At 51.0% G+C, this 60,948-nt stretch overlaps 2 protein-coding genes across 11 annotated transcripts in view; both read right to left on the bottom strand.

Moving 5' to 3' along the window:
* Positions 1–24,965: 24,965 nt before the first annotated feature.
* SKOR1 (SKI family transcriptional corepressor 1) lies at positions 24,966–34,899 on the bottom strand. Of its 2 annotated transcripts, XM_073304442.1 has the most exons (9): positions 34,730–34,899; positions 30,816–32,769; positions 29,929–30,025; positions 29,136–29,243; positions 28,336–28,407; positions 26,955–27,029; positions 26,625–26,699; positions 26,048–26,113; positions 24,966–25,676 (listed from the first exon to the last, which is right to left on the bottom strand). In XM_073304442.1, exons 2-9 carry the CDS (start codon positions 32,751–32,753, stop codon positions 25,579–25,581), a joined length of 2,529 nt encoding a protein of 842 aa, XP_073160543.1. In that variant the 5' UTR covers positions 32,754–32,769; positions 34,730–34,899; the 3' UTR covers positions 24,966–25,578. The 2 variants fall into 2 exon arrangements, with proteins under 2 accessions (XP_073160543.1, XP_073160542.1); XM_073304441.1 differs by lacking the exon at positions 28,336–28,407 and having other exon boundaries at positions 34,730–34,805.
* A 16,680-nt stretch (positions 34,900–51,579) lies between these two features.
* MAP2K5 (mitogen-activated protein kinase kinase 5) overlaps positions 51,580–60,948 on the bottom strand; it is a 213,835-nt gene continuing 204,466 nt past the window's right edge. For all 9 annotated transcript variants that reach the window (XM_073304431.1, XM_073304437.1, XM_073304432.1 and 6 more), the window contains one exon: positions 51,580–53,136. In XM_073304431.1, coding sequence (XP_073160532.1) covers positions 53,032–53,136 — 105 coding nt within the window. In that variant the 3' untranslated portion in view covers positions 51,580–53,031. The remainder of the gene's footprint in view (positions 53,137–60,948) is intronic.

Here is a 60,948-nt window from a genome sequence, read left to right as displayed (position 1 = left end):
GGACTATGTGATAGACGGTCACATTACATCAAAAATCACAATATTCAGGTTACTCCCAGTCCCAAAGGATAGTCACTTACACCAGGTCAATTGAACTCAGATCTCAAACCAAAGAAAGTTATAGCCAACCTTGTAATCAGCTAACTAAAGAAAAGAAATGAAAGTTGTTTTCAAGGTTAAATACAGGAAACACACACAAATGAGTTACAGTCTTAGATTTAAAAAGATAATATAAGCTTCTATGATAAGCAGCTCTATACCTCATTTAGGGCTGACCCAGGCCAAGCAGCATGAGGATCTCTTTATTATGTTTAGGAATCTTTGCCCCTCAGAGTCCAGACAGCAAAAAGATCCTAGTTTCTCCGTGCCATGGATTTTAACCCACCCCCCCACCCCAGAATTCAAGATGATGGGATGAGATTATGTGCAGGTTGCTCCTTCCTGGAGGGAGTGGGAAAAGGAATCAACAAGGTCTCTGTCCTTTGATGCTACACAATGTCTTGTTTGCCTTCAATGAAGAATCTTGTGTGAAGGACAAGCACTTTGTCTGAATTAATGCTTCTTCTCCTGTTTGGTGACTTACACAATTACAGAGGTTTACAATACAAACACTGAATATAACTTTATACCATGGTTACAGAAGTTTTAAGTGAGATCAGTATATGCAGCATCCTACACTATTCATAAGATCTAGACACCAAACACATTCTTACAACTCTAATATTTATCTTACCTGTGGGTTAGTGTTGTTAAGGCCAGACTGGTTTCCAGCTATGCGCTTTTCAGTGTTCAGTGAGGGCCTGGGCCTTGGCATGAGCTGGCACCTGGTCTGCCTGCATCACAGGACCAAGCAGCTGAGCTGCTAACTGCAATTGCTCTTTAAAAATCAGCTGTGCTACCAGAGGGGAGAAGGTTAGTAAAGGTCATACCTATATTTTTGAAAAGGGCACTTGAGTGATCTGGGGAATGTAAGACTATTGAGCTTTGCTTCTGTACCCAGTAAACTCATTGAAAAGACCACACAAAACAGAATTATAAAATATCTGGATAGCCATAATATGAGATATGATCTAACCGACATCATGGCTTCTGTGAAAAAAGAAATCATGCCTCACTAATCTAGTCACATTCTTTGAACAGGTCATCAAAATAGTGGGTAAAAACTGGTTGATTTGGATTGTCAGAAAGCCTCTGACAAAGTCCTTAACAAGAGGTTAATCAGGAAACTAAGTAGTCATGGGGTGAGAGAAAGCACTGTCACAGATCAGAAACTGGCTAAGAGGCAGAGAACAAAAGTAGGAATAAGCAATCTGTTTTTCCTTGGCAAAAACTTAACAGCAAAGTGCCACAAGGTTCTATTCCAGAACCAGTGTTGATTAATATCTTTTTAATTATCTGCAAAATGAGTCATTTATCTTAGAGAGGATACAAATAAGAATGGATAAGATAAAGATACACTAAATAATGAAGTTAGATTTTCACTCCTTTATAATGCAAAAACAAAGGGACATTAAATGAAATTGAGAGGTGGCAAACTGAAAACTGATAAGAGGAAACTTTTTCACAGAGAACAATTAACATGTGGAACTCATTGCCACATGATGTAATTGAGGCCAAGAGCTTAACAGACTTGAGGAAAGGATTGGACATTTCTATGGATAATAAAAATATCCAGAATTATAATAGTAAGGATTAAAAGTAACCAAGAGTTTTGGGAGTAGAAATCCTCATGCTTCAGGCATCAGTCAGCCACTAACTAATAGAGGTCAGGAAGAAACCTTCCTTGTAGGCAGGCTATGCCACAGCTGCCTTCCACATATATTATTGCGCCTTCAAAGCAGGTACTGGACACTGTCAGAGACAGGATAACTGACTAGATGGACTGCTGGTCTGGTGAAGTCTGGCAATCCCTTGTTTGAGAAGTACTAACATGGGCACAAGCTTTATTGTGGCCCAGGCCTGTCTTATAAATAAGAAGTAGCTCTTGTTAGCTGAGAAGGTAGTTTCGTTTCATAGAACACGTCTCTTCTTTCCCCCCTCATTTGCTCTTTTTTCCCCTTCCAGCCCCCGTTAAACTAGAGACCTATCAAAGGACTTTTCTTTACAAGTCTGTGGGGTTGAGGTTTTTTAAGTGACTCCCCCCACATCACCCCCATTGCTGGAAAAGAATTCCCAAAGGAGACCATGTTGCTTTGCAACAGGAGACAGTTTGAATTTGATTACATCTTAGTAAGTGAGAGTCTTCTACTGTAAAGCTTAATCTGACTTTCCCCTATACGTGAACCACTGCGATCCCTGGAAGTTTCCAGCCGGGGCACTTCTCTAATGAAAAAGTCAGGCTTGTTCGCTTAGGTCAAATATCCTGCATACAGTTTCTAATTTGGACCCCTGCTCTGGAAAACTTGATTAGGGCTGTGAAAATGAGTTTTTATTAGGGAGGACAGAGTTATTGCCAAGGGTTATTTTTCAAGGGAGTAGACCTAGTCCCAGCACTGTGCTATTCTGGATGCCCTGGCAATGGTTTATGGCAAATATGCAACCAAAGTCTGGCATGACTCATAATGTTTGCTTTGGATGAGTTGCCATGGGATTACAAACAAAGGGCTTGCTAACTTGGTGCATATATCAGTCCGCCTGGATTTTCTTTAATATTTTTGCATAGTTTTACACATTCATTTATTGCAGTTCCTGAACTCTATTCCAAAAAAGTCTCAGTACTAAAACACACAGAGACAACCACTAACCAAATAGGAGCACATTGGATCTGCTCACAGACACAGAGTACTCACCCATGGGTGCCAGGTTTGTATAATTTTTGGTGGTTCCCAGAATGGGCCCAAGCAGAGCCGTCCCATTCATAGGACAGACCAGGGCAACCACATCAAGCCCCACACTTTGCGGGGGGGGGGGGAGGGAGGGGAGGGGAAACAGGGTCCAGGACAGCCTAAGGAGTTAGCAGGGGGCTGGCACCAGCAGCAGTGAGCAGCCCAGCCCCTGCTCTGCCCCCTTCCTGCCCTCATTCTACCCCAACCCCACCTCTTTCCAGCTTCTACCCCCTGAGCAACACCAGGAGCTAGCAGGGCAGGACAGAGTGGGGTGGGGTGGAGCCAACTCAATCACTGTTACTAGCACCAGGCTACCCTGGATCCCATATCCCCCTGAAGCACTGCCCCCCCCCCCCCCAAGCATGATAAGCCCAAACATTGATGGAGCTGGGCCCATATTCCTAAATATTGATAGAGCATAGGCACCATAGGCCCATATAACTCACCAGCTATGTACTCACCCACTCTTAAAAGTCAAAATAAAACTCCTCAACAGATGCTTTTTCATGGAACTGGTGGTCAGCTCTCTCAGGGGAGTCTAGGAGTTTATGCTGTTTAGTGACCCTCCCAAGAGGGTGTGATGGGGTGTCCACCCCCACCCAAGGCAGAGCAAGTTAAGTTAGGTCAATTAACCTTATAGGCTGCACCTGGAGGAGAACCAGGGCTTAATAAAGCCTGATGGAAGATGACATTCAGCTGGAAAGGAGTATATTAGGTCTGCATAAAGGGATGAGAGCCTCATCTGGAGTACTGTGTCCAGTTTTGGGCCTCACACTACAAGAAGGATGTGGATAAATTAGAAAGAGTCCAATGAAGGGCAAACAAAAATGATTAGGGGTCTGGAACACATGACTTATGAGGAGAGGCTGAGGGAACTGGGATTGTTCATTCTGCAGAAGAGGAGAATGAGGGGGGATTTGATAGCTGCTTTCAACTACCTGAGAGGTGGTTCCAGAGAGGATGGTTCTAGACTATTCTCAGTGGTAGAAGAGGACAGGACAAGGAGTAATGGTCTCAAGTTGCAGTGGGGGAGGTTTAGGTTGGATATTAGGAAAAACTTTTTCACTAGGAGGGTGGTGAAACACTAGAATGCATTGCCTAGGGAGGTGGTGGAATCTCCTTCCTTAGAAGTTTTTAAGGTCAGGCTTGACAAAGCCCTGGCTGGGATGATTTAATTGGGGATTGGTCCTGCTTTTGAGCAGGGGGTTGGGCTAGATGACTTTCTGAGGTCCCTTCCAACCCTGATATTCTATGATTCTATAAAGCTGAGACCAGAAGGGAGCTACAGTGGAAGGAGTGTGTGGTTATTTCCTGTGCTGGGTGATAGGTGGTTTGTGTGGGGGTTAGGGAATTTGCCAAGAAGTGAGAGAGGGGATGCCAGTCTACGGTTACTCCCTAGGAGGAGGGAGTACGGGGTGCAGAAAATAGGGAAGGAAGTGGGAAGGAGTCTAGGGAAATAGCATGGGATCTGGAAGCGAGCAGATCATAGCTGCTGCACGTAAGGTCCTTGGGCTGAAACCCAGAGTAATGGGCAGGCCTAGGTTCCCTTACCAGCCACTGGAAAAGTAGCCCAGGACCTGGTCTTGGATGGAATACTGTCTGGAATAGCGTGTGGGCAGCTGATCTCATGGAATTTTAATACCCCAGAGGCGGAGGACTGTACAGGGCCCTGGCCAGAGGGCTGAGTCACAGAGTACTGAGAGTCCCAGGGAGCAAGGGGGGATGTGGTGTGAGTGACTGTCAGAAGGGGGTGTCAGATCTGACTGGTGCTAATCCCAAGATGTGGCCCCAAGGAGGCACCCCACTGGGGAGCAAACCCAGTGACAGGGGCTTTATGTCTACATAGCAAGTAGTCACAGACTAAAATAAGCCAGGAATGTATGGGGGAAATGTGCAATGATTGGCAGGCTTGACAGTAAATGGAGTGCTCAGCAAAGGGGATGGACTGACAGTCCTAGGGACTGAAGGCTTCCATTTATCCCAGAGCATAGGCAGGAATGGTGCAAACTTCCCCACGCTCCCCCATCATTGTACCTCAGCCCTGTCCTAGAGAGACCACCCTGAGGATCAGGATCCTGCTGACAGCCTGCAGGGGCCAGCTAGTGCCAACAAAAACCCAGTTTCCCCATCTACTGCCTCAGCCTAAAGAGACACCCACCAGAGTGGAGTCACCAGAGAGAGACCTGTGGGATGGGGATTAACGAGACCATTCCTGCCCTCAGACGGTTCATGGTGCTGGCTGCACAAGCATCCTTCTTGGTGCCACCAGGTGAACAAACGTTAAGCACCTTCAGCTCCGAGAGACAACCACCGCTGGAAGAAAGGCACAGCCGAGAGCTGGACTGCAAGTAACAACGCACCAATTAACCTCTTCAAGCAATCTTCTGTCCTCACCACCCGAGATCTGGGCAAGCACCTGTTTGAAGCAGCAGCCCCTAGAACATGGTATGACTGGGGGCAGGTCCTAGCAATTTAAAAAAAAAAAAATTGCTCCACAGGTTTCTTGTGGCTGGGAGTCTGCTTGTATTTTAGCAGTGATAGACCAAAGCAGGGGGGTTAGATCCAGGTTAGGGTTTGATGCTGCAGTTTGGTCCAAGGCTGAATCAGGGTTTGGAGTGAGAATGGACAGTGCGGGGCCTTCTCCAGGCTCCCCACTCTGACAGGCTGCTTTGGGGTTGGCTCCCAGCTGGAACCTACTCCTGCCTGTAATCTGTGACCCCTCCCATCCTCTCCTGTCCCAGCAGCACCCTCCCCCAGCAAAGTCATGCTATTCCCCACCTGCTCTTCTCTGCCCTGTCATGCAGTCTATTGCTGGCTGTCCCCGATTCCCCTCTCAGCCTCCCTGAAGTCTGCCACTCTCACACCTACCTAATCCCTTTTCACCCTCCCTCTCAAAACCTGTTGACCCTGCTTTCCCTCCCCAACACCGAGCCAGGTCTGCCTGGAAATATCAGGGAACCAGACGTTGCCATTTGATTGGTTTCATGCACACAGCAGACATTGCTAAGTGAGAATGTACAGGCCTGTAGGAGGGGAGTGACAATCCGCTCATCATTCAATCCATACGTATCTGGGGGGACCCCTGCGATTGGTGAGAAATAGGTCTGCAGACAATGAGCAAAGCCTGTTAGATGCATGATTGCGGAATAGGCTGTAAACAGAAATACATTCCACATGGCACGCATCCTTTATCGACTGTGTGAGCACAAGCCTGGTCTGGTTTGACAAGCAGAAAGAAGATGCGTTTCTCCATTCAGTTTGGGAGGAAAGGCATCTAGTGGCTGACCTGAAAGATACACACAGCCTGCCACCGTGGGGCCAGCAGCTGCTCCTTCTTTAAATGCCACAAATTTACTTTCCACTGTCATAAACTTGCTGAGGGGAGTCTGAACTTGTTCACTTAGCTTTTCTTTATGCCCAGTGTCTTCACTAGCACAGGAACCATCAGGCTTCTCTTTATAGCTATACTGTAAAGCCCCAAGATGCTCTGATTTCACACCCTATCTGGCTATGGCTTTTTTCCAGTATTGGTAATTAATGTGTGTCCATCCGTTTGCAATGCAGGATCAAGTTGGCTGTTCAGGGGGAGGGAGGCCTAGCAGTTAGAGCAAGTCAACCCCTTGCCCTAGCCTTTAAAAACAAAAAACAAAAGCTATTTTTAAAGCAAGTGATTTGCTTGGGTACAGAAATGTACCCAATTCCATATGCTGTGCAGTTGCATTTACATAGCCAGTTGTGCAATCAAGTCCTCACCTGCCATGAGCCTATCCACACACAGACTTGCACCAATTTTACTAACCCCATGCAAAGATCTGTATGGATGCTCTTGTTTCAGTTTAAGTGCAGGTTGAGTTGAAACCTACTCCAAATCAGTTTAAGCTAAACTGAAGCAAGGGTGGCCATGTGGCCTTCTGCACAAATTTAACTCAACTGGTTTAAAGCGACAACTTAAATTAAGCCAGTATAACTCTGCATATAATTAGCCCTACATATACTCAGTCTTCTACGAACCCTAGATGGGTTATATTTTAGGAAGGTCCAAATGCTGAGGGACTAGTCACTGGCATTTCTGCTTGAGTAAGGACCCCAAAACTTGACACAATGATCAATTAACTCAAAAGATTCTTGTACCTCTCTGTCAGAGCTGGAAGCTCTGGTCAAGTTGCCAATTGCTGTTCTCTACACCACGTCAGGTTTACTTGAACCCACTGAAGTAAAGGTGAGTCTCAGAACAAAGCTAGCCAGTCTCAAGCTTTCTGGATCACAGTAGTTTTACCTGAGTGCGTGGGACCGGAAGATCTTGTATGGGACCAGCTGTTACAAGTTTCATTAGGAAACTAAACCCAAGCTACACAACTCCATCCGGTGAGAGACAGCAAGTAGTTACACTGCACAGAAAGTTCTGCAGAAATGCTCTGCTGATCTCATTTCTACATTGAAACCCAAAGCTGGCTGAGTTGCATAAAATATTTTCATTTGCAAAAGTTGGCGCAGCTAGTTGGAAACTTTAAAGAGGAGGGGGGGAGTGTAGTGGTAGCCATGTTGGTCCCAGGATATTAGAGAGACAAGATGGGTGAGGTAATCTTTTTATTAGACCAACTTCTGTTAGAGAGAGAGAGAGAGAGAGACAAATTTTGGAGCCAAGAAGAGCTCTGTGGGGCTCAAAAACTTCTCTTTCATCAACAGAAGTTAGTCCAATAAAATACATTAACTCACCCTGTGTATGTGGTTCTGTACACCACAGACTGGGCCCACAATTCAAGACATGCAAATCCAAATAGACATGGTTCAGCTAAACTGGTTTCTAATGTCTACTTAGGCTGTAAGCTCCTTGGGGTTGGGAACATCCTTTTGTTCTGTTCGTACAACACCTAGCACAATGGGATCCTGGTGATGGCTGGGGCTTCTAGCTGCTACTGTCATACAAATAAATAATAAACCCACCACAACAATGTGGCAGCCCTACTTAGGAACATGGTCTCTTATCTTCTGGTCTTCTGTGAAGAGGGTCTAAGTGTCCTACAGTTTGTCCTGCATGTAAGAATAGGAGATTGCTCTTGCTGCACAGAATATGGGACACAGCCCAGGATTGCTGCCATGCTGAATAAGGGGGGCAATCCCTGCACAACATCCCTGTTCTACTGCAAACTGAATAAACTGTCACAAAACCCACAGCACTTCCTTTTCCTGAGCTGGTTTCCTTTGTTTCTAGTATTAGTCTTGGTTTACACAGAGTGCAAGATATTCAGTGGAGGGAACATGGCTCTGTGTTTGTAAAGCACTGTATAAAAAGAATAGTGACCAATTGCCTTCAGCGGTCAGTGCCACTCCAGGAAATGGGGTCCCTTTGTCCTGTAGACTCAGGGAGAGTGAAACTGGATTATTCTCTCATGGAAAATGCAGCCCTTCAGCCCCAGTATCCTATTCATGTTCAGGCTGAGGCCTTTAGCCACCAGTGGCTTAGTGCCAAGATCACATTCCCCTGCCTGGACTCTTACATATAACTCAAGAATCAGAGCACTGTTGAAGTCTATTTTAAAACAGACACCCCAAATATCTAATCTAGCATTTACTGTATTTGTGACTGTCCAGGCTCCACGTCCTAACCAATCCTCATTACAGCTCCATGCCCTTTGCAAACAAATGAGAAAGTCTTCTTTCTGGCTAACACCACGGTATAATTTTGGCTGACTGAATTTTACTCTTTCCTCTGCCTTCCCAGAGTGCCATCAAAATCCCATTCTAACAGTTAAATTTTCAAAAGTTCCTGTGTGACTTAGGAACCCAAGATCTACTTTCAAAGTGACTTAGGTGCCTAACTTCCATTGACTTTCACTGAGGCTCCTATATGCCTAAATCCCATTTTCAAAACCAACTTAGGAGCCTAAGTGACTTTGGGACTCTTGAGCTAGTGTAAAAATTGCTCCAATATCTAATTCCTAAAGTGATTGACAAGTGTTGACTCAGTAACCTGCATCCAAACTGGACAGATCCATTCAGTGACTCAACAAAAGCAAAAATACCAAACAAAAAATGATTATGTTTTTTTTTTTAAAAGAAAAGTTTTCTTGGGATACTTTTGTCTTTAATCCCTTGGACTTTCCAAAGAATTTGTTTCTTGACGACACAGCAGGTGGGATCTGAAGAATTCCTGTAACAGAAAAGGAGGCTATTAAAATATTTTATTCATACCTCCCTAGCATGCACCTCATATACAAATGTGTCAAATAAATAGTGCTCTAGGGACTTTGGGTAACTATGGTAGATGCTGTTTGATTTCTTTAGCAAACTTATCAGGCTTCTTCAGTTACTGAGAAGTTATTGGCAAAAGTATAAATTAATTGTTTAACAAGCCCAAAAACATTTGAGCTCTATCTCCTGTTAGTGCAAGCCCCAAAACTAAGCTACATATGCCAGGGAAACCTCCCCCAGCCCATTGAGCAACTGGTCTACCAGCCTTGGGAGGTAGCCAGGGCCTCCTTGGGGCTGAAAGGTAGAACCAAGAACTCTAAGCAGCTTACTGGGAAGGCAAACGCTGATGTGGGCCAGGCATCCGAGGCCACGTCCACATGCCAGCACTGCTCCGGCGTTGCTGCTGTGACGCTGCAGTGCCACAGTGTGGACGCATCCAACATTGATGGAAAGGGCTTTTCCTGCCAACATAGTTAATCCACCTCCCGCAGGAGGTGGCGAAGTTGATGGAAGACTCCTTCCATCAACATAAGCTTTTGTGAGCTACAGCTCACGGAGTGATGCTCAAATAAATTGGTTCGTCTCTAAGGTGCCACTAGTCCTCCTTTTCTTTTTGCGAAGACGGACTAACACGGCTGCTCCTCTGAAACCTGTCCGTGTGGGTTAGGATTGGCTTACTAGTCTTACACAGGGCATGCAATTTTCACAGCCCTGAGTGATCTAGCTAGATCGAGCTAGTTTTTAGGTGTACCAGCCCTGAGTGCAAAGTTACCTACCAATAATGGTTAGTGAGGTCAGCTGTGGTTAGTAATTGCCCCCCAAACATGGCCAGTATCTCGGGCATTCTAAGCATGGGGTATGCCTCTGACCCGGTAATAATACTGAGCTTTCTGTAATCCACACGGACTCTAACTGACCCATCCTCCTTAGGTACCCCTACTACAGGGAATGCTCATGGACCATTTGGCTGTTGAATCCCCCTTAATTCCAGCATGTCAGCAATTTCTTACTCTGGGTTGTTTTCCTGGGAACCCTGACGGGTGAGCTTTTAATCGGGGCTTTAGGTCCCATCTCCATCAGGTGGACAGCAAGTGAGGTGCATCCAACCCTACTGGAAAACACCTGTTGAGGACCCTCGGCTTGCTGTGTGGGGATTCAGTGATCAGAGGCCAGGGCGGGAGGGCTGGTCCCCGTTTCTGCTGTCAGATCGATCTAGGGATCCTGTCCTTCATCCTCCCAGTGCCTGCACTAGCTAGAGTCATTCACAGGATACGCTCAGTGCCTGTCGAGCAATTAAACAGCTCCACCACATCGTTCCCCTCGTCAAGCTGAGGATTTGAAAGGCCCTTCCCAGGCAGCTGGGAGTTTACTCCTTCGCACTGGAAGGAGTGCCAGCACTCGGTCCCCCAAACCATATGTCGGGGTGATCAGACCAGATTTCTTGTTTCCCCTGAGCTCTAGCTAAATTCTCTCAGGCAAACCCAGGAGCTCAGTGAGTTTACCCAAACTCTCCCCTATGGGCTCTTCTTCAGGAGAGGTTATCCCTTCCTGTATTAGGTCCAGGGCGGCCCTGTGTGCTCCACCCCTAGAGCAGTTCAAAAAGGGAGACTTTGTGGATTCCTAAGGAACCTTCCAGTTGGCAAACAGCAGATCTGTTAAACGTTTATCCCAGTCACTAGGGTGTTGGTCCCCAAAAGCTTTCAACCTTGTTTTAAGGGTTCTATTAAATTGCTCAACTGGCCCATTTGTGGGGGGTGGGAGGTAGAAAGACAATAGGAAGTGTTGAACCCCCATGTTTCTCCTACAGTCCCTCATGAAGAGCAGACAGAGTCTGACCCCCTGATCAATCAAAACCTCACAGGAAAACCCTACCCAGCTGACCAGGCTAGTAAGGTGCTGGCCACCTTGTCTGCCTCTATAAAAGAGGGAGCCACTGCTCGTGGGCATCGTGTGTTGTACTCTACCACCACTAGAAAACACTTGTCCCTGTTTGTGGGGTCCTTTAGCAAAGTTACCCAATGTCCACAGTGACCCTCTGAAAGGAAAAGGAGGACTTGTGGCACCTTAGAGAGACTAACCAATTTATTTGAGCGTAAGCTTTCGTGAGCTACAGCTCACTTCATTGGATGCATACTGTGGAAAGTACAGAAGATTTTTTTATACACACAAAGCATGAAAAAAATGGGTGTTTACCACTACAAAAGGTTCTCTCCCCCACCCCACTCTCCTGCTGGTAATAGCTTATCTAAAGTGACCACTCTCCTTACAATGTGTATGATAATCAAGTTAAAAGGCTTCCTCTATGATGGGAAAGGAATAGGGGCAGCCTTGCCCTATCCCAGCCCTTTCCCATCCTCTGACAGGGATCAGAGGATTTTCTCACGGCCTCAAAATCCTGAGGCCTGTAGACATTCTGGAGTAAGCGCTATATTCCCATGGGTCCTGAGAAGGGTAGAGCAGGGGTCAGGGTTAGTAGCCTAAGACAGTACTTTCGTGGTACTACCACTTGTCTCCATGTGCCCAATGGCTCAACTTTCCCAGAGAAGCCTCTCCAAGCCCCTCCTATCAGGGGGCTGCCAGGGGGTCTGCCGCAGCCCTAGGTTTTTCCAGAGAGGGATCATCCAGTTGCTCAAGTTTGAATTTCCAAAAAAGGAGCTGGGGGTGAGGGGGTCTCAGCTGAGCCTGGTCACTAGGGCCCACTTCCCCCAGCCGCTATCAGCGGGGACTTCTCTATACAGTCCACGGGAGCAAGCCACCCAGAGTGTTGACATGCTGGGGTGCAGCTAGCGCCCTAAAAAGAGCTGTGCAGGCAGCATGTTGAAGTTGTGGCTGAGGCTGGAGCTCAGGCTCTGAAGGGGGCCCAAACAAGGAAGCTGGGGAGCCAATATATTTATTGACACAAGGCAACACACTGCCTCGTGCTAGAAGGTCAGGTCCAGGTGGCAGAGACCTGCACTCCCAACACCAGAACCTGGTGGTCCAGTCAATAACCCTGACTGTGTCAGATCCCAAAAGGGAATTAGTTAAACGCTGGTGGATAGGGAAAAGGCCCACGGATGGAGGGACACGGACGCCCAAGTAATGCTGGTGTGCCCAAGGTAAGTGGACTCCTTGAGGATCATCCCTGACAGATTGACCCATTCAGAGAATAATGGGACCCCCTTTCTAAGTCCCGCTGGCTCAAGTCCATCTGAAATGGGATGACCATCAGGGGTCTGTGGGTTTTGGGAGTGGACCCCAATGACGTCCCACTGTCTTGCTGTGACATGACCTAGCGTCCTGCACACAGGACACTTTCTCGAAATCAAAAAAACAAACAGCTTCTGCCCTTGGCTGTGACCCTAAACTGCAAGCAGCCAGGCTGCAAAGCAGCTGGGAGTGGCTGCCTGACAGCGAGTGCACAGCTGGGGGCCATGCGGAGCCCAGACACATCTGGACAGCCCACAGGCAGCCTGGAGCTTGCAGAACTCACACGGGCATGCAATAAAGAGCTCGTTTGCCATTTGTAAAAACAAAACATAGTGATTTTCTTCATTCCAAGTTTCCTTTAACTGTATTTTAAAAATATAAATGGACTAATCAAAACAAAAATGTTTCTATTTTATCAAATAGAAAAATGTTCCATTTATCTCCTTTTTTAAGCCTTTAGTTCTCCAAAGGAATTCCAAAAAGTTTTGGTTTGACCTGAAATGGATTCTCCTCCCACCCCCATTTTTCAGACTAACCAGTGAACCAAAATAATAATAATCCATTAATCACACATCTCTAGTTCTAGGGATGGTGTCTGAGCACCAGCAGCTGAGGACATGGCTCATGTGATCACAAATTAGCAGCAAGGTGAAGTCTTGAGACATTTGCTATTAAATGTGAAAGAGTTTGGGAACTCCTGACCTCCAGGCATTAAACTGATACATAAGTTCCCAAGTCAAAAGCTCCTCCAAAACAAACACACCATAGAAAGTTGAAAAGCAATCTAGGAGCCCTCCAAAAAGGAGTGTCCAGGAGGGGTATTGGTGATGCTTCTCTGGCTACTCAGAACCGTGAGTGATCTTGTTCCCCCCTTCCTCCAGTGGGAGGGAGTTTTGCTCATGATAACTGGTGGTAGGTCCCCAACACCAGCAGCCTTTCAGGCACTCAAGCAGTCTCCTCCAGGCTATGCCAGCCTTGTCTTTGCCTTGCTGATTCAGAAGCAGTGCACCCCAGTCCCCTTGAAACAGTCCCCTATGATAACCTGCCCCTGACACTGGCTACTCACAGAAATCCCAGATCCCCTGCCCCAGAGGAGCAGTGTACCCCCAGATTCACCTTAAATCACCACCCCTGTGTAACATACAGAACTTGTAAAAAAACAAGAGAAGGGTTATTTAAAACAGAGCAGAAATTCACCTAAAAATAAGAGTGGTGGAAACAAATAGTTTCCCAACAAAATAAAATGTAAACTAGGGCCTACACTTTCCTAACTGATCAAGTAAGTTTCCCTGCCAAAATTCAGTCTGTTGCAAAGTTGGCTGGATTCACAGGAAACAGAATCTAAACTTCTAAGAAGCCACCACAAGACGTTTCCTCAGCAAATGGATCCAGAGTGCATCGCATTGCTCTGTGTTATACTGAAATGGTCTTTTTGCCCTATTCATAGGCAAGGTGACTCCCTGTCTACTGTAATGTTTCAAGGGGGTTTGATTGTTGCAGTTTTCTCTGGTGATTTTCCATGGCTAGTCTTGGGATCTAGCAAAGCTGGACAATTGAGCCCTGCATTACAACAGCAGCTAACTAGGGATGAGTGACAACTCCCTCCTCCTGGAATGGGCCATCACAGACATCATCCCCCGGTTACTAACTTTTACTCCAAGACCATAAAAAATACTTTCAGTAGAATTTCATTATTCCTTAAATATCACTCGTATACACACCTTGCAATGATTGAGTCTCGATAAGCCATGAGCTTTCTGTAGATATCTATAATGGGTAACATGAGGTAAGTACCCTGCAAGGCACATTTGGTGTAGCGAGTTTCTCAGGCCTGAGACCAGAGTGGCTTGAAAAGAACCAAGGAGCCCTTGCCAAGGCATCTCTGTCACAGTGTTGTAAATCATTCTACTCACTGCCATAGTATTCACTGGCATCAGGACATCTCTAGTGCCCCAGGTAGCTCACTCCTTTGGCCCTCTAATCAGTGTTTAATTTGTGCCAGGGCTTGCCAGGGCTGAGCCCTGGCTTCTCTAGGTTTGGCAGTTCATAGCCCTGACACCTCTAGGCTTGGCGCACCAGTTATGAAAGTAAAAAATTTGCTTAAGCCCCAGCCCCTCTGCCATTACAAATTAAGTACTGCCTGGTCACAATCTTCAATCCTTTTCCAGGGTGACCAGAGTCCAACTGAATCCAAACATCTAAACCAATTGGTCTTCTGCCCCTCTTCAGCTACACCAACGTTCCTTCTTCCCAGCAGGACCCCAACTGCCTCCCCATCCCAAGGGCCCCAACAGCTTCTCCCAGGGGTCTCCCTGCTTCTTACAGGCCCGATCTCAGCACCTACTCCCTGAGGGTCCTCTTCAGCCTACCTTCACCAGACTCCTCCCAGACAGAGAGAACTCTCTGTCCCCTCCCTGAGGGCATTCTCTTCTCTTCTCTTCTCTCCCTGTGTAGGCCTCTCTGAGCCTCCCACAGCTGAGGTCACTAATAGTAATTGAGCCACCAGATCAGGATCAGCTGGGCATAGCTGCTGCTCACCTTAGAGGGCTAGCCAACCTGTGATGTGTTCTGGGGAAGGCAGGCCTTAGGACTAGTGAGACTGTGGTAAGAGAAGAGAACACAGCCTTAGCACAAGGACACCCAAGTTACCCAGCAATTTGCCAGGAACCTGACGGTTACATCTAATGGAGTAGATCGCCACTGGTCTTTATCCTTAATCTGGAGCTGCTGCCCACAGACCCCTCCAGCATGCAAAGTTAAGTCTTGATCTGAGCAGAGAGAGATCGGTCCAGCTCTGCAAAGGAATTTAGGTCCCTAACTTCCATTGAGAGCACTGGAAGTCTGGAGCCTTAATAGTTTTGTGGGTCCGGGCCCTAGTCCCATCTCGTCTCTTCATTTCATTCATTCCAGGTAGAAAACACTGGGCGAAGCGTTGTGCGCTGCCCCCTCCATGAGCCACCTGCACCCCCATGTGAAACACAAGCAGGCCCACTGGGTGCCCCCACATTCAGCCCAGATTAGGCCACCCCCACCCTAACCAAACTATTTCCTCCCTTTCACCAGCTGCTGAAGTGTTGTGGTTGAGCCTCCTGAGTTAAACTCCCAAAAATTTCTCACCAAAGGTCCTAGGGTGTGGAACTCCCTGTCACTGGAAATCAGGACAGGGCCCAGCTGTGCAGATACACAATGGCCTGAAATCACCAGAGTGATCTGAGGGTGCAGAAGGAGCCACAAAAATGATTCAAGGACTGGAGGAAATGCCTTATAGTGAGACTTAAGCGAGCTCAATCCATTTAACACATCCAAAAGCAAACAGAGAGGACTTTATTTCAGTGTGTGTCCACTGACCTTCATGGGGAGACATAGTACTAAAGGGCTCTCCAGTCTAGCAGAGAAAGGCATAACCACCACCTACTCAAAGGTAAAGCCAGACCAATTCAAATGAGAAATTAGGGCAGAAATTGTTCACAGCCAGGGTGATTAGTTCTTGGAACCAGCTACCAGCAGTGCAAGTAAGTTGGTACAGTCAGGTACGCCATACCATTATGACATTTATTGACGGTACGCCGTACCTGAAAGGCACATTTTCAAGAATGAATTGTAGAGCCCTGCGCGGATACAATTTTATACCCATGGATGGGGACAGCCACAAATAGAAATCTGTATCCACTGAACCCCAGGGCTCTCCCAGGAACTGCAGCGGTGTAAAGAGCAGAACATGGGGCTGCCGCCCCCAGCCCTGTCCCCCCGTGGGGCTGTTCAGACTGCAGCCAGGAGATGCAGATGCGTGGAAGGGCGAGGGGTGGCCGGTACAGCTGTGGGGGAGGAGCTGCTGATGCTGGCTCCTGGGAGTGGTGGCCCCACATTCTGCTCCTTTCACCGCTGCGGTTCCTGGGAGAGCCCTCAGCTCAGCAGATCATTTTTATCTGCTGATATCCTCATCCTCAGGTGTACGGTTGTATCCATGCAGGGCTCTAGTCAGAGAACTTTTTTGAGGTGGGGGTGGGGAGGGTTGGTACCATACTGGTAAGAGTTAAAATCCACTTGCTCCACTGCCAGCTACCCAGGGGGGTGGTGGATTCTCCAGCTCTTGTATTTGGCTAAAGCATCTCTTCTATGAAGGCATCCAAGTTTCAGGAATTTAGACTAGATGATCTAATAGTCCCTTCTGGCATTAAGACTATGCATCCACTCAGCCCACCTGGCACAGAAACCAGAACAAGAGAAGGGGAGGTGTTTAAGTCCTAATCTTGTCAAAGCTCAGTGTGATCTTCACATGTATTCGTGCTGAATTGCTGTGGGGACAGGCACCTTAGAAAGAGGGGTGGGTCCTGGTATTTAAAGGGCATATGCCTGGCCTCTGATCTTGCCACTACCTTGGTGCCTGTGAATAATTGCAGGCATAATTCAAAGCATTTAAATATCCATCGACCTGACTGCACCCACAACAAGCAGTTCAGAGGAGGGTGTCTATTTGATGTTGTCAGCAGTAAGAAGTAAGCTAAAAAGTTGTTTTACAGTTAAAGTCCAAAGCAGTCTCAGCCCTGTCGCTGGGAACAATCACATATACTTCCCACAAACCAACAGCCATGCATGCTATAGAGAAATGGCACTTAAGAAGTCTGGGCAAGACCGGAGGTGCAGTGTTCAGCTCATTGAAACGGTCCACCATTGGCTTAAAAGAACAACTCCATCGCTAAAGCTAACAGGCCTTCTGCTTTCCATAATCTAGACTTCGCCACAGAGTCCAATACAGACACTCCAGGCTGTTTCTGTTTTAATTATTTCAAAACCCTAACTGGCTGTTTATTTTCAGGGACTATTTTCTGCATTCAACTATTTTAAGAGTCAAAAAAAATTGAAGCCTTTCCTTCATTCTGCTGCTAAAGTTTAATTCACTCTAATTATTTCGTATTACATAGACTAGAATAGTTTCATAATTTCTAGTATATTAAGCACTTAATATGTTGTGTCATTTGAAGTCGCATATTAAATTCAGCAAAGTACATTTTAATGAGAGTTAAGCGGTGTGAAAGTATTAATACCACATAATAGTTCATTTTTGAGCTCAGATATTTGTTAAGTCTTACCACTACATACAACTACAGTATAAACAGGTGACTATGTTTATTCTCCGGTCATATCACTTTCAAGAGGGCCTGTTGTGATGAATGTAGAACGCAGTCCTGTGGAAGAGGTTCGTGAAGGATTCATTGCTGACGGCTGGAAGGTAGAGTTGCTTGAGAAAGCTTAGTTCCAGCCAAGACAATCATGGTGTTTCCGCCTTTTCATTTCTTTCACTCGTGGCCTACTTAGACCAAAAAACCTTCAGGCAGCGAGATCTTAATAAAACGTTAGTATTTAGAACTCTCCATCCACTGATCTCACACTGTGCAAAGGTGGTGAAGGATTCTCATCCACCTTTGATTTTGCAGAGGAGATAAGGGAGGCTCAGAGAGATCTGCTGACTTGCCTTAGGCCAGTGGTAGGAACAGACCCAGTTTCTCCCAGCTCCAGACTCAAATCAGTTAGGCCTCAGCTCATGTCTAAGCTGCCTCCCTATAGCATTAGAGCTCACCTCTCCCCAGGATCAGGGCAGGCTGGTATCCGGGTGGAAGACCGCATCCAAGGACACCTCAGTGCTACAGGAAGTGGTGCTGGTGACTCAGTGGCAGATTTTCCCAGCGCAGTGCTGCTGAGCCAAAGCCCCGGCATGGTGCGAGGGGGCAGTGTGCTGATGCAGGTGCTCTCTGCTGCCAGACACATCAAAAGCCAAGGCTTTCGGCATTCAACATCCCAAAGCACTTTTCATGCCCGAGTACGGGTGTCAGCCCCAGCCTTCTGGCCCAGCTCCAATTCCGTTAATTACATTCTGCCTAGTGGAGGGCCAGTCCGAAGGACAATAGCCAGTGGCTTCCAGGCAAAGCAAGCCCCAGGAGGTCTCAGATGCTCGCTGCCCAGCAAGCCGATCTATCCAGATGCTACAAGGCGGGGGAGGGAGAGAAGAAGGAGGAGATGAAACTCCAGTTGCTCCATCTCTCCCCTCAGGATGAGAGTTCACCTGACTGAGCTCCCTGTCCCCATGCCCGGCCTTTCCCAGTACCAGATTCTGCCCAATTGCTCACCACTTCACTGGAGAGGCAAAGCCCACAGGAATTTCTACAGGCCCAAGGTTGGAGTGACGACCCTGGGTAACCCACACACCTCCTGGGTGTGGTGTTCTGTCCCATCTAGTGGCACCAAGACCGCTTAGAGAGAGATAAGTGAGTCTGCTCTAAAGCTTAGCTAAGAGCCAGTTGGCTTTTAGCTCATGCAGTAGAGGCTCATGCACTAAGCTCCAGAGGTTCCAGGTTCGATCCCACCCACTGATGACAGGGTCTGTCAGCGTCACACCTGCACAGCCCCCAGTGCAAAGCGCCCCAGTGCATAGGGCCACACCTTGAAGGTATGATGCTCCTGCCCCCTCCCCACACCGTTCCTGCTCACAGGAAGAGAAATGCTGGCAGCGAAGTGGGGGAGGGAGTCCCTGAGAATCACATGCTGCAACTTCTCCCTTCAGCACTTAGGCCCTGGAGGGAGGCTCCTTCCAGCATGTGGGGGTCAGAGAAACTTCACACAGGCCCACCCACTGCTTCTAGAAGGCAGGGGAATTGGGGAGGGCCACTGTCACAGGGGCATGAGGGGGCTGCATGTCAAGTGGGCCACCTTCACTGGCCCAGTGCGGCATTGGTACACCCCATCAGACAATCAGCAGGACTCCCTTTTGGATCAAGCAATTACAGTTAGGGGAACAGGGCTCCTGGCAGGGCCCAATAAACATTCTGTCTAGGCTAGAGCCTCCTGGCTGGGGCAAACAATTGCAGCTGGACTTTGAGCCTCTGGGCAGGGTAAAGCCAACAAGTAGTCTGCAATCCCTGGGCAGGGCAAAGCAGACAAACAGACATGGCCCCTGAGCCTCCTGGCTAGGGCAGACAATAGCAGTTGGGGATTCAGACGCTCTAGGTAGGGCAGGGCAAATAATCAGTCTATGGCTGTAGCCCCCCCCAATAGCCACATCTAGTGGCAAGTTCCATGGGGGGGTGTTAAGGGAAACCCTGGCCCACCCTACTCCACCAGGTTCTAACCCAGGACCCTATGAAGCCAGGAAATTCCCAGTTAAGCGTTCAAGAATCAGCTTCTGATACATTTCCTGGGTCACTTCCTACCACACAGCTCATCTTGGGCATCTCCTCGGCTGGTAGCAGCTCAGCATCCCACTCAGTGTCTCCGGGATCACCTGGTCATCCGCAGCATGGTCCATCTCTGCCGGTGCCTTTGCAACACATCCTTCCTCCTCCTCAGCCAGCCCAGACTGGCCTGGGCTGCCTCCTTTTACCTGTCCCTTCCACCTGGAGCATGAGCAGCAGGGCTGAGGGGGCGTGGTCTCCTGGGCCCACAGGGATTGGTCAGGCCCCATTGGCCGAGTGTGGGGTTAGCACACCCTGTAAGAGGCACCAACAACTACCTGCAGTTTCATCTCACGCTCACTGCAGCGTTCACGGGGCCACTGCCCAAAGTGCCTGGACTACGGGCCAGAGCAGGGCTACCACCACAGTGCGCCAGCCAGGAATGAGCCAGCCTCATTGCATTTCACACAGACACGGTGGCTTCACGGACGCAAGATACCTGACCATCAATGCCTGCTGCTGCCCTGCCCCCCCAAAAACGCAGCTGTTCACACTGCTGGGTTCTCCACACCCACCCCCCAAGCCGTGGAAGCAGAAAAGGCCTCCTTGGTGGGGAAGGGTGGGTTCACCGACAGCTTCTGAGCAAATGGCTTAAATAATGGTATTGTCCGAATGCCGAACAAAACTATCCGTAGTACACCAGCAGCATCGGGGCTGGCGAGTACTTGGATGGGAAACCCACTCAGAGAGGAACTGGTGATGGAGTCATTAGCTGGAAGTTGGGGCGTTTCCCTGCAGGTCACTAAAGCACAACATTGCCAGCCCCAGCATTCAGAAATCATGACTCAGCCCCCGCCGCCCGCCGCCCCCCGCCCCCCAGAACCTCAGAACTTTAAAAAAATAATACGTTTGGGGTTCTTTTTCTTTCCCTTCTGGTTTTTGCGCTTTTCAGCCTCACTCCGGTTACATTTGCAAGTTTCCCTCCACAACCACAAGGGCGAGAAACTTTTTTTTTTTTTTAACGAAAGCTGAGATTCTTATCCAGTCACTGGACTCCTAGAACCGGAGCTTGAAGTAAAGCATCACGATTTTGCCTTTTTATTTAAATCATATTTTGCCAGCTATTACAACACCTTACAAATGCGAAACCCATTTTGAAGGCTTCCAAAGTGCTTCGCAAATCAGGAGGTTCTTTAAAAGCCACTGAAATGTTGCCACCTCTCAGGTGGAGTGCAATAGCTTGTTCAGAGCAAGCCCACGGTAACATTGCAAACCATTAAACCAGGGAGATGAAGCATGCATGCCAGATGGTATTAAGCTAAAATTCCAGGGGCAATCTAGGTAGGCAGGACATAATTTCCAAGCTGAACTTGCATGAGGAGTCTTGAGCTAACACCTCTACTCCTGTGAAAACCGTCATGGGCTCTTTGACCATCAGAAGTGATCAAGGTCTCTGGTTTACAGCACGTCTGAAAGCTGGTACCTGTAACAGCGCATTGTTCCCAATACCAGGCTGAGGCAATGGTTCACCGCTAAGAAGAAAGAGTGCCACCTTTCTGTGTGTTACTTACACACACACACACACACACACACATCTCTACATTATGGGGCTGATTCTCCGGTGTCTTTTACCCTGTGTGCTCATCTCCACCTGTGCGCAGTGTATATAAACTACTACCTAGTCACCCTTTCAAGCTCCTCAGAGGAGCCGTGATATGAAAGCTTTGGTGCATTTTATTCCCAGAGCAATGTCTACCTGTCCCCCTTCTTACAAGGGCAAAGAATCCTTTCAAATACTTCAGGCCTGATTCTCTGTTGCCCTTACCTTGAGCCTGGCGTCACCTACCCCTGTGACAAATGAGTGTAAAAGGCGACCAGGTAAGATCAAGTGTTTGCACAGAGGTAAATGAATACACACGGTACAAGGCAATGGAGAGTCTGGTCCTGACACTGCAGTTTACCTGGCCAAAGCAGTTCCCTTTGATATACTGCTCCTTCTTTTGCTGACCCAAGAAATTTTGAAACAGCAACTGCGTCTCCTTCAACCTTCATAATCTCCCATATATAATGGAGACTCTGGATTTTACCTGGCTATTCGGGAGCCAATGAGAAAGCACAGCCTAGAGGTCACAACCGTGTATTTCCATAGATGGGCACTTAATTTGGGATTGCATCCCTGCAGCATTATTGTGGTGCTTCCAGTTAATTTGTACCTCTACTTGAAGGTAAAGTAAAGGGAAATAGGCTTTATGGAGGCTGGAATAGAAGTCCATTTGGCCATCTGCTGCTCAACCTCATGGCAATTCAGCAGCAACTCCAAAGTTGCCAAACGTTAACTGCCAGGTGTGTCTGCCAAGGAGCAAGGTGCCACGATGGGGGGGGCACGGTGGTCACCTGGGGCCTATGAAAAGAGAGACAATGAGCTGGAGGAGTATAGGTTGGCAGAAATGAAGCCTATGAGCCACACAATTGCTTTTAAAACTGTCATTTAATTGTAGGGCTATGGAGATATTGATGGCCCCAAAAGACAAAATGAAGACATGTTTATCACATAACACATCACTCTTTAGCATATAAAATAACACATTTAATATAATGAAGAGAATGGTTAGTATATAAAAATGCAGTATGATTTTAAATGGATGGTATCACATGTCATTTGGGTTGAAATGTGCCTCTGTTATGTGCACTGATGTCATCACACCAGTAGTGGGACAAACCTGAAAACTCTGGGGTTGGAATTAAAGTGTTTTTGGCTTACAGTGAAATTTAATTTGAAATGCAAATAGTCACTGGCGGCAAATCTGGCACTTTTTTGCCTTCAACCAAAACTGTGCTCTTTGGAAACGTTGTAGGGCTGGTAACAGCTCATTCAAAACCCTGCCTAGTCTCCCCTTCTCCAGAAGAAATATTCTGGCACCTGCATTTTGACATGCCAACGTTGTTTTCTTCCACAATACTAAGACGACTGCAATAGTTGTAAGGTGCAGCCTTGAAATGAGTCTGAGCTTCTTTTGCAGTCAAGCCTTTCTCCCAAAGAAGAGGTAAGGCTAATTGCTCTTGTGTATAATAAAAATGGACTAAAGAAGTCGTATGCAACTGGTTTTCCCAGCAACTTTGAATGCCTTGAAATTTGTAGTCTGGGGGTGACAGGACTAGAATTACCTGCCGTTCCTATTTAGCGTCGCACGGTGGCAGCCTTAGGATAAGAAATATATTTATGAACTCCAGTAGGCTCGGGTGGTTGGGGGGGGGTTGTTAATAACACCATATTTCCCCTATTAATGTTTCATTTAATTTAATTAGCATCTGAGAAACTAATTAAAATAGATACCAGCTCCCCACAATCAGCAATAAATTGTATCATTATCAATAATTGTGCGCAGAGCAATCATTCAGCTATTCACGCTGGTTTTTAACACGCATGCCACTGCGCCAAGCCGGGCGAGCTCCAGAAGGCGTGTGGCCGCCGGTTCGCGGCCAGGCCTCGCCGACGGTTCCGCTCAAACGCCTCTCGTCGCCATCAGGTGCGCGGCTCTTGCTTCAAGTAACGGGGCCCGGGCAAGAAATCCCAAAGCTGGGGCCAGGGGCTTTCCACCGCTCGGCTCTTTGGCTGAATCAATGAACCCCCAGTCGCGCCCCGATGGAGCAGCGACTCTGGGGGGCAGCGGCCCAGGTCAGCTCCTGCCCCCCCACCCCCCCCGGGCAGGGCCACTTTAAAGCGATCTGAGCCAGGCAGACCTGGGAGCGGGGGTTTCAGAAGATAAACTGGGGGCGGGGGGGGGGGAGACAGAGAGATCTTATTTGGAACAAGAAACTGACCAAACAAATGCTGCGTATGGCTCCCAGGGTAACAGCCTGGACCTTTTCACAGAGCAATTTCAGGGCGAATTCGGCATCTATTTACCGATGGATACACCATATATACAAACCCAGTTAGTAAGTAACCTACAGCCCTGTTGTTCAGGGACGGGGAGGCGCAACTGTAACCCCCAAGATCTGAGCAGCTGATGAAAGGATGCTGGGGTGTCCCACTGAACAAATCCCGCTCCCTCCCTGGCAGCCCGGCCACGTGCAGGGGTGTCCGGGCCTCGCCAAAAGATTGGCAGCTTGGCCTGGAGATCAGCTGACCAGAGGACCCCCTGCCTGTCATGTTACCCCCCCCCCCCCCGGTTGCTTCTATTTAATGTGGCAATGCTGCCCACTGGCTAGGCCAGGAAAGCCTCCCGCATCCTGCCTGGGGCAGGCCAGGGGGCGCCCCCCCCCCCAGTGGAGTCCGCCGTCCCTCCTTCATCTGCAGCTGTTTCTGGCTCGGTGCATCCCGGGCTGAACGCAGGTATTCGGGGCGAAGGGGTGCGCCAGCCACTCAGCACCGGAGTCCCCTGGGTGACACCAGCCTAGAAATGCGCCTTAGTGAGTTCCCGGGCGGCTCCACAGAGGAGGAAACTTTGCAAAGAAACGCTTCACCCCCCCGCCCCCATTTACCTCTCCCACCCCCCATGCCCCTTGCAGCGGAACGCTCGGGCCAGGTGAGGCCCGCGACACCCCCAGCTGGCCCATGCGGAGAGAAAGAGGCTCAGGGCCGCTCTGTCTGTCCTCCGGGTCTCGCTCCGATTCGGGGAGGGGGGCTGGGAAGGTGCGAGCAGGTGGCAAACGCTGGGCGTTGTTTGGGCCTTTGCACCAAGGGCGGGAGATGCCCCAGCTCCGGGCTGGGAGCGGGCCAAGGAGCCAGCCAACTCCCAGGCAGTCTCGGGCCAGGGTCGGGGGGGCTCTAGGAAGCCCGCAAGAGGGCCGGCTCCTGGCCCCCTGGCAGCAGCAGCGGGTCCCGGCCAGAGGAAATGGGGCCTGAACAGCTGATCTCGCCTCCAGCCTCTGCTTTGCGCGGCTGGCTCTGGGGATGGGGGAGCGGCGGCGGTAATGAACCAAAACCGGGGCGCGCCAGAGGCTGCCCGGCTGACTGCCGGGGAGATGGCCCCGGGCTCCTAAGCTGCTGCCGGGACTCCTGCATGTCCCTTCGCCGTCCCCAGCCGGCTGGGGCCGATACCGCGCCTCGGCTCCTCCGGCTGCAGCTGGGGCGGTCAGGCCCTGGGGGCTAATTGAATAAGAGCCTCCTGGTCCCCTGGGGGAAGAGCCTTTGCCCCCTGCCCAGGCGGGGGGAGAGAACCAGAGATGGGGGAGGCGGCAGAGGGAGGGGCTGGGTATTTCCCTGGTGCTCTCTCGCTGGGAAGCAGGACGGCCCCCCTCCCAGCCCTGGCTAGCCCGGCAGAGGGGGAGGCAGGGCCGGGTCTCTAGGATTCTGCTCGGAACTGGATTGTGGACACCCTGCTCCGGGCATTGCCCTGGGCCTCCCCCGGTCATCTCTGTTTGGCCCTTTCCCCCGTTTTCGCCAGTAAGGGCCGCTACCCGTGCTTGGACGCCGGCCTGAGCTCATTCGGAGTCAGCTCGAGCCAGTCCCTTTCACACTTCGATTGAGCCGAATCGCTTCGAACACAGTTCGGTACCCGACTTCCTCGTCTCCAGGCTGGCCAATAACTCAGCCGCCACCCCGCTGTGCTTAAAGGGGGCTTTTATTAAAGAACAAAAATCGCGTACAGAGGTTTCTCCCCCCACAACAGGGGGGAGGAGTTTTTTATTAATTATTATTATTATTTCTCCTTTCCTTGTGTGTACCGTGAGTCGCAAACCGCCCGATAAAGTGCTGTGACATCCATCATTTACAAGGGATCGTCGAGGGGAAATAAATATACATCATAAATCAATAAAAATTCAACAAATACTGGACCAAGAGAAATCACAGTACATTTATATCCATTGCACATAGCCACTGTTCCCAGTCTAGACGAGGGTTTCAAGAAGTGGACAGACAGGTAGGCATGGAGCGGGGCAGACAGTGAGCAAGGAGAAAGTCTCTGGCAGAATTCCTGGGATCGATTCGATTCACAGCGGACCTCGTCTGTGGGCGTTTTGTTTTGCTAATTCGCTTTTGGTCCGTTTACACCTTGGCGGTCAGCTGCCCGGATTCCCAGACTTTATGAGCTGCATTTACACTCCTAGAAACCCTGAGCCCGAGAGCTCCACACAGTCCTTTATTTACACGTGTCTCCTTAGAAATGGCTTGTGGCTGCGTTTTCCCTTTCGCGGCGCAAGGGGCTGCCGGCTATTTACACTCCGAAATCGCATGGCTTTGGCGGGGAGGGCGGGGGGGCTCATTGGGGCAGCAGGGGCGGCTTGAAGGAGCAGTTCCCCGTGCAGTGGCGAGGCGTGAGCATTTTGCAGGAGAAGTGGTGGAGCGCGTCGTGGGCCTCTGCAAAGGGACAGACACAAAGCAAACTCGTTACTCCTTGTCCCCCGCACGCGTTCACACCGGGCTCGGTTCGGATCCCCATCGCCCGGGGGGAAGCAGCTAGGCTTCCCCTGACAGCCGTACAATCTAATGTGCATCCTTCTTCAAGGACAATGGTTTGAGGCGATTTCCAGATCTGCCGCCCCCCTGCACACCTGGTTCAACATTTCCCCCTTTTACCGACACGCGTTGGTTTCCCCGTTTGGTTTCAACCCCAAGTGGCCTGCGTTTTATTTCGCATTCGTGTACCCCTTCCCCGCCCCCCCCCCCCCGCGGAAAATGATTTTCCAGGTGGGCATTTCCCCATCTCCTCCCCTGCTTTGGAGAGATACCTTTTAACTTCTGCTGGATGGCGTAGCGAGCTTTCCTCTCCTGGTCCAGTTCGTTACACAAGGTATCTGGGAAGAGGGGGGAAACGGATCAGAGATGTGATGCCTTCAGAGTGAAGGGCATAAATCATCACACAACACAGCCACTTCGAGGTTGAATGAAGCCAGGCTCTGGAGTTCGGGGTTTAAAACCAAACCAACCAAGGAGCGCGCTGGCTTAGGGTCGCAGTCTGGCATTGGAAAGCAACGGCTGAGAATTGCGCTTTAAGGCAGATGGATACAGTCAAAATTCAAGCAAACTTAGGCATTACTTCCCAGGTAATTTTACGCCTCGGTTTTTAATTTAGAAGCCCTGGAAATTGCTGCGATAAGAAGTTCAATCACTCCTGTGTAATGATGCCTCCGAGCCGTGTGCTGGGCTGGCTGGCAATTCGGGGGCTAATCAGAGTATACAGAAGGATATTCAATAAAAAAAATAATTGTTAAATTACCTCCCATTTACATGTAAATGACTGAGCTCACAGGGCAAGCGCCCTACCAGGGCGTCTACGCGCAGGCTCTCACCGGAGTCGGGCCTTACCTCTGACAATTTGTAGCTGCTGAACCATTTCTTCCCTGTACGCCAGCTCCCTCTTCATCTGATCCTGAAAATTATCTGTGCGGATGGCAGGCAGCCGTCAGGGAGAACGGTAACGCAGCTCTCCCCCCTCGGCCCGAGCATGCATCTAGTGGGGAGGTGTAAAGCAGGCCTGCGGGTGGGAGGCAGCTCCTACCTTTTCGGATGGGGCTTGCTCAAAATAGTGCGAAGCCACAAGGCCCCAGTGGGGCAGGTTAATGTGGATTTTAAGTCATTTTAAAAACTGGAGTCGTTGATGCGTGAAACGTGGGGGGGGGCGGGGGGAGCGGGTACCTTTTAGACTTTGGAATTCCCGTTCTAATTTCTTCCTAAGATCCACTTGCCCCAGGAGCAGTTTTTGCAACTCGCCTGCGGAAAGAGAAAGAGAACACGCACTTCCCATATGGAGAGACATCGGCGCCTGCTTTAATCGCATCACATTAATCACAGGAGTTAATCACTCCCGGGGGGGGAAATACCTACAGCCAACAGAAAATTATAAACGGGGCGCTCTGCCTGGGAACGAAAGGCACCTGAAATCGGTGGGGTCCATCCTAAGGGACGGGGCTGGGAGCTGCGTCCGTTTTAAGGAGCCCACAAGCACCCTCGAAGACCGGAGGATAAAACCCTGGGACGCTTTCTGTGATAGGAGAGAGGTTGCAAGAACGGCGGGTCGGTGGTTTTAAGGCCAATCTGAATTCATCATCGAGTCATGAATCATTCCTCGGGATTTCCGATCGCCCGCGTTCGGAACAGTTCAGCTCTTCGCGCGGAATCAGGGGGACGCGCCAAACCCCTGCCCATTAAGGACCATGCAAATCACCCCCCTTCCTTCAGCTTCCTCACGGATTTATGGAAAGTGACAACGGAAGGTGGAGGTGAAGTGACTCTCTCAGGCAGCAGCCTGGCCCCCTTTCACGGTTTCTCTGAATGCTGACGGGGTTAGTTACAGTTTGGGACCCCTGGCCAGGCCTCGACAGCTCTCCAGCCAGCCAAAAGAGAAACGAGCCCTTCTCGGAGAGTTTGTGCCCCTTTATTGGCAGACAGGCCACCATCGCTGCGCGCTTGTCTCTACCCGGCCTGTTTCAACGCGCCCCGCATCTCTGCTAGGGGCGCGATTCGATCCGCTTCCACTCCGTTCCAGATTAGGATTCGGTCCTTTGGACAGGACGGAGGAGTAGATCCCATTTACCCAAATCTCTCTAGCTCACTATCCATCTGCCTCGCTTGTTCAAAACCCAACAGGGAGAGGAAATGGCGTACGAAGCCCACTGTGCACTTGGGTTGCTCTGGTAGCATTTCCCCGCCTCAGGAGTTTCACACACACTTCTTGGGGCCGCGCCACTCTGCGGCAGGGATGGCATCGTTTCTCCTGGCGAGAAGGCAAGAGCCTGCGCTCTCCAAACCCTTCTGGGTGGATCCCGCCTTCCAAGGTCTTTGTGTAAGAACTTAAAATCGGCTACTTGTCCCAATCCAGTTCCTTGGATTGCAGGGCCCATTACATACCAAGAACTGAAACTCCAAGTAAAGCCCCAGAGATTCCTCCCCCACCACACACGCACCCGGTCGGGACCTGAGGTTACCGAGCTGACAAAACAGATTGTGGGAGGACGCAGCTGAGAAGCTAATGGAAAAATCCCCCTGCCCCAGGGTCACCAGAGCCCCGGAACCTCACCTCTTGCCAGATTTTCAATGTCTTTTTCAACTAGTTGGGTCCCCATAAAGTCAATGCTGAGACCTTCCTCACCTGCAGTGCAGAACATGCATAGCGTTAGATTGCGTCTAGAGGAGACCTGAGGGGCAGAGAGACAGTGAGAAGCAAGCACTGGTTTGCGTTCATCTCTGGTACTGGCGCGAGGGACTGTGTCGCTCGTGCAAGAGCCAGACTGTCCATAAACAGTGCCCCGGCCCGGGCCAGGAAGTTTACTAACCAGCTGTGAAAGACACAACCGCTAAGTCTTCTAGTCGTTGGGCTGGAGATCAGCGAGTCCTGTCCGCATTAAACACAGTTTGACTGTAAGCTCCTTGGAGCAGCGACCTTATCTTGCTAACTGCGGCACCCCTCAAACCAGTGGAGTATTAAACAATGAAAGTGGGGTGGGGGTTAAAGCTAAAACCGGATCCTACTTCTCATGTGTGTAAGTGACAAAACCCTGAAAGGGAAAAAATCAAGGCCATAGCAACCTAGGAAAAGTGACTTGTAATTCACTGAGTTATTTAAATATTTATTTGCCTAAAGCTGTAGGGGACAGCTTTTTACTGGTGATTTAAACGAGCTCCTTTCAGGGGAGAACAAGTCCTGTCAAAAATATCTATTATTTCGGCGGAAGATAAGGAGCGCAGGAGTTGTGATTTATTGGTCCTTTGCACGCACTCCGGTTTCCACCGCAGTTTTGCGTCTGAAAGGTCACAGACCGGGTTACAAAACAAAAGCCTCCTTTGGAGCAGAAGGGCAATCCTGTGCCTGCCGCTTACCTCTGTCGGTATTTACAGGACTTGGATGCGAGACATTCCTTTGGTCTTGATAGGATTTGCTGGTCTCTAAATCCTCTGCTGTCGAGTGATTGTCGTCTTTATCTTGCTCTTAAAGTTAATAAACCGATTTTCAACCATAAGCAAAGAAAGTATTATCCTAATATATCCTTAATTACATAATTAAGGACAAAGCCCCTATTAAAGCCTTCTAATCCTAATCGCTTTGCAAGTGGACAGGAGCTTGCTCTCCTGGAGGTTTACTGAAAGGTGCCTTCAAGCTCCCCTAGAGCGCACACGCGCTCCTAAACCGGAGGGACCAAGAGAGAGGTTGAACCGCGTTGAAAATAGAGTCAAAAATCACAGGCTTCTCCGTTACAAATTCAGCAGCTGCTTCGAAGTTTTCGCTACCAAACCTTTTGCAAGCGGTGACTCCACCAGATACAGGGAGAGGAAAATACTTGCCTTTGAAGAGCAATTTACACCCAGCAAACACATGCCCCTAAATAAATCCGACTTAAAAAAAAAAAAGCAGTCACCCGAAATGACACCCGAGGTTTGGATTATTTGCACGAAAGACCTTCCCTGAAAACAGCTAAATTTGTTTGAAGGTCCTGCCAAAAATGGAAATGACATGTAAAGATTCATATAGTCTATTAGCAGGCTTGGAATAAGAATTATTCCAAAGGAGGTGGTGATGGGGGGGGGGTGAGTGTTGTCTCTCTTTTCTCTCCCCCTCCCCCGTTTAAAATTTCAAGCCACCGGAGACAATGGCTAGCAAAGAGGGCAATTTTACCATTTGCCTCGGGGTTGCAAAGGTAAGTGGCTGCGGGCCCCAGTGAAGCAGCGTTCTTCAGAGCCTGCAGATGGTCTTCTCTTTCCTGGGTGTAGACCTTCAAAATAAAGGGAAAAATTAAACGGAATTAGTTGGGCTGGGGGGGGGGGTGGTCACACCAGCGAGGATCCCCAGACGCCCCGGAGTTCGGGGCACTTACTGCTGCGGGGGGTTGCCAGAGAGTGACTTCCCCGCGGCAGAAGGCGACGATCGTTTTATTAAGCGTAATTATTAGCGCTCCGGAGAAAATTACCCCCATTAAAATCCAACCGCAGAGTACAAGAGCTTTTCAAAGCCTGGAGCCCCCACAGACCCAGCAGACACCTAATTTTAGGCAATTTCCCCCCTAAGCATGAAAGCAATCCTTCTAATCAGGTTAATTAGCTGTGGTTTAATGCGGCTGCATGTAAATTTACAGGTGCGCCGAATAACCCCTTTTAAAATAATAACTGGGGGGGGGGGGAGGGCTGAATCAAATCCTCCCCCCCCCAGATGCGCCGTGGCATTCATAGCGTGCGGGGTTGAATGTCCTGCCGGCTGCGGACAGTGCCCGTCCCCTGCCAGCTCCCCCCAGAGTCAGGCACGGCTCCTGTGTCTCGGCTAAAGCCACGCAGGCCCCTGGCGATCGGAGCCGTCTCCGCTTCCTCCCACGTCTGTCCCCCTCCCCAGGGCCGGGTCTCCATCACCTGCCCCGACACGGCGTGCTCCCGCCTGCACCGCGGCCAGGCCTGGCCTCTCCCGGGGGCTGGGCCTTGCACCCACGCCCGGGGCTCCAGGGCCCCGTGGGCCCAGCGCCCGAGCTCGGGAAGGGCCCGGCTTGGAGCTGGGTGCCCGGCGGAGCCTCCCACCTCGAAGCCGGCCCTGCTGCCGCTCCTCTGCGGGCTCCCCTCGGGCGGCGGCCGGTTCCCTTCCTCCGGCCCCTGCTCCCCGGCTGGCTCCTCGGCCAGAGCCGGCGGCGGCGGCGGCTCCTCCGCCCTGGGCAGCAGCTGCGGCTCCTCCGCCGCCGCCGCCGCCTCCTCCTCGTCCTCCTCGTCCTCGGGGAAGCGGTTGGACTCCACGTCCACCTCGGGCTCGTCGGCCGTGTCGGCGCCGGGCGAGAGGGAGCGGTAGCTGGAGCTGCCCTCGCTGAGGAAGTCCGGGGACAGGTAGCCGGCCGCGCCCCGGCCCGCCCCGCCGTAGGCCTCCCGGGTGCCGTACAGCTTGGCGATGCTCTCCGCGTCCTTCACCACGGGGCGGAAGGCGGAGAGGTAGCTGCCCTTGCGGGGCAGGGGCAGCGGGGGCAGCAGCGCCTCGTCCCCGGACCGCTCCTCCTCGGCGGCCGCCCTGGAGAGGGCGCTGGAGCAGCGCTCGCCGTCCGCCCCGGAGCCCTCCTGCGGGGTGGCGCTGCTGCGCCCGCTGCCCGACGGCTCCGAGCCCTCCAGCTCGCTGTGGCGGCCGCCCAGGCCCGGGGGGTCGGCGGCGGCCGCGGCGGCGGCGGCGGCGGCCGCCACCACCACCGCGGTGGCGGCCGCTTTGGCCTGGCTCTGGGCCGGGTAGGGCGGCACGGGCAGGCTGCCGGCGGCCGGCCAGAACATGGGGAAGGGCGGGTAGACGCCGCCGTCCTTGCCCGCCCCGGCCTGGTGCGGCGGCGGCGGCGGCTGCTGCTGCTGGGGTTGGTGGGGGTGCGGGTGGCCCCAGAACATGCCCGGCGGCAGGGCGCCCCCCTTGCCGGGCTCGCCCCCGCCGGCTCCGCCGAGCGAGTCCTCCTGCTTCTTGGGGCAGAGCCCGAAGGCGGCGGCCGGGAAGCCGTAGGGGTGCGGGAAGAGCGGCGGCGGCAGCTTCTGCAGCATGCCGAAGCCTTTGCTGGGCACCGGGATGACCGGGTAGCTGCGCACCGCGCCGGCCCCGCCGTGCGCCCCGGCCAGGCTCAGCGCGCCGCGCTCCCCGGGCGCCTCCTCTCCGCTGCAGCGGAGGCTCTTGTGCGCCGGGGCCAGCTCGGCTCCGCCGGGCGGCGGCGGGTGCAGGGCGGCCTTGGCGGCCGGGGAGGCGCCGGCGGCGGCGGCGGCGGCCGCCCCGTGCAGGGAGAAGGTCCGCTTGCGGGTGCCGCCGTTGAACATGGCCTTGACATCCTCCCAGGCGTGGCTCAGCTCGTCCGTGGCCGTCTTGTCGCCCAGCTTGAGGTGGCGGCGCCAGGAGTTGAAGTTGGCGGCGTCGGGCTGCGTGTACTTGGCGTCCGGCGTGCGGTGGGAGTGGAAGATGAACTTGTTGGGCGAGAAATACATGCTGCAGTAGCCGCACTTGATGCACTTGGCCCGGGAGCTGTTGTAGCGGGCCGGGATGAAGCTGCCCCGCGAGCCCCAGGCGCACTCGTGCACCACGTCGAAGGCGAAGTTCTCCGGCAGCTTGGGCGGCTTGTGCTCGCCCAGGAAGGACTTGCAGAGCCGCTCCGCCTCCCGCTTGGTGATCATGCCGCAGCGCCGGGAGGAGATGGGCATGGCCCCGGCCCGCCGCAGGATCTCCAGCTGCACCGGGGTGCACTGCACGCAGGTGATGCCCAGCGCCACCCGCCGGTTGTGGATCTCATTGTAGCTGTAATTCTTGAGCAGGGTGTTGGAGATCTGCGCCAGGCACAGGCGCTCCTGCCCGTCGATGACCAGGGACACTATGGGCACGCCGTACAGGGAGGTCTCACCCACTTGGTTGGGCTTGAGGGGATTGGAGCCCGAGTAGGGCTGCAGCTCTTGCTTTGAATTCGGGGAGGAGCTTGCGTCTCTCCCCGTTCCCATCTGACTGGCAATCGCCTCCATCCCCCCCAGAACAATCCTGCAACACAAAAACACAACAAAAGGCAGAGATTAGCCACGCACCCCCGCGGCAAACCGAACCCTTACTCCTGGGGGAAAGCAGCCAGCCAGGAAGCCAGGCAAACTCCAGCGGCCAACCCTGCCCGGGCACCGTGTGGCCTTTTGTGTCGCAGCCGATCTTCCCCTACCCGGTAAAATTGTCTTAGCAGCCGCACTGCATCCGTCTCTACACCGCGGCAGGGGCATTGCACAGGCAGAAAATCCCCTGGGCGCTGGATGGTACAAGGAGACGTTTGGAGAGGCTGCCGCTATTCTTTGTGGCTTGAAAGGTTTTGCTGTGTGTTAAGTAAGACCTGTTCCCCCTTATCCTCCCTCCCCCGGTCACCTATTATTCCAGGATCTGTCTGCCGTTCCAGACCCATGCAGACCTGAGAAGGAGGGCCAAAATGTCATTTTAAATCTACCACAATTACTGCATTCCGTGGGCACACGCAGAGGAAGAGAATCTCGAATATAAAATATTAACGATCGACACAATGCACCTCTGTGTGTCGCAAAGGAATCGCTCGGGGTATTTAGTTACAAATGAAAATAGCACAGCCAGAAATGAAAACACAAACCGACCCCGTTTGTTGTCAGATTTCGCCTTTGGATCGCAAGCCTGCCTGGTCACTTGGCCATTTCTGAGCAGAAGTGGGGGGCATTAAACGCAACAGCCCGACATCCCTTCGTGAAGCATTTGGGATTTTTTGGGGGAGGGGGGTTCCCCTCTTTCCCTCTATTTTTAATCTCCCACGTTTCAGACGCTCGGTTTCTCACTCTAACCTATTCCCTGTTTGTTTGTTTGTTTGTGTTAAATAGCACCTAGGCTAGGTAAGTGCTGGAGGAAAGGAAAACAGACTTTAATGAGCGCTGCGTGCAATTGTATTTACACATTAGAGAAGCTACTCAGTAAATAACTAGCTAACCTGACTGCTCCACTTTAGATAACCGTGAGGGGATTTACACAAACCGCGGTTTTAAATAAACTCACTGTCTTTCTTAGCCTCCCAGTAATCCTGCGGTGACACTGGGCCACATGCATTTAATCAAAACCACTGCGCTCATGCTTTAAAGGGTTCCCATTTGTCAGCCCGAAAGAGTACCCCAAAACGAGAGAAGATTCAGGAAATGCTCTGCGGCCGAAAGCTGTCGGGTTTCCTCAGCGACTTTGGGCCCCGTGTTATTTTTAAATGCGCTGGACCAACAATTCTACTTGAAACGAGTTGAGCATGCACGGAAATTCTCCCTTGTCGAATGCCATTGCAGGGGATTAGGAGCGAGGAAGATTACTGACCTGCCCCATAAGGCTCCCAACTCGCCCAGAGAGCAGAAGGAATCGTGAGCCAAGCAAATTAGCTTATCTAAAAGGGATCGCCGCATTAAGCAGCTTTCATTGTAATTACACAAAATAGCTGGAGTAGTGTCCTCCTCGAGATCAGACTAAAACTTCACCCCACCTCTGTCTAAACGCTGCCATGTTCCAGACAAAGGGGCTTCACTGTCTTGGCTGCAGCCAAAATATTCCTAGCTGGGATCCAATATTGGGAACACGTATTTATTTAGATTTATGGGGGGGGGTGATTTTTTGTTTATTTTTAAGTGACTAATTCAGGACAGCAAGTTATTCACCCCTCACACCAGCACTCACATCCCAACGCCTAATTGGACGTGAAACAGGCAGAATGTGGCCGAATGTCATGGAATTAAAAGGAATTACTTTGAGATCAACAGAAACGAAGGAGGCGCCAGCCAGGGAAGGAGCAGAGAGGCAGGCGGCAGACGGGAAAGCCCGAAATGTCGCTGAGCCACGTATTGTTTCAACGACTCCCAGGGTCTGCTTGGATTTTCGGGTGTCGGGTTCGAAGCAGGGTTGCAAAATAAATTCAAGGAAAGCCATGGAGTGCGGGCGCAGGTTTGCAGGGAGGGGAAGGGCTTACCTTGTGCGGAGCAATCCCTGGAGCGACGGGCAAGGTCGGAAGCAGTTGTCAGAATAGCCCAGCGCCCCAAAACCAATCCACCCGCAGCTCGCTAGGTTCCGTTCTTGCCAGGCTGCAGCGGCATCCACAACCCAATGAAGCTGCGGAGTTTCATGGGAGCGCCCGGGCTCCTGCCCTCCGCCCGTGTCCTCCCGCGCGGAGATGCAACAAGAAAAGTGACCACATGGCAGGTCCAAGGGAGGATCCTGATCCTTAGCTGAAGACGCTGCACATTGATCCAGTGACAGCTAAAATAATAGGAAGGCACACCCACTTAGCACCCGCGTATTTACATTAACTGCCTTCGGGACCCGGGCGCGCGTCAATCACGGTTGCGCTCCAGTCAATCAAAACGCAGCCCGGGCTGCTTTAAGAGCTGGGGGGGGGACACAAAAATTGCTGGGGGGAGGAGAAAGGGGGGAGGAAAGGAAAAGCGCTTAGAAAAATCCACGCGATCTGGCAAAGGTAAGCGCTTGGATTTGTCCACCTTTCACCTGCCGCGGGGCCATCTCCCCGCGCTGCAAGCGGAGGGAAACTCGGGCTGGGGGAGGAAGGGGCTAAGAGAAAGGGGAGCCGCGGGGGAGGCCCGTCCTGACACACCTTTCTGTCTTTCTCTCTTTCTCCTGCCCGCCAGCCTTAGAGCGATGGAGGCTGGCCAACGGGCGAGGCGTCAGTCCCGGGGGGTCACCGAGCGGCTCCTCTCTGGGAGCCGCGTCCGCAGGGTGGGCGCCTGCCGTGTGGAGAAGGACAGGAACCAAACCGCTGTGGTTGGAGTTTTATTTTTTTAGCCAAGCTGGGTCCAAAGTTGGCGCGTTGGGAGAGCGGCTGGGGCTGCAAACCCTGAGCACAAAACCGGTTCAGGAAAGTTTGCAGCCCAGGGTGCATTCGGGGGCTTCCCCCGCCGCCCCACACGGGGTCCAGAGTTAGCCTTACCTCGATTAGCGGGCGCGAGAAGGGCAGGCCAATGTGGCACTCAGCTGCCCAGCAGAGGAACCGCTGGGAGAGGGAGAGAAGCGGCGAAAACCTGGAGGGGCCGGAGCCAGGTGTTTTCTCAGCCTCCCAAAGCAGCCCCGAGAAGCCCTAGCCCGGGCTGGCTAGGGGGCCTGGCGGTGCCCAACGCGGTAACAAACGGGAGCAAAAGGGGAGGGGGGAATCGATGGCTGGAGAAATTGAGGAATTTATTATTTATCACGTTAAGGGGGCATCCAAAGAGGCCTCCGAGAGAGGCCAATCAATTCTTGTTTGAAAGTAAAGACGCCATGAAATGCGACAGAAAGTCATCCCGGCCTCTGGCTAACGATCTCTTCGGCGGGGTAATTAGAAGGCGCAGTAAAAAGGGAAGGCGCTGATTGTTTTTTAAACTTTGCATTCAGAGGTAGCCGCAGGCTGGGTCCCCTCCCCAGCCCGCTGCCTGCGAGCCCCGAGGCGAGCCGCCTGCCTCGGCTCCAACCCCCCTCCCTGCGAGCCCGCTGATCTATTTGTGCAATACTCGCCGGTAACGAAATCCTGGTGAGATTAACTATTTATAAGCTGATCAATAACCATCCTTCAGCTCTCTGGGGACCCTGGCAGCTCCCTGGCCTCGCTCAGGAACCGCAGGGATGAGGAGCAGGGAATCTCTGTCTCTAAATCCACCCAGGAGCTCGGCTGTCTGAACCCGGAGAGCCACCGGGAACATCAGCCCCAAAGTCCCCGAAAGAACCATTATTGCTCGCCCAGGACTAACCCGGTCACTCGCCTGCGTGTGGGGGCTCCACGGGCCAGGCACGAAGTCGGGCTGGTGGCGTGACTTGAATGGGGAAAGCTGGACCGTGTTATTCGTTAGTTAAACTCCCCGCAACGGGGCTCCGGGGTACTGGGTCATTCGGGGATTGTGATGAATTAGGCAGAGGGATTTTTTTGGGGGGGGGTAAGGCCATTACTGCGCTACCTGTCCAAAGGAAAACCCCCAGCCTCCGTGTCCAAAACTCCCCCGTAAATCTCAGTCCTCTTTGCGGCTCCTGCACAAATGGGAACTGCTAAAAATCAAACCATCTTAACTAAAGGAAGCGAGTCTCTCCCGGGGCTATCGAACTGGCGGCTGATCCGCTGCGTGGGCCGCTGGGTTTGACGGGGGAGATTTTTAAAAGCGCGCGTTATCGTTTACAAAAATGATCAACCCTAAAAAGGCATTTCCACAACCAAACAACCCCGGCCTTTCCCTGCAGCTCCGCTCCGCTCCTCGGGCTGTTTCTAAAGCATTGTGGCATTAAGTGCTCTTAATGGCCACGTTAATTAAACTGTAATTAATCATACTGTCCGGCCCAAATTTGAGCAATTACACTAATCAAACAGAAGTTAATAACGGCCCTCGAATCGCCCCCAGCTATTACTTTTGTTAAGCAGCCTCCCGTTCAGCTAGAACCGCTTTTGCCCTCCGCCGACATATGTGTTACATATTAAAGCAAGTATTGTTATGAAAATCATATTGCCTGCCTGGGATTTAATGTGTCATTAAACGTATTTGTCCTTGAAAGCAGATTTAGGGCCATAAATCTCTTCCTCGGAATACGATTCAAGTCCAGCCTTTCAGGGCTGGGGCCGGACCAGTCCTTTTCAAACACACCAGAATTAATCACAGCTCGGGGGGGCTTTAAAAGCCAGGGAGCTGGGAAGCGGTGGGTGCCCCACCCTGGAGCTTGGGGCACAGGCTCCTGCCCGCATAAAAGTGCCGTTAAGGCAGCCACTTTAAGTCCCTGTCCCCAGCGCTTCCCGCCGTCAGATTGAAATTCCCCGTATTGCCCCGCCTGGGTTACCTAGCCCGGCTGGAGGGGGGGGGGCGGGTTGGATGTAACATTTATACAGACTCTAGGTAACCCTGCCCCAGCCGCCTTCCCCGCAATAATTACACTCGGCTGCGGTAATTATTCCTCGCCTTTTAATTATTTAAAGCAACCACGGAAGGCTGCGTCGTGCCCAACGATTGCGCCGCGCTGTCGGGGCCGAGGAGCTCGCCGACCCGCGGAAGGGATGGGCCCCGGGCCCCTTGCAAGGGGCCCAGCGCACCCCGGCTGCCGCCTTCGTTCGACTTTCCAGGCGTCATTTTAGCGGGGTCCCTTTGCCCGCTCCTGCGGCGCAGCCCGCCTGTGAACTCGGCAGCCCGGGCGCGGAGCCCTCTAAACAAATGCGTAGCTAAATATTCCTTAGGCGTTATTACTGCGCGAGCAAAGCAGGCGGTGCCAGCCGCCCTGGCTGGGCGGACCTGCACGGCCCTTGAAAAGACAAACCCTTTTCGTAAGCCGGAGGGAAGGGCGTTTCTGGAGGCAGACAGCACCCCCCCACCCCGTGCGCCAGCCTTTAGACGTTATTTTCATAGAGTTTGTAAATGACAAGAGTTACGGGTTCGATATGAATTAGGCGGCACGTTTATTTTTGTGATTTGCTCCCTTCCGAAGCAGTCCCGGTTCGCGCTGGTTTTGGGAGGGGCGCTGAGTGGCGCCTTTGCCGGTCGCCGTGTAAACGCGCGGCGAGGAGGCGAAGTATCCCTGTAACTGCTCCGGGGGACGCGCAGGGCACCGCGTTTAACAGCGCCTTTGGCGTCAGAGCGGCCGGGGCTCAGCGGAGTTTCTAGGGGCCCCGGAATAGCCCCGTCCCGCGCCCCACCGCGCAAACTCCGCGGGTTCGGGGGGGCGGGTCTGGGACGCGCGGCTTCGCCCCGGGCTCCCAGCCCCTGCCAGGCCAGGGAACAGGAGGCCGCGCCAGGCTCAGGTGGCCTCCTCGAATACGAGACCAGCCCCGCTTCTCCTGCCAGGGGCCGGGCCCAACCCCCAGGACAAGGCCAGGCCCAGGGAGCATGGTCCCCTCGCCCGTGGGACCCGGGCCCGCTCCTGTCCACGGGGGCAGAGTTCGGGCTCCCCCGGGAGAGGCGACAGGTCTGGCGAATGCCCCCTATGGCCCCGGCCCCTGCTGGGGCAGCCTCTCCCCCCCCCTCGCCCGCCAGGCAGGTTGGATGGTGGGAAGGGGCTGTTTGCACTGCTGGACGAGCCACACGCACAGCGGTGTGTAAACACACACACACACACACACTGGGTGGTGCGTCTGCATCGACCTTTTCTGAGCGGCGCAAATAGGTACACGCCCTAGGTGGTGTGTATCTATCTACCCAGACGCGCACACGGGCTGCTGAACCGAGCTATACCCCCCGCCCTCTCGGGAGGCTTTTCCCAGCCAGCCCCAGGTAAAACCGCTGCACGGGCCCTGGCCCCTACGGCGCGCCCCGGCGTTTGCCGGCCCCGGGCCGTGCTGGGGGAGCAGCCCTGGGTACGTGCCCCCAGCTGGGGGGAAACTCTCCGCGGGGCTCCCCAGGGGGGCTCCGGCTGGCAGGGCCCGGGGCTGCTGCGCCAACCCTGCGCCGGCGCCGTGTGAACAGAAGGGAAGGAGGTGGATCGCTCCCGAGGCTGCCCCCAGACACACAGCCCTGCCAGGACGAGAGAAGGAGGCCGAGTCCGCCTGCTCAGGGCCACCGCTGCCTCCAGCCCCTCGGCTCTTCCTTGTGCCCCAGCGCTGGGCTGGGGGTCGAGCTACAGGCCCTGGCCAGCTGGGGAATTCCGGCAAGGGGCCCTCCCCTGGAGCAAGCCCCTCCCCAAACGCCGGGGGAGCCGCCGGGGAAGTCGGGGCTCAAGGGGGCCGGGCCAGGATCGAACCTGTGACCCGTCGGAGTGGAGCCCGACCTGGTCCAGCTGCCATGTCCGGTTCGATGAGAGGGCTCGACCCGTCCATTCCCCCCTGGGGTGGCCCCCCCCCCAGCCCTGCCCGCACTCTGGCCCCGCGCGTGCAGGGGGCCCCGGGGGGGGGGACGGTTCACCCCGGCAGCGGGGAAAGGGTTCGCGGCCGCCCAGGCCCCACGGGCCTTGTCCCTGACCCCGGAGGAAGCCGGGACCGGTCCCGCGGGGCCGGGGAAAGGTGCCCGGCCTCCCAGCCCATCCCCGCTTCCTTCCTTCGCAGGAGCGCCTCGCAAGCCCACATCTTTTAACAGTTGAATTAACTGCAGTTTTTGTCAGTTAATTAGGTTTAATTTACATAATTAGTACAGTATAAAGAGTATTGGGGATAATCAGGAGGTACGTCTCGCTTACTGTGTAAACACGGATTCGGAATTAAAAATCAGCTGTAATTAAGGCGTGTGCGCGCCGGTTTTAATTGTAACGAATTTCTAATTAACGCTCAATGATCACCCAGTGCAAAGAGCTGGAACATTTGAGGGGGCTTTTTAAAAACCCCATTTGTACTTTACTGACTATTTGGTGAGGTGCTGGGCCCGGCAGGCAAACCTCGCAGCCTGCAGCACCGAGCTCCTGTCAGACAGTAACCTGCAGGGGACCAGCAGCGGCTGAGCCCGGCTCCTCTGCACACCGGGCCTGCTAATGGGAGTAGGCCCATTACAACCGTCTCTTGGCTTTGATCTAGCGAGTCCATCACAGCCTGGGACTGCACAAGCCAGTCTAAGCTGGATTGTTTTATGATAACCACGGAGTATGTGCAAGGATGAATGAGCTGAAAAGGGGGGTAATCAGTGAGGTGGCAAATGTTGCAGCCCAAACAAAATTACTCAGGATAGTTACATCCAAAGGAAGCTGGGAAGAGCTACAAACGGATTTCACAAACTGGGGTGACGGGGCAACAAAATGGCAGCTGAAATTCAATGTTGATCAATGCAAAGTAATGCAGGGTGGAAAACAATCCCAGCAATGTATACAAGATGATGAGGGTCTAAATTAGCTGTTACCACTCAAGAAAGAGATCTTGGAGTCCTTGTGGATAGTTTTCTGAAAACACCCATTCAGTGTGCAGGGGCAGTCAAAAAAGCTAACCCAGTGTTGGGAATCATTAGGAAAGGGCGAGATAATGAGGCAAAAAATATGTAAGACCTCTATATAAATCCATGATAGGCCCACACCTTGAATACTGCTTGCAGTTCTGGTTGCCCCATCTGTCTATCTATCCTAGAATTGGAAAAGGTACAACCATGGGCAACAAAAAATGATTAGGGAACAGCTCCCATATGAGGGGAGAGTTAAAAAGACTGAGACTTTTCATCTTGGAAAAGAGAGGACTAAGGGGGGAATCTGTGCTAGAGGTCTACACAAGTGTGAAAAACCAGGGGTCACCCAATGAAATTAACAGGCAGCAGGTTTAAAACAAACAAAAGGAAGCATTTCTTCACACAAAGCACAGCCAACCTGTGGAACTCATTGCCAGGGGATGTTGTGAAGGTCAAAACTATAAGGGGGTTCAAAAAAGAACTGGATAAGTTCATGGCAATAGGTCTATCAATGGCTATTAGCCAATGTGGTCAGAGAGACAACCCCATGTTCTGGGAGTCCCTAAACCTCTGACTGCCAGAAGGTGGGGGCGGACAACAGGGGCTGGATCGCTGCCTGTTCTGGTCATTCCCTCTGGGGCACCTGGCCTTGGCCGCTGTCAGAGACAGGACACTGGCTATGGACCATTGGTCTGACCCAGAACTGCCCTTCCTATGAATTAGCTTCCTGACATAGGGCCCTCTGAGCCCGGTCTAGGGCCCGTGAGAAGCAGAGGAGAAGAGGCGTCCGCCCGAAAGGGCTACACAATGTCCCGGCGCGGCTGCAGGTCCTTTCACCCCCGGGCTCGAACTGTTCTCGGGGTACTGGGACAAGGCACCGTGTGCTGCAATACCTGGGTGCCTGCCACCAGGCAGCGCCTGGCTGTAACTGCCCCTCCGGGGGGGCAGCAGAGACCCCCCCGCACGGAGAGCGCCCGGCCCTGGCTTTGCCTTTCCCCTGGCAGCGACAGGAAAGGCAGGCGGACACTGGGTTACTGGCCCTGAGGAGCAGGAATCCCCTCAGCCTGGCCAATCCCGACGAGACTCTCCGGGGGTCGCTACCCTGCGCCCCCATCTCAGGCCTCCTGGCCACCCCCGCGGGGCCGCCCAGACCCCAGAGCCCTGGCAGGAGAAGCAGCTCAGGAGCGGGTCCCAACGCCCAGTGCGGGTGCGAAGGCGGCGACTCTGAATCCGCCCCCCACACCCCTTCTGCGCGCCCAGAGGGGCCGGGGAAGAAGCGCAGCAGCTGCGCGCACAAGGGAAAGCAAAGCCCGGGCGCTAAACACATCAGACGAGGCCAGCGTCCCGATGCTGGGGAGCCTCCTTCTGCCCCGCGCCGCCCGCTGACACAGGCCGGCGGCCCCCGCAGGCAGCCCGGCTGCAGGGGGGACCGGCAACGCGCCGGGCCAGGGGGACCTGGAGACAAATGCGTCGGATTTTGGTGTGGGGGCTTCCTCTCGCCTTCACAGTGTGCAGCTCCCGGCCCAGCCTCCCCGCCCTGGGGCTGTCACCAGCCGCCGTGGGGCAAATGTCTCGGTTCCTGCATGGGGGCAAGGGTGCCAGTCGGGGGGGGGGGGGGCTCTGACCCTGCCTGTGCAAGCGGGGCGGATGAAAGAAAGATGCAGCTTGGGAAGCAGGAAGGTGGGGACTTAAAACAGGGTTATTTTTTTGGGGGGGAAGAGTGGTTTTGAAATATCCTCCGAGCTTCCAGCGCCCCCCAGATCGCAGGCCGCACGGTCCCCCCCAGACACAGCTCTGCGACGGGGCAGGGCCATTCAAACCGACCTTTGCTTGCTGGCTTTTCCACCCGGGTGAAACTGGCCTACCAGAGCCAGGGCTAGTGCCAGGCTCCCGGAGCTGGCTTCTCTCTCCACCCCACCGCAGGTTCAAGCCCCGAGAGGTTGGGGACCCAGGATCGCTGGCTTAGAACAAGCCAAGGCAGGAACTTAGGGAAACGAACTATGCCGGGCGGCCAGTAGCAAGGCTCGGTTTGGGGGTCAGCCTCCACCAGGGAGGGCCGCTACCTGGCTGCGTCTATTTTAACCTTCCCCCCAAACACACACGGCCGAGAAAGGCTTCTCTCTGGCTGGTGCAAAGTGGCGTGTGAATTCCCCAGCGCCTGCCCCGGAGTCGCTCACCTTTACTTCTGAAGCAGGCTGGCGACTAATTTTGTAGGTTAAAACTTACAGAGCCGTGTCCTAGGAGGAGGGAAGAAAAGGCCTCCCAGGCCCCTCTCTCCTGGAGGGGCTGGGGGCAGATTGCCCCATAAATCAAGGCGGTCTAATTCAGTGGAAGTTTAATAAACGCCTCCTATTGGAAATGAATGTTCCCCATTTAACAGTTGTATCAGCACCATATAAAACCGTGACCCCCATAAATTTAATTTTAGAGGCAGATCAATCCGGGCTTCTCTCTATCGATCCGCGCCGGCTGGCTACATTGAGATCCTCTTCTGCAGCCATTTTCCGGGGGAAAATAGCATTTCGATTAGACTCTTTATTAGGAAAAGATTGCTCGGAGAGGCCTGAAAATTAAACGGTGACATTTTAATTACTGGACATTGATAAAAGAATCCAGGTAATGGCTGTTTACAGGCTTGGCACACTTTGTCTGACCTGACGTGCTAATCAACTTGGATGGGGTTGGCAAAGGTCAGCGGCTCAGGCAAATAGACTGGAGCGACGCTCCGGGCCCGGGCGAGCCGGGGCCAGGCGTTTTCCAGAGGGGCTGCTCAGAGACAGCGCCCGCCGGCCGGCCGGGACCGGGCGCAGGAGCCCCGCTCTCCCCTGGCCCGCCGCAGCCGCCGGACCCCCGGGACGCAGGAGCCGGGCCCCACGCTGGCTCCTGGATTTTACAGCCGGCTCGCCAGGGAAGCCAAGCGCAGCCCCCGCCCATGAACTCCCCTGCTTATTAGTCATCCCCACGTAATAAACCATCACCCCCCCGGCAGCCACCCAGCGCCAGCCTGCATTTCCCCGAAGCCGGCGGCGCCTGGAGAAAGTGACCGCAGCGCGGTGCGGCGGCGGTTTAATCCCCGGGGCCCAGATGGATTTACCGCCCTCGCGGAGCACCACAGAGCTGCTTGCCGGCCCCAGCCACGTCCTTCCCCGAGAAACTTCAGCCCGGCCGCAGGGGACGGGGCGGCAGCCCGCTTAGCGTCCTGCTAAACGCCGGGGCTCCCCACCGGCTCCAAGCCTGCCCCCCTTCTCGCCGCCGGTAAGCGATGTAGCAAAACGAAATCTACGCGCTCCATAGACCAGCCTTTATTGATCAGGGTAAACCAGCGCCTTGGAGACCTCACCCGCCAGCCTGAGCGGAAAGAAGCTAACAGGAGCAATTAAGCCTTGCTTCGCCCCCTGTCTGCGCCGGCGTAGGGGAGAGGCTAAGCGGCCAGACTGAAAGGGAACGAAGCCGACCGAGCTACTGAAAGCAGCCGCGGAGAGCAGGGAGACAAACCTCCCGCCGGGCTCCAAAAGCTTCTGAGCTGCGCCTGAAAGGCAGGCTTGAAAGAGAAGCCTGGGATTTCTCTCCTCCCCTCCGCCCCCCATCCAGGGTAAAAGGACTCTGGATTTCCAGAAAATTTCACTCACCTGCCCCTGGAACGGGCCCAGCTGGTCTCTCTCAGCTCAGCCCGGAGTGTTTGTCTCAACCGCTGAGAAGTTTGTCTCCTTACAGCTTTTAAAAGCCCCCGAACATCCATTTTCCATTAAAAATCTCTTGGGCTCACCAGGTACTTCTAAACCTTGAACTTTCACTGCAGGATTCCCCAGCCAGCTCAGCTGCCATAGGAAGCGGCTGAGGTGAAACAGAAGCGCCTGTCCGAGCCAGTAAGGCTCAATCTATAAATCCTGTCCTCCCTGCACACTTGTAGTTTATGGCTAGCCGCTTTACTGAAGGTAACCCGCCCCCCCCCAGTCAGTACAAATCTTCAGCAGTTGTACAGCAAGAGTCCAGCTGAATGTTTCTAGGAATAAAGATGGGGATTGCTTACCCTGGGTGGTTTGTCATTTTAAAAGCACACCACCCTATTTTGGCCCATCCAAAGATTTCCTTCAAAATAATTGTCATAACTAAAGAACTGCCACCGATTTGTACTTCCTTAGCAGCAGGCCAACACACTGAGCGAATTAAACTCAGAAGAAGAGGCCCCGGGATGAATGAACTCATAGTTTCACGTTCTTAGGGGGCAGGGGTAATTGGTCCATAGTTAAGGTTGTGACTGAGTTCCCATTACAGGCCTGATTTGGGCTCCCACTCTGCTGTCTGCAGAGACATCTCTGGGCGCAGATAGAATTGCCCTACAATCACTGAAGTGATTCCAAGAAAGGGGTCTGCTTTCCCTACAAATTTGGCTTGGAAACATAGTTTCTCTATTTTTGTTGTTGGTTCTGGTGCCACTTTCTAGCAAAAATACGTTGTCGTCCTCCCCCTGGACTTCCCTAACAGAGCTCTAATGTCCCCCTCGCTGCTAGAGGATAGCTGTCATTTACTAATGTCCCCAAGGAAGGTCAGTGTGGGCCATGTACTCTCATAGGGATGAAATACTAGGCGGGTACAGGAGCAGTGGCTCAGTCAAGGATGTGTTGAGATTTGCACTTAAGGCAGGCTTAAAAATCCCTTTGTTTCATCCTTTTCTGACGGTGCGTATCCTAGGGTGGCAGAAGGACCAGAGACAAGCAGAATGCATGGGGTTTGAGGAATTAGGGGTAGAAGTTAGGATGGGTGGAAAAGGAGACGGTTGGTATGCAGGAGGAATGGGGCACAGAGGCATCTCTGCATGTAGGGCTCAACGCACCGTTGGCTTTCCAAGGCACTTAACTTTCTATGAGCAGGGCCTTAACTTCAGCTGAGTGTTTCTGCTGGTATTTTTAGCGAGGAAAGGTCACTCAGCAGGGAACCTCGGACAATCCTAAGAGACTCCCTCCCTCCCTCCCTCTCAGGTGGTTCAAGTCTGGCTGTGATGGAGAAAGGCCTGGTGTGGTGGGCTTCGGTTGGAATTTCCTCTTCGTGTTTATTTTAAACCATAGGAATATCGGGAAAATCAAGTCTGGTCTCCTTTGGTTCTGCTAGAGAACTTGCTGGAGGTCTTGGATTGCACCTATGGGGATCTCGCACATCTCCATGGAAGGGGCAAGGATGCTGAGTCATTAACAAAAACACCCCTCCTCCCAAATGTTCATTACTCACTGAAGTTAATAAGTGTTAACAAAAACCAAACTATGAAATGCTCTCCCACACTCAAAGGCTCCACTTCCACTCTTCTGCCTCTCAATGCTGTCATTTGAAACTACTGCAGCCAGGGGGCGTGTCCACACTAGCAACTACTGGGTCTATACAGCACAGACTTGGGAGTAATAGTGAAAGCTGCCATGTAGACAGGGTTCAGGCATTCCAGTCACCATGTTTTCTAACCCTGCTCTGACACTATCTGAGCCCTGACTACATGAGTGCTTCCACCATTGCCTACGATCAATGGAGACAAGGCCATTGCTGAGTGGAGACAAGGCCCAAATCCCTAATGTATAAAGCCAAGCAGATTTTGTTTCAAACATTCCAGGTCTCCTTTTCCCATCATAAAGAAGTAAAAGGTCCCAAGATCAATTTCTCTTCCTTTGTGGGTTTACAGGTTACCTCGCCCTGGAGGAAGGCTATGCAACAGCATTCAGAAAATAGATACTTTAATACCAGACTCAGTTTTCCAGTTTTTTAAACCTCTTAATGTCAGAGACTGCATGCTAAGGCTGAAAAGCTCAGCAGTGACTTTTTTTAGTGACTGCTCAGTTATTAATGCTAGCACATTATTGGTGGTTACTTGTCATTTAAGAAAAAGTGAGCATAGGAACTAGAAGAGGGGCATTTCTCTGGCAGGTGGAGATCCTGCACTTGTGAAAACACGGCTTGGTGTATTTCCCCAATTCTGTTTTCTTTGCCAGTAAACACACGCACAAAGAGCCTTGCAAGCTATTAGTGAGCAAACAAAGAATGACACTTTGCCTTTGGAAAACTGACAGCAGGACAGGGTTTGTTAAGGAATACAAGAAACAAAAGTATTTTCTAATTCTGTACTGCAAATATCAATGCATTTAAGATAAAACTAATGCTGGTTCCCCTCAGAGGATTAGCTCTGACTGGTGATGACTGCAGCTGGTATGAAAAAAACATAACATTTGAAAGTCTGATTAAAAAAGAGTAAAAACTTCTACTACTGTCTCTTTTCCTGGAGATAGATAGGTGGAATATATTATATATGTGGAATTAGCTATATTATATAGATGAAATTTTTTCTCTCACTTTCAACTGGTTTTAACAGCAACAAGCTATGGATGGAATGGTATGTTTGGGTTGATATTCTAGGGATACGAGGTATATATACCTGAATGAAACTGATGCAGGTTTTCTGTTGAAATCCTGATTAAGTCATTTGTGGGATAAGCACCTTGATGCCATTTCCTTTTTTCCTATGGTTGTGTGAGAAACCGGTGCACACACGTGCCGTAGGAGTTCTCTTAATTCTTTAGATTATTTCTGATGGACTATCTTGGTACCTTCTGAGGAGAGGGATGAACTGCTGGAGGCTGTGATGGTGTCTAACTTGTTCCAAGCATTTCTGCTTTCAGATGACTGATCTCTTTTAATTTGGAACTCATGGCACAATCCAGGTTTCATAAAGTTATGGCAGGAATGAAAAGGTGCAGAACTGGAGTCTCAGAACTCCTAGATTTACATGCTTAATGCCATTAAGCCTTAACCCTTAGAATGGGGGTTCTCAAACTGGGGGTCAGGACCCCTCAGGGGGTCATGAGGTTCTTACATGGGGGGTCAGGAGCTGCCAGCCTCCACCCCAAATCCTGCTTCACCTCCAGCATTTATAATGGTGTTAAATATATTAAAAAGTGTTTTTAATTTATAAGGGGGGGGTCACACTCAGAGGCTTGCTGTGTGAAAGGGGTCACCAGTACAAAAGTTTGAGAATCACTGCCTTAGAACATCCAACATTTTGAGCCCACCTGACAGGGATGAGAGCAGGGAAAGCTAATTGCATGTTCGTCATCTCCTTTTCATAAGAGTGGAGGGAGAGATGAAGTTAAATAGAAGTTTTGAAGGCGTTGCTGCTTTGGGCTAATTTGCTTAGCAGCAGGAATATCAAAGTAATTTCTAATTATGTATTGTGAGAAGTGCCAGAGACTGGATTTCATTCTCAGTTTAATAGAACAAATATAGCAGCAGCCCAAATTTCCCTCAGTGCTGAGAACGTGCCTCGTTCCTTCTGTCTAGGCGAGTTACATGGTGCTGTAGTACCTGAGGGCCTCACCGTGGTTAATGGATATATCTTCACAACAGGAACAGGGAAGCACTGTTCTCCCCCTTTTTACTGAGGGGGAACCGAGGCACAGAGACACTCAGGCCTGGTCTACACCTAAGACTTAGAGCAGCCTAACTACATTGCTCAAGGCTGTGAAAAATGTTGCATTCTGAGCGCCATCGTTAGATTGACCTAACACCCGGCATAGATGCTGCTCAGTTGATGGAAGGATTCTTCTGGTGATCTAGCTACTGCCTCTCGCAGAGATCGATTAACTACATCAACAGAAACCCCCCACTCTATTGATGTAGGAAGCATCTACATTAGAGCCCTACAGCTACAGAGGTTGTAGTGTAGACATGGCTTACGTACTTGCCCAGTCTCACAAAGTCTGAGGTAGAGCAGGGAATAGAACCCAGGTCATTGGCGTTCTAGCTAACACCATAACCACTAGGCCATACTTTCTCTGTCGTAATCTAGAGGGCCCATCATTAAGGTGAGAGGGGAATCAAGTCCCTATGCCTATTCAATCCTGGGTATCTCTACAGAGATCAGTTGTGGTGGTACTTTGTGAAGTGGACGTGTCTCTCTGAGGACTTTACTCCTTTCCTATAGGCCACTCCACAGCCACTGGATGGGGACAGCTTTCAGCCACTGCCCACAGTGGGTCAGACGGGAAGTAGTGTCTCATAAGTGAGTGGTTTCATATACTCTTACCAATTTCTTGCATCGATTTCAGTCCCCCATGTTATTGTAGAAACAATGAATTCAAGGATCTGGAGAGGGAAAGACGACCATGATCCAAAACTTCCACAATTATTGTCAGGTTGATTAAGTATAATCAGAAAGACTGCAAGGCTAATGACAAATCTCAAAGAAACATAACACTATCTGTCAGGGTTAAGGATGAGACTCTTCAAAGTTACATCAGTTAATATCAGAAGTATGAATGTGCAGGTTGAAATCCTCCCCACCCCCAGACGAAAGCAAGAGAAAAAGCCTTGTTTTTACTGACTTTTTAACTAAATCTGAGAGAGACTTTTTATCCAGAGCAAGCTCATGTAAACTGTTGGGAGATAAATAAACGAAAGAGCTGCCTACAGGCTGGTTGGCTTAAAGGAAAGGAATTTGTCTCACTTTAGAAAAGGGACCTGAAGGTATTGGTCACATTGACTCATTCATTGTGCTGTTATCTGCCAGGGAGGTTGTGACACCGGAGCAATTAAGACAAACTTTAGTCTATAAGTTCATGCCTGCAATCTCTATACTTCAAAACAAGATAAATGACACCTCCAAGGAAGGAAACAAAGTATTTTCCAGACTACCTCCAAAGTAACATTTAGGATTTGCAATTGTTCAACAGAAATTTTTCACTACAAGGGGCTTCATCTATTATTATCCACTTCAGTTCCTTTAGTGACATTTTAGTTTTAACACAAGAAAACGCCAGCTTACATGCTTAATTTATTATAATAAAACACTCCGCGTCCTTCTTTTAAGAGCCTTCTCTATGCATTAATGTGAACAGAGTGTGTGTGTGTGTTTTTATAACTAGCATTTTAATATAAAGATTGATTAAAGATGAGCCAATCTGTTGTGAAAATGTAAACTGGAACCCTAGTCATAAGAAGCCAACACTATATGTACTGTAATTATTCAGCTTTCCTTTGAGGTAACAGTCAGCTTGATAGCTTTTGTTCTTTAAATAGTAGTAATGAAAAAGTAGGGCATAATATACCATATTTGTACTAGGTCTATACAAAGACCGACTGCTGCCTGATGTCTATAGAACATTTCATGTAACAATGAACTTTCCCATTTGACAACGGACAGTCATGTGGCAATCTGAGGATACGGCGTATTATTGCGGTTGAAAAGATTAGATTATCATTGGTAAATGTTAACAAACATCCAATGCACTGTACACACACAGACCTACGAAAATACATTTCCACCAATCATAGAAATTTACCCCTAGGCAAAGAAAGAAAAAAGTTGCTGGAGAAGTCAGTGGAGTGTGAGGTCAGGCCATTTCCTTTGTACATTTTGACACGTGATGCTGACAATTTGTGATTTAATGGTGTCATAAATATAAAGGGAAGGGTAAACCCCTTTGAAATCCCTCCTGGCCAGGGGAAAGCTCCTCTCACCTGTAAAGGGTTAAGAAGCTAAAGGTAACCTCGCTGGCACCTGACCAAAATGACCAATGAGGAGACAAGATACTTTCAAAAGCTGGGAGGAGGGAGAGAAACAAAGGGTCTGTGTCTGTCTATATGCTGGTCTTTACCGGGGATAGACCAGGAATGGAGTCTTAGAACTTTTAGTAAGTAATCTAGCTAGGTATGTGTTAGATTATGATTTCTTTAAACGGCTGAGAAAAGAATTGTGCTGAATAGAATAACTATTTCTGTCTGTGTATCTTTTTTGTAACCTAAGGTTTTGCCTAGAGGGGTTCTCTATGTTTTTGAATCTAATTACCCTGTAAGATATCTACCATCCTGATTTTACAGGGGGGATTTCTTTATTTCTATTTACTTCTATTTTTATTAAAAGTCTTCTTGTAAGAAAACTGAATGCTTTTTCATTGTTCTCAGATCCAAGGGTTTGGGTCTGTGGTCACCTATGCAAATTGGTGAGGCTTTTATTCCAACATTTCCCAGGAAAGGGGGGGTGCAAGTGTTGGGAGGATTGTTCATTGTTCTTAAGATCCAAGGGTCTGGGTCTGTAGTCACCTAGGCAAATTGGTGAGGCTTTTTACCAAACCTTATCCAGGAAGTGGGGTGCAAGGTTTTGGGAAGTATTTTGGGGGGAAGGACGCGTCCAAACAGCTCTTCCCCAGTAACCAGTATTAGTTTGGTGGTGGTAGCGGCCAGTCCAAGGACAACGGGTGGAATATTTTGTACCTTGGGGAAGTTTTGACCTAAGCTGGTAAAGATAAGCTTAGGACGTTTTTCATGCAGGTCCCCACATCTGTACCCTAGAGTTCAGAGTGGGGGAGGAACCTTGACAAATGGTTATAAAACTTTAACAATGTTTTGAATCTCAGCATCTACTGTCATTTAGTAACTATTGTCAGATCCCCACCAGAGTCTGACAACTCATAATATACTGCAATGTGAAAATTTAAATAGAAAAAAAAATGCTTAAAAAGATCAGCGTCTGTCAAAATTATAAAAAATAAAAATAGAATTCTGCCAAGCCTATATTATTATGCAAAACTCTGAGGTGCTAATTTTAATATCTTGTCCACCCAACCCACACATTGCTGTTGGATCTTGTCAGAAACCCAGGTTGTCAGCTCGCTGTGGCAGGGCCTGTGTTTTCATCACTTTTTTGTATAGCGCCTAACACAGCAGGATCCAGCCTGGGTCTGCTAGGAGCTACTAGGATACTAGAATAACAATATTCAAATGTTGCCGTCTAGGAAAGGGATGAAGAAAGGAAAAGAGGAGTTAATTACCATTTCTGTACATTTTCAGGAATGCCAAGAAATGCTTTTAAAGCAAAATGGCAGGACAGGAGACACCTGAATGGTGCTGAATGCCTCAAGTTTACGTCTATCAGCAAGCAGCTTGTGTGTTGTCAATTACACCAAAGAGTTTATGCCGGATTCCCAGCTTATCCTCTGCTTTACAGGATTTCTACACACCACCAACACTCATGAAATAGTCTATTTGCTTATATTATTTATTCAAAAGATCTCCCAGTAACCTTATAATACATTAAAGTGGACTAAAGGCAATTTTTTTTTGGTTTCCCAATTTTTAACCTGTTAGAACAACGCCAATATATCCATGACCAGTCTAATACAAACAAAACACTTCATGTTCATATGTTCGGTAAGAGGGCGACACAAGGCTCTTAGAACTCCTTGGTTTTTCTCCAGCCCGCTGGGGCCCAGTGCGGGATTGTTCAGGACATTTCCCAATGGTTTGATCAGCCTCCTGTTAAATGTCCCAAGTGATGGGGTGTCCATTACTAGGAGTCAGTGCTGCAAGGGGACTCCACCTCCCTCAGCACAAGACTTCTTCAGGCGCCCACTCCGCCAAAACTTCCTGTCCCAATCAAAACACGCTCCAGCAGGCTCTGCCCTACCTTCCCAGACCACAACACTGACCCTTTCTTCTAGCCCTTGCAAACTCCCTCTCAATTTCTGGAGAGAGAGTGCAGTTGCTGGGTTTGGGGACACTGTTCTGGTGGGGATGGGACAGAGCGGGCTGGGGTATCAGGAAACGGGGAAGGAGCTGACCTGGGGTGTGGAAAAGACAGTGTTTGGATTATGGCTTGCAACAGGATCTACACCGAGGAATAAACTTTAGGTTAGGATACAATTTCCCAGGGGAGGTGATTGAAGCCTTATGACTTGGGACATTTAAGACTAGAGGGGGCCGATTACTGGAAACTACCCCGTAGAGATACAGCGTGTTAATCGTATAAAAAACCCTAACAGCTCAAGTTGCCCAGGGATACAAGTATGGTTCCAAGTACCTTCAAAGGCAGGATTTGATCCCGTGTCGGAGTTTTTACCCTGCAATAGCCACAAATAAAATCCATGACATTTTCATGGCCCCACTATTGATACACTTGTGGTATTTTTACTCTTCCAAGATGACACCTTCACCTGTCATAAGGATGGCGAATGCCAGCTTCGTGTTTTATTAAACAAATACAGTTAAACGCCCCCCCCCCCCCGAACACATCCTTGATGTCTGCGGCCAAAGACAGTCTACACTTGCGTAGAAACTTCTTTGTACAGTCAATGTGTCATTTTTACAATAGCAAAAGATTAAGGGTTAAAAAATAGCCTGGAGCCAAGAAATATACAGTACACTCAATAACAAAAAATATATATATACACTATAGATGCTTTAAGGCCGTGTACAGTTTGACTGAAGACAATTTGAGGACATTAAACCAGTCAGCAACAAAGGAAATGTGTGGAGAAAATGCCCTAAAGTCAGAAAAAGCAGCAGCAAATATCCCGAAAGGTTTTGTTGATGCTTCTAAAAATATTTTTTCTGTGGAATATGCCATCTCTCTTGACAGTGCGACGTGGGACTGGTTTTCCTTTTGCTAGTCCCGGTTCTCTTTCACCTCACCCCTGTTGTGATTCATTGCTGCTCACTGAGGGCCCTGGTGAGACCGCCTCTCCTCCAGCATCCTGCACACCCACATGGAGACAACTTCAGCATTCCCATCATTGTACTGCATGATGAATGGGTGACCCTGGGAAATGGGAGAGAAACAGATTTAGCTGCACTAGTCGAGTCTCTTTGCTTTTCCAAGTAAACTTTTTTCTTTTAAATTTCCCAAAAAATAAATCAGAATCTTGTTAGTTTCGTAGTTTTGGAAATGTTCCTAGAACAATATAAACATACCATGGGAACAGCTTTTTCCAGTCAAATCTAATAACGAGACACTGCTAATGAATGTCCCATCTTTTCTCCCAGTGTCTGAGTAGGTCTGCATGCAAGCACTGCCTGATTATTTTTCTTTGCTCTTACAGCCTCTCGTCTTGCTGTGGTACAGGATATACATTCTTGTAGTAGGGAGAGAGATTTTTAGTTTATTATTTTTTTAATATTTATACTGTGGGAGTGCCTAGCGGCCTCAGCCAGGTTGGGCCCCATTGTGCTAGGCATGAGTTAAAATGAGTCTCTGCCCCAAAGAGCTTACAATCTAAAAGACAAGACTGCCTAGGAAGGAGTACTGCGGAAAGGGATCTGGGGGTCACAGTGGATCATAAGCTAAATATGAGTCAACAGCGTAATGCTGTTGCAAAAAAAGCGAACATCATTCTGGGATGTATTAGCGGGAGTGTCATAAGCAAGAAACGAGAAGTCATTCTTCCGCTCTACTCTGTGCTGATTAGGCCTCAACCAGAGTATTGTGTCCAGTTCTGGGCACCACATTTCAGGAAAGATGTGGACAAATTGGAGCGAGTCCAGAGAAGAGCAACAAAAATTAATAAAGGTCTGGAAAACATGACCTATGAGGGAAGATTGAAAATATTGGGTTTGTTTAGTCTGGAGAAGAGAAGACAGATGGGACATGATCACAGTTTTTGGGTACATAAAAGGTTGTTACAAGGAGGAGGGAGAAGAATTGTTCTTAACCTCTGAGGATAGGACAAGAAGCAATGGGCTTAAATTGCAGCAAGGGAGATTTAGGTTGGACATTAGGAAAAACTTCCTGTCAGGATGGTTAAGCACTGGAGTAAATTGCCTAAGGAGGTTGTGGAATCTCCATCATTGGGGATTTTTAAGAGCAGGTTGGACAAACACCTGTCAGGGACGGTCTAGAGAATACTTAGTCCTGCCTTGAGTGGAGGGGACTGGACTAGATGACCTCTCAGGATCCCCTCCAGTCCTATGATTCTATGATTTACACATGTCCTTGCTCTATAGACATGGAAGGCTGGTGCCTTAACTCACTGTGTGACCTAGCCCCTGGAACATGCATTAGCTCTGGGTGCTGTGCAAATTCCCTATAAAATCTAAATATAAAATAGTAAGTTTTCATTCTGACTTGGTCATTGAGTCCCAAGTTCTAACACACATGAGAACAAATGCCACTGGCACACAAAGGAAGACAGTTTGCAGAACACAATGTATAAGCTGAGGTCTGAACACACATACAATGGATTCAAGTCATTTGGAGGTTGAATGAAGGGGAGCGACCTGTTGCCAAAGGAATGAAAAGCTCATATAAGTATAACAAAGAAAACCTTAAAATATCAACCCCCAGCTTTATCAGAAGCTACTGAAGGGGGTGATGGAAGAACTTACATCCACAGTGCAGTCTAACCTGTGAAGTCGGTAGCTGCTGCAGACACTGAAGAATTGTATCCAGGGGAGCCGCAAATAAACTGCAAGAGCACTTCAGGATGAAAGACAAACGTGGACTAAGAGTTCAGCTGCCAGCCTAGGCTGCTCAGGTCTCAATCCGGTGACATTTCTGGAGGTGGTAGCTAACAATCTTACTGTGCCTCTCAAATGAATACAAATCCACAGAAATCCAGTATCCCACATGCACAAATGAAAGAGAGAATAACTGCCAGACAAAACCACCAAAATGAAAACCTCTGCACTGAATCAATCAAGAGCAGCTCAGTTTTACACCATATTAATCCAAGAAACCTTGAAAACAACAACTGTCTAATCCAGAGATACCTATCACGAAATCTGCAGGGAGTGAGAAGTACTTGTGGAAGCCATCAGTGTACACAGGACAGTGCCAAGCACAGACATGAACAGTTTTGCTTAATGGCAGGAGGCACACTGAGAACAAGAAAGGGTCTAATAGGGTGTTTGGGGAAACCGGGGAGTAACTTGGGCTACGATGGATCATGAGGAAGCCCTGGGATAAACCGTATGCTGCTGATGCTAACAGCACCAGGCAAAAGCAGTAAAACACTCCAAAGGTCAGGGCCAACAACGTCAAAAGCTACAAGAATAAAATATGCCCAGTCTCGACAGACAATACGGAGGATAAGCAATATGCTGCTGCTCGTCAGAGCAGTTTTAAGGCTATGAGCCGATCAGAAGCTAGGCTAAACTTAATAAAAGAATGAAATGTGCCGAGAGCCCTTCTGGCAGTTCCCACGTACCAGCCGCTCCGATCTCAACCACCTTCCCAATGTAACCATTTTGGATGGGATGGAAGCAGCCTCTTTGCTCAAGGAATTGGGCACTTCAGGAAAGTGAGTGACGACACGGAGCATGACAGAACCTGGCCTTGGGGACGGGGACACGGACGGCGATGTCAACAACTAACCCCAGAAGTATGCAAAGCTTGTTTCCCTGAAGTGAATTTTTAGTGCTGGGGAGAGGTGTCCAACTGACAGCCCTGGAGACGGAGTTTCTTTGATCCTATATAGCATGGGCCAGATGCAGATTCGGGCCAGATGCAGACGAGAAAGAAAACACAGCAGCTCCAGTTAGACCCACCAGCCATCTGGAAACTGCGGCCAACGGGCCACGTTCCAGCAGCTCCACATATTTTCTGGAAACTCAGGCGGGTCCTAGGAAAAAGGGGGCAGAAGAACAGCTGGCACGACCCAAGCTCTGACCGTGAAGAGCAGCTCTCCCTACACGGAGTGTGATATTCCCGTTCACAGCTGGTACCAGTCCTCTGGGGACTGTCGGAGGGAGGCAGGAGACATACCAGGAGGAGGGCAGCATGGCTCACCTTGGGCATACTGCCACTTTGCGGTCAGGGTCAGGTCAGGTTCTGCTGAACTCAGGGACCTTTGAACCAGCTTCACATGCTGGCTGAGGAAAATCTATCAGGAGCACAGAGGCCACGGCTGGTGGTGGGGAACAGACAGAGTTCATAGCTCAATCCCCCTGAGTTGTGCACATGGCCAGATACAGGCTCCTAAAGGGTAGGAAGCCAGCACCCTGCTGGGCCTGAATTTCTGAGGAGTGCGCTCGCAGTTTGAGCTTTGCTATACGCTTCTGGGGAAAGTGTGAAAGTGTGAAACAACAGAGCAAGAAGACAGACAAAGACACTGCATAATCAAGCTAATTTCATCAATAGTCAGTGGGAGCCAGCTCTCATTTCCTTCATTCTCAGAGGGCCAATTTCCACAATTAAAATGGCGAGGGCTGAGGCAACATGGTCCACAAACTCCTCAAGAGAAGATGGAGGTGTAATCGGTAAAGGGGAAAGGACATGACTAGCAGGAGCAGGTGGATACAAAAGTGGGACAAGCAGGTAGGGGCCAGGAGAGAGCAAGTGTGCCCACCCTCTAACAATGATCAGATGAGGAGGTAGGAGAACATTAATAAAAGGGAAATGTAAAGTCAATACCCCGCAGGCATGAAAATGCAGCACATTTTGGAACTAGTTAAGAGAGACGTTTACCTGTTCACTTAACAGCATCAACATCAGTTTCTGCGGACTGATACTCTATGCCTTCTTGTCTATATCCCTATACCTAGAGAGACCAGACCTAGCAGGTAGTTTTACCATTGACAACCCCACTCAGGTCACTTTTCATGGCCAAGCTGCTACTGAATCTCAAATAGCTTTATGAATGGTTTCAACAAAGTTATCTCCCATACTCATCAGCTGGCCTAACTTTGCTAGCAAAAACCAGTAGTTAGGAAGGTCTCAGACACAGCCTCCTAGCACAAGGACTATGTCACATAGGCCAAGCACAGTGCTGCTTACGAGGCAATGAATGCCTCTTCTAGATTATACAGCCCAGGTGCACCCTTCTAAGGCATTTTCCCCCATGATTTAACTGCATTCCACAGCAACTATCCCAGGGAAGAATTTTGTCCTTTAGTCTGAATAAACTAGAAGTTGCACTCCTAATGCGAATCACCATTGTAAACCTAACTGTTCATGAAAGTAGTGTCCACACCCTTGTTTTTGTATTTCTTTATTTATCAGGTGCCTACAATATACTGCCTGTTAAAAAGCCTCCAGATTTGTCTTGGAGACTGGCTATCACTTGATGGCAGGTCTGCAGGTTGTGGAGATCAGTTCAAACCTTTCATTACGCTTTCAAGCCGTGGCACCGTTGCTAGGCCAAAGGGGAGCACTGCGCATTGGTAGTGGGTGGTCCCACCTATGAAACGTAGGAACCTTCTGTGTCCACGACAGATTGATATTTGAAGGTAAGTGTCTTTAACGTCGAGGGCGGAGTACCAGTCTCCCGGATCCAGGGAAGGAATGATGGAGGGCAGGGAGACCATGCGGAATTTTAACTTCTTGAGATACTTATTAAGGCTCCACAGGTAGCCCCCCTTTGGCCTGTGGGATCAAAAAATAAAAGGAGTAAAATCCTTCCCGCCTCAAGTGCAGAGGGACTTCCTCCACAGCTCCCACTCGCAGAAGGCCCTACACCTCCTGAGTGAGCAGATGCTCGTGAGAAAGGTCCCTGAAGGGGGACGGGGGGGGCGTGCGAGAGGGAGGGGTAGAAATAAACTGGAGGGTGTACCCCCCTGCTACCGTGCTGAGGACCCACTGGTCTGGTGTTATAGAGGCCCAGGCAGGGAGCAAGGGAGACAAACGATCGGAAAAAAACAGGGGTACTGGATCCAGGACACTGGCTGGAACGTCGCCCTCAAGCATACCCTCAAAATGCCTGCTTATTACCCCGATGGTTGCTGGTAGAGCTCGAGGGAGCTGAGGCGGCTGGCTATTGGCCTTGCTGGTGCTTGTAGCTCCTACCCTTTCTGTGGAAGGGCTCTGCTCAGGATTGGCCCCCGAACCTGTGGGAGTGCTGCAGTTTGAACCGCTTTCTCGCGGGAGCTGGCATGTAGAGGCCCAGTGAGCACAAGGTAGCCCTAGTGTCTTTCCGGCCATGTAACTTGCTGTCTGTCTGTTCTGTGAAGAGCGCCAGGCCATCAAAAGGGAGGTCCTGGATGGACTGCTGGACCTCCACTGACAGGCCCGATGACTGCAGCCAGGATTCATGCCTCATGGAAATGGTCGAAGCCATGGTCCGAGCCACGGAGTCCATCACATCTGAGGCCACTTAGAGGACTGCCCTGGCCACAGCTCTGCCCTCATTCAGAATAGCCAGGAACTCCTGCCTGGGCTCATCTGGCAGCAAGTGTGCAAACTTGGCCATGGACTGCCAGATGTTAAAGTCATAGCTGCCTAGGAGGGCCTGATTGTTGGCCACTCTTAACTGTAGGCTGGCCATTGAATAAAATTTTCTGCCAAAGAGATCGAGCCTCTTCACCTCCTTATTCTTAAGGGTTGATCCTGGTTGGCCCTTCCTATCATGCTCATTGGCTGCCAATACCACCAGTGAGCTAGGAGCAGGGTGTGTATATAGATATTCAAATCCCTTAGCAGGCACGTAATCCCGTCTCTCCACCTGCTTGGAAATGGGGGGCAGGGAAGAGGGAGTTTGCCACAAGGCTTTGCTCAGCTTTACCACTCCCTCGTGGACAGGTAATGCCACTATGGAGGGAGCTGCTGCGCTCAAAATATCAAACAGGGAGTCGGCAGGTTCTGCCAACTCCTCGGCCTCTAACCCCAGGTTCTAAGCCACCCTCTTAAGAAGCTCCTGGTGGGCTTTTATATCATCCTGGGGGACCGTGTGGGAAGGCCCCGCTATCACCTTATCGGGTGAAGAGGATAAGGAGATGTGTGATGGTGGGTCTGCCACCTCCGTGGCCTCTGCCAGGGGAGCCACAGCCGGGACTGGCTGACCCTAAGGACCTTGATCAGACTCTGCTTCCTAGTCCAGGGGCTGGCGGGAGACTATTGCCGACTGTTTCGCAGATGTCCCTGACACTGATCGGTGCCCCTGTGATGGTTGGGGAAAACCCCAGCGGTTCCATAGCTGCCAGGAAGCTGGCCATTGACTTTGGGGATATGTGGGCACTTGTGCTCCTGCTGGGAATGTCGATGCTCCCAGTGGGTGGCCCTGCCTGCTGGTAGATCTTCCTTCTCATTTTCTGCACCTGGGGATGCGGAGACAGGTCTGGGGGATCAGGACGGTGCCAATGCTGCCTGTCTACCGGAATCCTGTTGGCCCTCTCCGTGGGTCTCTGCCGGTGACCTGTACCAGGAAGACAAATCCCAGTGCCACACCTCTGGTGACCCGGCTATCGACACCTCACGCTTTGAGAGCTGTGCCGCTCCGTGGATTGGGAGCAAGAGGATCGACGTCCCAGTACAGGGGATCGACACTTTGCCCGTGGGGATCCATATTGGCGAGCGGGTGACGGGACTCTGGGGACCAGTGTCTGGACTCTTTGGAGCGGTGCCGTGCACTTGGAGATCTATCCCGCCACTCCAGGAACCAGTGCCAGGACTCCGGGGACTGGCAATGCACCTCCATAGGTGTGCGCCAGACAGCTGGCGAACGATGCTGGGATCCTAAGGAACGTTGCCTAGAAACTGGGGAACGACACTGGGAACTCTGACAGATAAGATGGTGGCACTGCTCTGGTGAGCGCTGGTGGGGCACTCCTGGGGATTGCTGGAAAGGTCCCAGAGCAGGTTTACCCCTCGAACGGAGCACCTCGCTGGCTGGCGTGGGTGGCACTGGAAGGGACAATATGTCCTTAGTGGCCTGAAAGGCCTCTGGTATGGACGGCACTGCCAGATGCCGAGTACCTCTTCCACTTCCTGGGGTGGTGGGCAGGTCACAAAGCGTGCTCAACAGCTCAACTGGTGTGGAAGCCTGGCCACCGTTCAGAGGGGAAGAGCTGCCCCATGCAGGTCTTTGCTCTCCTCTGGCTCTCTCCTTCCCGGAGAATGCCCTTTCCTGGCCTCTCTCTGCCGGTACTGGGGATGGGGATCGGCGCCGGTCGGAGGCCAGCGCTGGCGGTGTGCTCTGCACCGAAGCTGCGGTGCTTGGAGTGGAGTCCGATCTGGCCGGCTCCGAGGCAGGTGCCAGGGCCGACTCCATAAGGAGCGCTCTTAGTCGAATGTCCCACTCCTCTTTGGTTTGCGACTTGAAACTCTTACAAATGTGACACTTGTTGCTCATGTGGGTCTCCCCCAAACACTTAAGACAGCTTTGGTGGGGATCACTGACTGGCATAGATTTTTTGTAGCAGTCACAAGGCCTAAAGCCTGGGGACTGGGGCATGCCCCGTCCCTAGGCTGTCCCGCAGGGGACTAACTAACTATTTCTAACTCATATGCTAAGGGAACTAATACACTATTCAAATCTTCTAAGAACTATCTACAAGAGAATTCACAGCGAGGCACAGTTGAGAAGGAAAGCTTGCCGAGGCAAGGAGACGTTCCTGCACCATCACTGGCAGTAGGAAGGAACAGAGGGAGGGGGGAGCCGCTGGTGCCCCCTATGCCGGCACATACATGCGCCATTCCAGATGGTGCCAGAGCTGGATACCACTGAGGGAAAAACTTCTGGCACGTGCCGAGCACACACACCTCCAATGGAATGGACGTGAGCAAGCACTCGAAGAAGAACCATTAAATCACACAAACTGGACTTGCTCTGAGGTTGTGCTCAGAGATGGACGGGAAGGAATATTTGAAATGGCAGGTTCTTGGAGGGCTGGCAGAAAGGCAGCCAAGTGTGCTGGGCTCTTG

The sequence above is a fragment of the Lepidochelys kempii genome, chromosome 10, assembly GCF_965140265.1.
Source record: "Lepidochelys kempii isolate rLepKem1 chromosome 10, rLepKem1.hap2, whole genome shotgun sequence".
Taxonomy (NCBI): Eukaryota; Metazoa; Chordata; order Testudines; family Cheloniidae; genus Lepidochelys; species Lepidochelys kempii.
This window is presented reverse-complemented; position numbering and strand designations above follow the sequence as displayed.

What these genes read in the sequence shown, in the direction of transcription:
- SKOR1 (XM_073304442.1), bottom strand. Translation starts at nt 32,753, where the DNA reads ATGGAGGCGATTGCCAGTCAGATGGGAACGGGGAGAGACGCAAGCTCC. An exon ending in GCAGCTACAAATTGTCAGAG is followed by an intron (nt 26,114 to 26,624) that starts GTAAGGCCCGAC and finishes CCCTCTTCCCAG; the next exon opens with ATACCTTGTGTAACGAACTG. An exon ending in CATCCAGCAGAAGTTAAAAG is followed by an intron (nt 25,677 to 26,047) that starts GTATCTCTCCAA and finishes GTCCCTTTGCAG; the next exon opens with AGGCCCACGACGCGCTCCAC.